At 36.3% G+C, this 60948-nt stretch overlaps 3 protein-coding genes, 2 long non-coding RNA genes and 1 other non-coding gene across 6 annotated transcripts in view; 3 read left to right on the top strand and 3 right to left on the bottom strand.

Annotated features, from left to right (window-relative positions):
* Positions 1 to 20967: 20967 nt before the first annotated feature.
* On the top strand, positions 20968 to 23033 carry SEH1H (Transducin/WD40 repeat-like superfamily protein). Its single transcript, XM_079004755.1, has 8 exons — positions 20968 to 21219; positions 21455 to 21566; positions 21658 to 21758; positions 21870 to 21947; positions 22027 to 22182; positions 22259 to 22371; positions 22486 to 22612; positions 22725 to 23033. The coding sequence occupies exons 1-8, from the start codon at positions 21061 to 21063 to the stop codon at positions 22854 to 22856; spliced, it is 978 nt and encodes a 325-aa protein (XP_078860881.1). The 5' UTR covers positions 20968 to 21060; the 3' UTR covers positions 22857 to 23033.
* Positions 22880 to 24621, bottom strand: LOC145057005 (putative WRKY transcription factor 53). Its single transcript, XM_079004754.1, has 3 exons — positions 24170 to 24621; positions 23945 to 24073; positions 22880 to 23606 (listed from the first exon to the last, which is right to left on the bottom strand). The coding sequence occupies exons 1-3, from the start codon at positions 24484 to 24486 to the stop codon at positions 23054 to 23056; spliced, it is 999 nt and encodes a 332-aa protein (XP_078860880.1). The 5' UTR covers positions 24487 to 24621; the 3' UTR covers positions 22880 to 23053.
* A 17681-nt stretch (positions 24622 to 42302) lies between these two features.
* Positions 42303 to 44900, top strand: LOC145056710 (uncharacterized). The gene is made up of 3 exons (XR_013685886.1): positions 42303 to 42418; positions 42509 to 42598; positions 44794 to 44900. It is a non-coding gene; the product is annotated as an uncharacterized LOC145056710 (long non-coding RNA).
* A 5152-nt stretch (positions 44901 to 50052) lies between these two features.
* On the top strand, positions 50053 to 52650 carry LOC145056711 (uncharacterized). Its single transcript, XR_013685887.1, has 3 exons — positions 50053 to 50168; positions 50259 to 50348; positions 52544 to 52650. It is a non-coding gene; the product is annotated as an uncharacterized LOC145056711 (long non-coding RNA).
* Positions 52651 to 56678: 4028 nt separating this feature from the next.
* LOC145060656 (U6atac minor spliceosomal RNA) lies at positions 56679 to 56802 on the bottom strand. Its single transcript, XR_013686871.1, has one exon. It is a non-coding gene; the product is annotated as a U6atac minor spliceosomal RNA (small nuclear RNA).
* A 2734-nt stretch (positions 56803 to 59536) lies between these two features.
* LOC145058695 (uncharacterized) overlaps positions 59537 to 60948 on the bottom strand; it is a 1692-nt gene continuing 280 nt past the window's right edge. The window contains exons 2-6 of the mRNA XM_079006599.1: positions 60647 to 60708; positions 60437 to 60566; positions 60196 to 60268; positions 60016 to 60081; positions 59537 to 59900 (exon numbers count right to left, since the gene is read on the bottom strand). Of these exons, the coding sequence (XP_078862725.1) occupies positions 59685 to 59900; positions 60016 to 60081; positions 60196 to 60268; positions 60437 to 60566; positions 60647 to 60708 (547 nt within the window). The 3' untranslated portion in view covers positions 59537 to 59684. The remainder of the gene's footprint in view (positions 59901 to 60015; positions 60082 to 60195; positions 60269 to 60436; positions 60567 to 60646; positions 60709 to 60948) is intronic.

The raw sequence follows: 60948 nt of genomic DNA, 5'->3' as shown, positions 1-60948 counted from the left end.
AATTAGAGATTTCATGTGGTACCTTCGTCAATTCATTAGTGAAAGTCTGAGCAAATTAATTGTTCACCGTCAATGCATAATGGGTATTGAATTTTGGGTTTCACTTACCACGTAGTGCACGAAGCTAAGATCATGAACACAGAAATTGTGCAACCATAAACCTCAGTGGTAATTTCTGAGAGTCTCAAGGGTTACGTTTGTGAAGCGAATGTGATGGAGAAATGCAACATAGATGGTGTAAAGAAATCAAAGTACCTCTGCTATAAAGATTAGGACCAAGCAGAAAACTCATATCTCATGTGAGAAGAGAGTTAGGTAGCTCATGATTAGAATAAATAAGAAAGCCTAATTGGGAAGACAAGGTTTGTTTATACCAAGTCAGTAAGGCCTATTATTCAGAATCAGGTGAGGCTTTGGACACATACAGCAACATGCTTCTAGGGACACTTAGCTAATGAAATTATATACCCACACAAAATAATGAATAAAGAAAAATAAAAAAAATGAAAGCCAAGCTAAATAAAAAAAATATTTTCGGAGTTTTTGAATTTATGAAAGAAAAAAAATATTTTTGTAATTTTTGATAATAAAAAAAATTAAGACACACAAAAAAAAATTGGGAACCGAACCCGAGCGTTCGGTCTATTTCGGTTGAGAAAAACTTTGGAACCGAACCCGAGCGTTCGGTCTATTTCGGGTGAGAAAAATTTTGGAACCGAACCCGAACGATCAGTTGATTTCGGTCGCCAAAGAAAATAGATTTGAAAAAGAGAATAACTTTGACAATAAGAGAAACGAATATGGAAAATTTATACATAAGATCTACAACCAAGGAAACTACCTTTGAGTGATGAGCGAAAAGCAGATAATGCAACCGAACCCGAGCGTTCGGTTCATTTCGGTACATTAGCTCAAGACCTGAACCCGAACGTTCGGCCTATTTCGCTTCTTGCTTTTGAGCTTTAAGAGGTAATTTTTGGTACTGACTCTGATTCCATCATACCTAGCCCTTGTAGTATTTTGTTAAAAGATGCTTCAAGAAGAGCTTTGGTGAAGATGTTAGCCAGTTGATCAGTGGTTCGAACAAAGTGTATTTCGACGTTCCCATCTTTCACATGATCCTTAATGAAGTGATACCTCAGTGCTATGTGCTTGGTCTTCGAGTGTTGCATTGGGTTATGACAGATCCTAATTGCACTTTCAGAGTCGCAATATAGTGGGATCTTTTTCATATTGAGTCCATAGTCCCTGAGTTGGCTTTTGATCCAAATCACTTGAGAAGTACAGGAGGCAGCTGCGATGTATTCTGCCTCAGCGGTAGACAGAGACACACAGGTCTGTTTCTTTGATTGCCAACTAACCAACTTCCCGTCAAGGAATTGGAAGCCTCCAGTGGTGCTTTTCCTGTCTAGTCCACAACCTCCAAGGTCTGCATCTGAATAGGCTTGAACGAAGAAACCTGAGTTGGATGGATACCATAAGCCGAGAGAGGTAGTTCGCTTGAGATACCGGAGTATGTTCTTCACTGCAAGCATGTGAGGTTCACGAGGATTTGCCTGAAATCTAGCACAGTAACAAACATAAAACATTATATCAGGCCTGCTAGCAGTAAGGTACATTAAAGAACCGATCATTTGGCGATATAGCGTAATGTCGACTGCTGGCTTCTCCAAGGATGGAGTGAGCTTGGTGCCGAACGCCATTGGAACTTTAACCTTTGAGTCTCCCATCATGCCAAATTTAGCAAGGAGAGTCTTTGTGTAAGCTTTCTGGTTAATAAAGATGCCTTCGGGTCCCTGTCTAATATTTAAACCAAGGAAAAAGTTAATTGGACCCATTGAGCTCATTTCAAATTTAGTCTCCATCAACTTTCTGAATTCAGCCGTTAAGCTAGGATTCGTTGAGCCAAAGATGATATCATCGACATAGATTTGAACAATCATAAGGTGGTTACCTTCCTTCTTACGAAAGAAGGTTGGGTCAACCGAACCTTGTTTGAATTTGGACATCTTTAAAAACTTGGTTAGCGTTTCATACCAGGCCCTCGGTGCTTGTTTCAGTCCATATACCGCTTTGTCCAGAATATAACAGTGGTTGGGATATTTTTCATTGACGAATCCAGGAGGTTGCTCCACGTACACCGTTTCTTCGAGCTCTCCATTTAGAAATGCACACTTTACATCCATTTGGTAGACCTCAAAGTTCTTGTGTGCAACATAGGCAAGAAATATTCGAACAGATTCCAGCCTAGCCACAGGAGCAAAAGTTTCCTCATAATCGATTCCTTCCTCCTGGCAGTATCCTTTCACCACTAGACGAGCCTTGTGTCTAATCACATTGCCTTCCTTGTCCAGCTTATTTCTAAAGACCCATTTGAGACCAACAACCGAGGCATCTGGAGGAGTTGGAATGAGGCGCCAAACTTTATTTCTTTCGAATTCATTAAGTTCGTCTTACATAGCTTGAACCCAATCGGAGTGATCAAGAGCAGTGTTAACTGTCTTTGGTTCAACTTTTGAGACGAAGGAGTTAAACATACAGAACTCTACTTTTGAAAATAAGGAAGTTTGCTTTGCCTTTAGTTGAGATCGGGTCAGGACCTTTTCAGAGACATTACCGACAACCTGTGAAACAGGATGATCTCTGGTCCATTTGACAAGAGGAGGGTAATTTGGATCATAGGATGGATCCAATTCAGCATTTACCATCTCTTCTAGCTCAGATTGACTATCATCGTCATAAAACATATTAACATTCTCCCCCTCGACAGATGAGCTTTCAGGTATATCTTGACTTTCCGGAGCTACAGGAGTTTCGGGTGGTGTTGAGCTTTCGGGTACCACAGGACTTTCGGGTACAGATTGGCTTTTGGGTACAGCTGGGCGTTCGGGAGCAGCTGGAGAACAGTTCTCCCCCTCAACATGTGAGCCTGGCTGTGAATAAGAAGGTGGATCCTCCCCCTCAATTGAAGCATCGTGCTGTGGAGGGTCGTTGGAACTTGATCCTCCTTCATTCATTTGCTTGGCAGCATTTTCGATGAGTTGCTTCAGATGATCTACTTTTTTGTCTGTTGCACTAGCTTCCGAGAGAGTGGCCTTCTCTGGTTCATCGAATAACTCAACAAACTTCTCAAACAGATTTGCAATCGAGGCTGTGACTTGGCCTGTTTGAGAAAAAATTTCTCCTACTGTGTCTTCACCGACCTTCAACTTTTTGACATAGCAGTCATCGAAAGTCACATAATAAGTTTCTTCAATCTTCCTCGACCGTTTGTTCAAAACCCTGTATGCTTTCGAAGTGAGAGAGTATCCCAGAAATATCCCTTCATCGGCTTTCACGTCAAACTTGTTACGATGTTCTTTAGAATTGAAGATGAAACACCGTGAGCCGAATACGTGGAAGAATTTGACATTTGGCTTCCTGTTGTTGATGATCTCATAAGGAGTGAGATTAAAGCGTTTATTGAGATAGGACCTGTTCTGCGTAATACATGCTGCAGCAATAGCATCAGCCCAAAAATATAAAGGTAAAGAAGCAAAACTTAGCATGGTTCGGGCCGCCTCACACAAAGTTCGGTTTCGTCTTTCGACAATTCCGTTTTGTTGAGGGGTGTAGGGAGCTGAGAAGTTGTGACTGGTTCCTTTTTCTGCCAAGAAGTCTTCGAATTCTTTATTTTTGAACTCCAGCCCATTGTCGCTCCTGATGTTGCGAACGACTTTCCTCAGCTGCACTTCAACCTGCTTGATAAACGTCCTTAGCTTGAGAGTTGCTTCAGATTTCTGCTTCAGAAAGAACACCCATGTAAAACGTGAAAAGTCATCAACAATAACAAGAATATACTTGCTACCGCCGATGCTTTCGATAGATGATGGACCACACAAGTCAATGTGAATTAACTCTAATGGTTCAACAACTTTAGTGTTTACAATCGATGGGTGACTTTGACGACTCTGCTTCCCCATTTCACATGCAGCACATAAATGTTCTCGATCGAATTTGAGCAATGGAAGACCTCGAACATGACCACCTGTGACAAGTTTGTTGATATCCTTGAAGTTGAGATGAGAGAGCCTTCGGTGCCACAGCCAGCTTTCGTCAGATTGTGCTTTGGATAACAGGCAGATAGCTGGATTTCCTTTGATAGGTTTGAGATTCAGGGGAAACATTTCGCCTTTGCGCTCCGATTTGAGAATTACTCTTTTTGTTTTCTTTTCAATTATCTCTGAACCCTCATCGTCGAAAGAGACCTTGAGACCGGTTCCTCCAACAAGCTGAGATACACTAATGAGATTGTGCTGTAGTCCTTCAACGTATGCAACCTTTCTGATTGTGAAATCTCCATTTGTTATCATTCCATAGCCTTTTATAGTGTCGAATGAGTTGTTCCCGAACTTGACATTTCCACCGTTTGAAAGAGACCGAAATTCCCTCAGCTCTTCCTTCCTTCCTGTCATGTGACGTGAGCATCCACTGTCAATATACCATTCTTCGTCAAACTGCTCGTCACTGATAACCTGCAAAAATTAAGCAAATTTAGGAACCCAAAGTTTCTTGGGTCCACGTGAGCCTTTCATAGGAACAGGAATAGTAAGAAAGATGTCAACAAGATATGTTTTTTTATTATTAAAGTTGTTTCATCTTTCTTTTTAATGGTGAAAACCTTAATTTTATTGGGATTTGTTACAGACGGTTTGGATTCAGGTTTAGGCACTGGGACATTGAAATGCTTTTGATCAGTCTTGACTGAGGAAACCTTCGATTTTCCTTTCAAATCTGTTGAAGATTTTGGATTTTGAGTATGAACAAAATTGGATTTAGAATGAGGTTGAGAGGAATTAGAATGAGAGATGTTAGACTGGGAAGTTTGCTTGACTTGAGGTTCTAGGTGTCCCTTTTGTTTTTGATTATTAGTGGGACCGAACCTTGAACCTTGATTGATTTTGCTCTCGGAACCGAACTTTTGCTTTCGGTAGGTGGTGTTCTCTGAACCGAACCTTTCCTTTCGGTTATTGTGATCCTCAGAACCGAACCTTTCCTTTCGGTTGTTATTACTTTCTTGCTTCCTAACAGCATTTTTCTCTGACGTTGGATTTCTGTCATGATAAGAGAAATGGGCGTTTTGAGATCGCCAAAAATGTTTTCGTTCAGAGAGATTTTTCTTGTATCTCTGATTCCTTTGCTGCTTCTGATTCTTTACTTGCTTCGGCTGTCGATGGATGTTGGCTTTTTGCTTTTGCTTCTTGTCTGCCGGTTCACTCTCAACTGATGATGTTTCGCTTGAAGGAGTGACTTTTTCTGCAGGAACTCCTTTCTCTTCAGGAACGTCTTTTGTACCACTAGTACTTGGCACGTCGAAGTTATCAAGCTTGTTCAAAGGCTCTGGCACATATCTGCCTTTGGTTTTCCAGGATGTCCGTTCCGACAGACCAACGGTTTCATCAGCATTGTCGATGGGGGCAGACCAGAAGAACTCATCACAGCCATCAGCATTATCTTCATTTACAATGGCTGTGAGTTCGGCTGTCTGATGTTCGGTTACAATGGCTGGAGTCGTCCTTACCTTTTGGTATACAACAACTTTTTCTTCAAGAATCAGGGACTTTTGGTGGGACAAACGAGCAAACTCCACAGAATTTTCTGAAATAAGATTTTTGTGGTTTTCGGGTTCGCTCTTGACAAACTCAGAACAGTCAATTTCATCCTCTACAGAAATTTCACTCATATCATCATCCTCATTAAGCTCAGATGCATTTTCAACATCAATTTTATTTTCTGAGCTCAAGTTGGCATTCAATGAGTCAAACTTTTGTATGGTTTCGGTCCTTAGTTTCAGTTTTTCATTTTCATCCAAAAGATTTTTCAGCATGTCCTTATGGTCCTTGGACTTTATGAAAGATTCGATTTTGTCTAGACCATACATATACGTCGGATTTACATCCTCAGACGAAACTACACTTTCACAATTATATGCTTCTGCGTCAATTTCATCTTCCTTAAACTCAAGAAAGGGCAAAATCATGCGATGAATTTTCTGTCCTATTTCACAGTTAAGATGAAGTTGAGTGATGTTAAAATAAAGACGCTTAGCGATCAAACAAAACACATTTCTTTGTTTCAAAAGTTTTAAATTGTCTCTTTGTAAATAAATGTTTTCGTCTTTGGATTTGATCAACTCCGACTCCTTCAGCTCTATCCACATCCTCCGTTCCTCACTCTTTGAAGACACCCTGCTTAATTGGTCAGTCAGGTTAGAATTGGTGACCCGTGTTTGAGTTAAACTGTTGTCTAGATGAGAGATTCTTGAATTTACATTTTTTAGTTCTTTTTCATATGAATTTTGTGGGACTTTGAATGAAACAAAAATGGATTGTACCTTCTTGATTAATTCATCCAGCTCATTAAACTGCACGCTGAGAGGCTTTGCTGTGAAGCACAAGTCCTCTCGCTCCTTCGTGTCTTCATTCCCACCGTCTGTGTTGTATCCCCTCATTTGAGATACATCCGACACCATCAACACTTTCCACCGCTTCCTTCACCTTTCGCAACACAAGCCTTTCCATGGGATGGCTTTCTGACTTCATCATCCTCAGAGTCGGTTGACCAGACCTCCACGCCACCGAACTCATCATCCGCTACCGAACCCTGCACAATTAAAGCATTCATAGAAGGGTTAGCAACAGTTTTCTTTCTCTTGATCTCTTCCAGCTTTTTCATCAACACAACTTCTTCATCTTTTTCTTCATCCTTTTCTGCCATTTTCTTTAGGACACAATCTTTAGCATAGTGGTTCTTTCCTCCACAGTAATAGCAGTTCACTCCAGAATCCCCTTCAGCTTTTGTCTCTTTCTTTGCTTCTTCTGCCTTCGGTTCCTCCCTCACTTTTTCAGAACTATAGCTTCCTTGCCAATTTCGGTTCTTATTGGTAGGAAACCTTTTCTTAATAAACCTCTTTGGATTTGACACCATCATTGCATAGTCTTCAGAGGTAAGGTCATAGTCTTCTAAGTTAAGGTCTTCATCTTCCATCACACTTTTGCTTTTTGAAAGAAGGGCCAAGGAACCCAAGCTTGAAACCACATTCTTCTCCTGCAAAACAATCTTTTCTTGGGATTTCAAAATTCCTACCAGCTTAGCCATTGAACAAGATTTGAATTGCTCATGAGCTTTAACAGTGGACACAACCGCTCTCCACTCAGATCTAAGACCATTCAAAAACGTAACTTTTTGTTCAATCAACTTCCTTTCAATATCGTGTTTAATCATCTTACTGAGAAGATGATTGAAGCGATCGAATGTCTGAGTAACAGTTTCCTCGGGATTCTGCTTAAATTCTCCAAACTCAGATAAAAGTAGGGTCTGAATGGAATGCTCCAGATCTTCGTCTGTGGAATATAACTCTCGTAGCCTATCCCATATTTCTTTGGCAGTGCTGCATGAACTCACTAGCCTGAAAGTATCCTATTGAAGAGCGAATCTGATTAGTCTCAATGCTTTAATATTGCACTGAAACTTATCCTTTTCGTCTTGAGCAATATCTTTTACGTCCTTCAACAGATCATTATACTCTTTCTGTGTTTTAATGATTCTCGACGTTGCTGAATGAGCGAATGGTCCAGACACGATTGCTTCCCAGATAAGGTATCCATTGTCTTCAGATCCAATGACATAATCTTCAAAGTGATGTGCCCAGACTTCATAATCCTGGGTGTAAAGGATAGGAATCTTCGTCGTTGATCCAATGCTATTTGAGATGTTTATGGGATTTGATTGTGACTCGTCCATGCTTGATCGTAACCTGTTTGAAAGATCAGACTTGTAATATATATATATATATATATATATATATATATATATATATATATATATAAGATTAGGGCAAAACAAATAAATGCTGAGTTACGTCAATTATGGGATGACGGCTCAATAAATATTAGTTAATGCGGAATAACCCTAATCGCAACCTTTTTCACAGAAAAGATGTGTATGAATTACACAGCCTCCTGCTCTGATACCAATTGATAAGCTATTAATAAACTTAAAGATCGATTAGATCTTCTTAACAGGTAATGCGATGGATGCAAAAGTAGTAAATAACACAAGTATGGATCAATATGTGTCAAATGATTAGATCAAACAATCCTCAGCAGAGCTCGACTAAGAACTTCCGCTGTAGAGGATATTAGGGTTACAAGAACGATAACGATAAACTTGCTGAAATAATACTCTGATCGTTCTATTCTATCGTTACCTTCTAGGATGCATGCAAGTTCCTATATATACTAAACCCTACTAAACTCACGGATGGACAGGCCCAAACCGGAGATGCAAAATGGACTAGCTAACGAGCCCAATAGACGCAACTCATTACACAAAACACGACCCAACAAAAGTCATAAGTACCATTATTCTAAACATATTATCAATTTATTAATAAAAATGTACTTAAATATTGCCTAAAAATAAGTATAAATATAGCAATATCACAACGAGGTGTCCCTCTTCTACCTGATGTCTGATAAAATGGTATTTTCTATCGATATGTCGAGATCTACCATGATCTTTTGGTTCCTTTGTTAAGGCAACTACTTCTTCATTATCACAGAAAATTTCCATTGGCTCCTTTATGGATGACATAACTCCAAGATCTCCAATGAAGTTCTTCAACCATATAGCCTCCTTTGACGCTTCGTTTGCCGCAATGTACTCTGATTCACACGTTGAATTAGCCACGGTCTCCTGCTTGGAACTTTTCCAAGTCACTGCTCCTCCATTTAGGGTAAAGACCCAGCCCGACTGCGATCAGTAATTATCCCGATCTGTCTGAAAACTAGCGTCACTGTACCCTCGTACCCTTAATTCATCACTCCCACCGAGGACTAGAAACCATTCCTTGGTCCTTCATAGGTACTTAAGAATATTCTTAACTTCAATCTAATGGGCTCTACCAGGGTTCCCTTGATATTTGCTGACCATGCTCAAAGCAAAGGCCACATCAGGGCGAGTACAAGTCATAGCGTACATGATAGAGCCTACTACGGAAGCATAAGGTACTCGGCTCATATCAGCTATCTCTGCCTCGGTACTTGGGCTCTGAGTCGTACTCAGCTTGGTATTGCTTTGGATTGGCAACTCCCCTTTCTTGGAATTTTCCATACTAAAACGCTTTAGTACCTTATCCAAGTATGTATCCTGACTGAGTCCTATCAGTCTCTTTTCCCTATTTCTTACTATCCTTATTCCCAGAATATAAGCAGCCTCTCTGAGTTCCTTCATAGCGAAACATTTCCCAAGCCAGGACTTGACCTCCTACAAGGTTGGGACGTCGTTTCCTATGAGCAGTATGTCATCGACATACAATACGAGGAAGCTCACTATACTCCCACTGGCTTTGATATATACACAAGATTCATCTTCGCTTCGCAGAAAGCCAAACTCTTTAACCTTCTCGTCAAAACAAAGATTCCATCTGCGAGACGCTTGTTTCAATCCATAAATGGATTTCTCAAGCTTGCATACTCTATTTGGATGCTTCGCATCGACAAACCCCTTTGGCTGATTCATGTAAACATCCTCAGCCAACTTTCCATTAAGGAAAGCGGTTTTAACGTCCATCTGCCATATTTAATAATCATGAAACGCATCTATTGCAAGCATTACCCTAATAGACTTTATCTTCGCAACTGGTGAGAAGGTCTCATCATAGTCAACTCCGGGAGTTTGAGTAAAGCCCTTCGCAACCAATCGCGCTTTAGAAGTATGCACTTTCCCATCCATGTTCGTCTTCTTCTTGAAGATCCATTTGCACCCGACTGTCTTACGAACCGGTACATTATCAACCAAATTCCAAACTTGGTTGTCGTACATAGACTTAATCTCGCTGTCCATTGCCTCTTTCCATTTAGCAGACTCTGGGCCTGCCATGGCTTCCTTGTAGCTGCTAGGTTCGTCCAAATTTACTAGTGTACTATCACTAATAAATGTATCCCCTTCAGTAGTAATATGAAATCCATATAACTGGGGTGGAACACTAGCCCTAGTGGAACGTCGAAGAGGTAACGAATCGTCAACAGGAATTTCCTCCTCAGGTTGAGTGCCAGTGTCAGATGTTCCTTCATCGCTTTTCTCTTGAATCTCTTCAAGATTAATTTGCCCCCCCCCCCCCCCCCCACTGTCTTCTTGGCTTATCAATTCCCTTTCTCGGAAAACTCCTCTTCTAGCCACGAAGACAACATTGGCACTCGGTCTATAGAAAAGATAGCCAAAAGACTTATGCGGATAGCCGATGAAATAACACTTCTCACTACGAGGTTCGAGCTTGTCATGAGTCTCTCGTCTTACGAAAGCCTCGCAACCCCAAACCTTAATATGTGCCAACGAGGGAGCCTTCCGTGTCCACATCTCGTGAGGAGTCTTGGTAACCTTCTTGGTGGGAACTAAGTTAAGGATATGGGCGGCATTCTCTAAGGCATACCCCAGAAAGTTATTGGTAATGAAGTCCGACTCATCATAGAACGAACCATGTCCAACAAGGTCCGATTACGTCTCTCAGCCACACCATTCAATTGCGGCGTCCTCGGAGGCGTCAATTGCGAAACAATTCCTCATTCCTTTAAATAGTCGTGAAACTCAAGACTTAGGTACTCTCCTCCTCGGTCTGACCGAAGCATCTTGATTTTCCTACCCAGCTGATTCTCCACTTCATTCTTAAATTCTTTGAACTTTTCAAAGGTTTCTGACTTTTGCTTGATTAAGTAGATATATCCATATCTGCTATAATCATCCGTAAAAGTCACGTAGAAGCGGCAAGCATCTCTTGTGGTGGATATAAAGGGCCCACACACGTCGGTGTGTATGAGATCCAATAGACCCTCACCCCTTTCACAAGTGTCAGTAAAGGGTGACTTGGTCATCTTCCCAAGTAAACAAGATTTACATGTGTCATTGTCCCTAAGGTCAAATGACTCCAACACTCCATCCTTTTGGAGTTGGGCTATGCGTTTCTTGTTGACATGGCCAAGGCGACAATGCCACAAGCATGCTTTGTCTAGACTAGTAGACGAATCAATATTCAAAACATCATTTCCTAAATTATCAACAACCATCACAGATTCATAAATCCCATTACAAGGTAATGCATTGAAATAAAAGACACCATTCAAATAAACATTAATAGAACCATTACTATTATCAAAAGAATATCTGAAACCTTGTCTAAAAAACCCATGAAATGAAATAACGTTTCTTGCCATATCTGCCGAATAACAACAATTGTTTAAATCTATCCCTAACCCGTTACTTAACACTAAAAAATAAACACCAACTTTGGTCACAGGCGACGGTCTTCTGTTTCCCATAATCAGGTTCATCTTTCCATGTTCCACCTCCCTACTTCTTTTTAGGCCCTGCATATCAGAAAAAATGTGGTAACCACACCCTGTATCAAGAACCCACGAAGTAGCAAATGATGAGTTATTAGATTTAATAGAATATGTACCTGCAAAGGTAGGCTTGATCTTCTCATCCTTTATTGCAGATACTGAGGGCAGCTTCATTTCCAGTGGCCCTTTTAGTGGCAGTAGAAGCACTCTGCTTCTTTGGGATCAAAGGAAGGTTTAGCGGGGCCTGCTTTGGTCCCACTTGAGGATGAACCATCACGGGGCTTCCCCTTTTGGTGGCTCTTACATGGAGCCTTACTCTTTTTACCCTTTCCTTGACCTATTGCCATCACAGGAGCGGCCACAGCAGGGGAAGATGCAACAGATTTGTCTTTGAGGTTGCTCTCAACAGTCCTCAAAAGTCCTTGGAGCTTGCTCAAGGAGACCTCCTCCTTATTCATGTGGTAGGTCATCCTAAACTGGTTGTAGCAGGAGGGCAAGGAGTGGAGGATTATGTCGATAGCCAAATCCTCATCAAACTTAACATTAAGTTTGAGAAGACGATCAACATACCTCTGCATTTTCTGCAAATGAGAGGTTAGGGATTCTCCACTCCCCATCTTAGCGGTGATCATGTTAGTAATGATCTCATAGCGCTCTTGCCTCGCGCTCTGGTGATACCTGTCCAGCAAATCCTGATGCATTTCATACGGATACATGTCCTTATAAGACTTTTGGAGTTCGAGGTTCATTGTGGCCAGCATGATGCAGTGAACTTTCGTAGCATCACGCTCGTGGGCCTCAAAGGCAGCCAACTCTTCAGGAGCAGCAGCATCTGGGATGATCTTTTCAAGCTTTTCATCGACGTCATATCCTTTCTCCTCGTAGCGTGTGATCATGCGAATATACCTCATCCACTCGTTGAAGTTTGACCCATCAAATGTCACTTTTTGACACAGGTTCATCAACGAGAATGACCCAGAAGCGTTGTTGTTGTTGTTTGCAGACATCTGAAAAGAAAAGAACAAAGTATGATTAGAAACGAATCCCTAATTAAACACCCAAATGAGAAATTAGGGCTAGGATCCAACAAAATTATTTACAACTTAGAAAGGGATGTCGTACTCTAAAAGTAAATAATTTGAAGGTAAGTGAATGACGATTCACTAATTCTCACCATGAAACACGAAAAAGGTTTAGGTTTTCAATGTATTGAAATTTCCTAGATCTTTGAGATTCATTGAACCTTTCGATGGCATGTTTAAATCTCAATATGCACTTCAAATTTGCAACTGGGATACCGAGGATCGCTAACAAGTTGTGAATAACCATGCGAATCAACATGGTGCACTCAATGTCTCTATCACCTAATCAATGTGCCGGTAAACCACACATGCTCCATTGATCTATGACAAACATCGAGTCACCCTTCGCTACCAATGTCATCCCCAAATTAGTGTGTTGGTTAACCACACGCGCTCCACCAACGTTTGACAAGGGTACGAAGTGTAATTCCATGGATTAGCATCATTTTCACATTTTACCCTAAAGTAACTAAGATTGAGAATTTGTAAAACATGTAGTTACTTTGTATCTTACCTTATACTTTTAATAAGGAGAAGGTTGCCTTATCCTACCCGTTCGGCTAACGACCCTCCACTAATCAAGCAAGAGGTGGGTGTGAGTGTACACCCATTAAGCGCCATTTTATAGGCAGCAACCTTATACTCACCTTATAGACTGGCTTCGTGAATGAGGCCTACTAACAGTAAGACTAGCATTTTAAGTTATACATACATATATATATATATATATATATATATATATATATATATATATATATATATATATATATTAAGCTTGTAATAATATATAATAGTATATGGTTGAATTTTAAACTTGTAAAACTCTAAGGGTTTGAAATTTAAATTATTCAAAATTAAACTTTTAATCACAAAATTCAAATTTCAAAACTTGAGGGCAAGTTTTGAACTTTTCAAAACAAAAGGGATCAAATAACAAATAATTTAAATTAAACAATTAATTTCATAATTATCTATATTTGACCTAATCCAATTTTAGTCATAAGATAATTACCAAATAATTTTAAATAATCCATATTTATCATATAACACAACCAATATTTAAAAGATTTGAAATTATCTATTGTTTTGGTAGGGATAATCATTTAATTAAGGTAAAATTCGGATTTTAACTTCAAAAAACAATTTAGGCATCAAATCCATGACAAAACAGCAACTAAATCTCGAAATATCCTCTGCCTGACGCACAGACTCGCCGAGTCAGACCTAGACTCGCCGAGTAGGGCCAACTCACCGAGTCCAGATACTAACTCGCCGAGTTGAGTCGGGAAGAGGAAAGAAAACTCGATTTTCAGCAAGTAAGCAGTTAAGCATCACATACAATTGAAACCAATCAAGGCTCTGATACCACTGATGTGTTTTATGCATAAGAACAATCCTATGTGCTCATACAAACCCTAATGTTTGGATCTAGGTTTCTCTATTGTACATGCTTTGATTCAAAGACTTACAAAACTAGATCTATCATATGTAATTTGAAATTATCATTAAGAAAACATATCTAGGTGTTTTACCTCTTCCAAGTAGCTTGAAATCCTTGTAATCTTCTTGATCTTGAGCTTAGAGTCACAATTGTAACTCCTGTAATGGTTCACAAACCCCACAAGCAAGAAGGCAATATAAGAGAGGGTGAGAGATGCTAAAATCGGCCCTAGGGTTCTCTTGGAAGCAAGTGTAGCCGATTTCCATAGCCTAGGGGTCTTATTTATACTGCTGGTTTCTAGGGTTTCAGTCTAAACCCTAATGGACAGCTTAATCACCAAGCATCCCATAGAACCTTCTAGACTAGGGCCTATGGACGAAAATATGATGGATCCCCATCATAATTTCGTCCCCCCCCCCCTCAGTACATTAGGTTTCCTAGCCCAAAAACTCAACTATCATACATTTAACAGTTTATACCCCTTTATCCAATTAATCTCTTTTAGTCACCAAATTGATTCCTAATTAATTTATGACTAATACTAATTAAATAAATATGATTTCTCCTTTAATATATTATTCTTATAATATATTAATAAACCATAATATTCTCTCTCGCTCTCTCTTTCTCCTTAAATTACCTTGTCAAGTTGCTTTGGAGAAGGCAACCCAAAAGGACCATGCACAACCGGGTCAAGTACATACTAAATATAGTTATGAGCTTAGACACTAATCCAACAAATAGAACCCTTAAGGATATGATTTCCGACCACTCTTTGGAAGAAGCATTAGCCAAAAATTTGATCTCCTCCTCCTCTCTCATATCATTCTCTTGTATTGTGTATTTGTGAGCCATTAGAGGTGTTACACTTGTGACACTGAGTTCTCAAGCTTCAAGATCTACAAGGGAGTCATTGTTATTACAATATAACAATCAAGGTATGTAACCTAAACCTAGTTTATATAGATTTCAAAAATTGTAGACACATCCTAGGGTTTCTCCTTTTGTGTTCAAGTTTGCATATTCAATTAGAGAAAACCTAGATCCAAAGCTTTAGGGTTGCATGCACACATAGGAATTGTTGTTTTGCTCAGAACCTATCAGGGACTACCTAAAGACAATATTCATATCAATTGCTATAGAACAGAAACAACCAAAATATGCCTATAGCATTCGGTATCGACATGGAAAATAATGTTGACTCTTGTACCTGGTTCCTGATGAGGTTGAAGTAAGTTCTCAAAGATGCTAGGGAAGTATCATTTATAACCAATATGGACGATGTTATTAGTTACTGCATAGGCTAGGTATTCCTCGATTCTTATCATGGGTATTGTTGTAAGAGTGTGTTCATGTATTTGTGAACAAGAGTTAGTAGAAATACAAAATTGGAACATTTATTTTTCCATGTATGCAAATCATATACTATGTCTGATTTTTAAGAAACATTATGCCGCTTAACGTATGATGAACGTGAGGTGTTTGCCAACATCAGTCATGGAAATGGGCAAGACTCTATTTTCCTAACATTCATTCGAATGTACTCAACATTGATATTCCACAATTCCACCTGGTGTTATCAGTAATCAATGCAATGTACCAATAACTACTTTAACTGAGGTAATTTGTGACTACATTCAACGAACTTCTGTTGAACACAACCTCATGGGAGGTAAAAATACTTTAAAGTACTAAATTATTATTTACTTGTAAAAATACCATAAATGATAATATTTTTAAAAAGGTTGACTAGCGTACTAACCCCGTATGTAGAGATGGTGCTTCACAAGAGGATGCCAAAGTTTGTTCGGTGGCAAGCAACAAAGATCTTGCCTAAGATTTTGTCTTACATTTTTTAAGTGTTTGATTTTAAAACAACTTGTGGTGTAGATCTGAACTGCCACACATGTTCATGTGGGAAATGGCGCAATCTCGGTATAGCATGTAGTCATGCTATTGCGGCATCACATTATTCAAACATCATAGAATTAAAACATATGGTTTAGGTTACCGGGTTGATGTGTTTCGAACTACATACCAAATGCAGAATGTGCATCATGTTCACCCTCCATTTGAATAGGAAATACCTAACCCATGGATGGTCATTTTAATCCCGATGTAACCGTGTATTTATTTTTATCACAATTAATTATGTTTATTATTGATTTGGAGTGACTGATGAATATTATCATTTCCCTAATATTTTTTACATTTTACAAAGAAAAAAACATAATTTATAAATACCATAACCTTATTTAACCAACAAACAACAATACACATAATTTACAAATACGAGATATCTTTTTAAAGATTTCAAGCATGTTCATATGGAAAATCAACCCCAATATTTTATTTATGTATTCCACCCTTCCTACCTGCAAAATTACTTCTTCATATTCATCTAATAATTCGTTGTCAGTTTTGTGATAAATTTTCATAAACGTCTTCGCCTTTGATCTTATGTCTTTAAACTTAATATTTACTTCTTCTTATGTTCGATACTCTCTACAATATAACTCATAGCGAAACATATATTTCAAGCAGACCCCAAAGTGATTCGTACTTCAGATGTGGGAGACCGATGACAACCATATCGTCCTCAATGATTATCTAATTTGAACGAGCATTGTCTCTTCTTGTGTAGTCCATGTTTGGGGTTGATTTATCGTCATTCTGGAGTTGTAAACGTTCTTCGATTCCCATCTCTTATTTGTAGTGGTTCATTTAGATTTATGACAATTCTGAATGACATTCCGGAATGACGTTCTAGAAGTCAAATCAATCATTCATGTCAAGTAAAATCCATCATGCATGTCATAGATTCCTGATATTTCAGAGTCACTTACACACATTCCGGACACATAGCCACGTGCATAAATTCCAGAGACAAATTTTGGACACACCGTTCCAGACAGATATTTCGTACACTATAATTTCTTACAACTTCACACTATTAATATGCAACTACCATACATCATAAGCGTAGTACATTAGCAAAGTAAAAACTTGAGAATGAGTACACCTGAGTTTGGTGTTTGACATTGTGAAGAAGAAGATTGATATGTTTGTTTGGATATTAACCCGTTTTCAAAAGGCCCATATTTCTCACTCCCCGAATAAAATGTCTAATGACATTTTCAAAGATATGACGGCCACTAAAGAAGCCAACGAAAGGGACTTTGAAATAAGTTGACACTCAGTCAACGTGTAGACAATCTAGCGGAACAAGTAAATGAAAAAGCAAAATGGGTTGTTGAAACTTTGAAAAAGTCAAAGAAGTTGAGAAGTCACCGAAGATATGACGACCATCGTCTAACAGATGTTGTTAGAATTAGATGAGATTTTATTGATCGCGAACAAAATATGTATCCCTTACAATTTCTTAATTTGTGGAAACCAATATAAGTATATAATAGCTTTTGTAACGATCATTTAACTAATGTTAATGAAAAGCATTGCCATTTTAGAAAACCCTATCATTTCTTTTACATAATTAACTTTGAAATGACTTTACAATATTCAAAATTAGTGTACATTTTCAAAATTAGAGTACATTTCCAGGATAACAGGGAGCTTACATCCGGTGCAAACTAGCAGTGTCTACATGATTTTCAAATAATTTCATGTAGGTCTCAATTAAGCTGATCCCATTCGGTCATTTGCACACGGTCTTCTATTGTGCACTTATCCTACATGATTTTTCGATGATTTTAATTATGTTCACAAACTGGCGTATATTTTACATCGTAATGAGGAGCATTTGCATATTATATGATGCTAGTTTTCTATGCCCCTCGACTGCAGAAGGCGGTAATGGGATTTCCAGTATCACCATTCGTTTATTTCCCACGTTGATAATTATGAATCATTTCTAACGTAGTCATATCAATAAGACGTTGCTCGTCTTCAAGATGTAGTATTTCATATTCTATTGGTAACGCATCCCCAACAATCGAGTCATTGGATGTTGGAGTCTGAAATTAAAAAATATATATATTAAAAATATGTATTAAAAAAAGATGTTTCAAAATTAAAACCAACTTGCAAAAACGTATCCATAACAAAAATTATAAATTCGCAACTAGCCTAAAATAACAGGGTTGTCTAAAGTTGTTTCGGTCCCATCTTTCGAAGTTATATCTATTTTGAGTTCAAGTTTTAACATCCTTTCTGATTTCTTTCATAATTTTATAGACGCTTTGGTGATTTATAATTTTTTTCAACATATTGTTTTTTTATCTGCAAAAAAAACTCCAACATCATTTTAATATATTACCATAAAAATACAAAATATTATAACAATTTTTTTTTTTAATTTGGTTTTACTTTTATCAGACACAATTCTGAAAATTCCTCTAAATTAAATACAATTTCTTTGTCCGTAAAACTCATATTTTTTTTAACAAACAACCATGCAAATTGATCTTCGACTAATATGTTAACGCAAACAAATATCAAAATCAATTTAAAAATATCAGAAATAAAATTAAACAAATATTGAATTATTATTCCGAAGTATCATTCCGGAATTAATCTTCGTATTTCAGACTTCGTTCTTCGTATTTTGGAGTGAGACTACCATTATGGAATCACTTGTAATGACTAATGTACACTTATTTCTTCACAAAAAAATGGTGTTAAACACATTTTAAGGTACTTATATTGTTGTTATACATGTAAAACATTAAAAAAAAAAGACAAAAATGCAAAAATGGTCCCTATGGTTTATCATTTTTTGTGGATATGGTCCAAACCTTTTGAAAATTGGATTTTTGGTCCTTATTGAGAGGTTTGTGTGTGGAAAAGGTCCATGGAGTTAACGACCGTTTGTTTTTGGCTGTTAAACCCCTCATGTGCATTAAAACATTAAAAAAAGACAAAAATGCAAAAATGGTCCCTGTGGTTTGTCATTTTTTGTGGATATGGTTCAAACCTTTTGAAAATTGAATTTTTGGTCCTTATTGAGAGGTTTGTGTGTGGAAAAGGTCCATGGAGTTAACCACCATTTGTTTTTGGCTGTTAAACCCCTCATGTGCATTGCACATGAGGGCATAAATGTCTTTTTACTCGAAAGGAAACGATGGGCATAAATAATCCTGCACATCACAATTGAACAAATTATGTGCACAGTTTCTTCAACGCAATACAACACTCAATCAAAACAACACTCAACCTCAAACTAATAATGATAAAATCAACAATCCAAATAACCAACAACAATTGAGCCCTTACAATAAAAATTTATTGATTCTTTGTGTCTGTTTGCATCTTCATTCCCAGCCACAAACAAATTGGTTCTCATTCTTGTGTATACCTGCAACAAAACAAGAAGGAGCTTCATGGAATTCCCATTTCCCTCCTAATCACACAACAACCCCAACACCACCAGTCGTCTCGCACAGCTCCACCACCATCTTCCTTCCATTATTGTGACCGGAAAAGAAAGATAAGAAGCAACCATATTAAACCCGCCACAACCCTCTCAACCCACCCTCGGCCTCCCTCGCTGTCATAGAACACCACCAAGACTGACGAGACCCCCCGCTACTGTTGGAGTAGTGTCTAAGGCTGCAACTATATTAGGCAAGTATTTGACCCGATTGTGCATGGTCCTTTTGGGTTGCCTTCGCCATAGCAACTTGATAGGATGATTTATTAAGAGAGAGTAAATATTATTTATATATTATGAGAATAATATATTATTATTTGATTAATATAAGTCATAGAATTAATTGGAATTAATTTGGTGACTTAAAGAGATTAATTAAATAAGAGGGTATAAACTGTCAATTGTTTGATAGTTAAACTTTAGACGGTAAATCCATATAGATATGGATTGGACGGATTCTAGAAGCTAAGGATTGCTTCAAATCGTCCAAAGGGTTATCTAAGGAATGGATTTGGATAGCCTTAAGAGAAGATTATCCAATTAGGGTTTAGGTTGTAACCCTTAAGGAGTCTACAAGTATAAATAGACCCTATGGCAAAGGGAAATCGGCACTTCATCTAAAGTATAGAAACCCTGGCCGATTTCCTCCCCTCTCCTCTCTCCCAAATCATCCTCATTGCTATTTGGTGTTTGTAAGCCATTAGAGGAGTGACAATTGTGACTCTAGAAGCTCCAAGACAACAAGATCAACAAGTAATTCAAAGGTATGATTCTAGATCTGTTTCAATATTGTTATTACACCTAAATAGTCATTAGAAGTCTTGGAATCAAAGCATGTTTGATTAGAAAGCCTAGATCCAAGCATTAGGGTTTTGCATGCGCACATAGGAAAGTTCTTATGGCTAAAACCCATCAGCTACTTCCATTATTCTTTCTCTCTTCGGTCCAGCCAAGCACCACCGGTAGTGGCGGTGTTGTGGTGAACCATCGAGGAGCTACCCCTCCTCTTCCTGCCGAAAAACATTACCCCAAAATACCCCTGATACCGTTGTTCTCCATCCCTCTTTCCTTTTCATTTGCAGTCGAAGAACCTCCACCTGAGTCGAGGTTTGTCGACAATCAAGAGGGCGATGACCCTCTTAAGTTTCCTTGTGCTCCTAGTCAGCTCCATAGCATCAGACACCCCTGAAATCATCGTCGATCTGCCCTGTTCCTTCCCTTCTCGTGATGTGCTCATCGATCGACCCGTTCGTTTTCTCATTCTCGATCAAACGACGATTAAGCCCACAAGGGTCGCCGGAGATCGACGCCCTTCCCTCCCCTTATGATATCAGCCACCACTGGAGCTTCTATCGATGAATTTGGTTCATCCGTTTCCTCTCGAGTAAATAGACATTTATGCCCTCATGTGCAATGCACGTGAGGGGTTTAACAACCAAAAAACAAACGGTGGTTAACTCCAAGGTTCTATTCCACACACAACCCTCTCAATAAGGACCAAAAAGGTTTGGACCATATCCACAAAAAATGACAAACCACAGGGACCATTTTTGCATTTTTGTCTTTTCCAATAAAATAGTTAATATTAAAAGTTATTTTGACCAGAGGTCAATAATATATATGATCTACTTATTTCGAAAAGAAGGTTCACAGGGGTATTTCTGTAATTTAGGAACCCACAAATGCAAACGAGCGCTCGAACTAAAACCCTAAAACCTCAAAAATATTGGGGCTAATCAAGAAATAGAGAAACCCTAGAAAGTTAATTTCATGGAGAAATCAGTAGCAACTTTAGATAAAGGGGCAATATGCTCTTCATGGAACTACTGTGGCCAAAGATTGTCCACTGGTATGATCGATGGATCAATAGCTATCTACGACACTAGTGATCCAGCTTCTTCCTCCTTCACCTCCACTTTTAAATTCAAGGTTAATATTTCGATTCCCGTTTCTTATATCTCCATTTCCAGTTTTCCCGTAAATTTTGTACCTTACACTGTGACGAAAATTCGTAACGATCCGGATTCGACATATCAACCCGGTGAAAAAGAGCTATTCAATTAGCCATTGAAGATTAAATCGTTTGTTTAGGAAAACAACAATGCATTTCCGTAGTTCTTATGGTCAATTGTGATTGCTCACACGTTAACAAATCGAATTTTAGGTTAGCGAGGGAAGCATTGTAAAAGTTTTATGGGTTCCTCCCGAGTATGGTGATGCAATTGCGTGTATATGTTCGAATGGAAGTTTGTCAATCTGGGAAGAGCTAGCAGAAGGTATGCAATCTGCAATATGCTCACCTAGATCTACTGCCCCTGTTTGCTGAAACTATTTACAAAATGTTTTTCTCAACCTTATATCCATTAGACAGTGAACCTGTTCAGTGGAAGCAATGCAAAACCTTTGGAGGATCCATGGATCAAGTTCTAGATGCTCAATTTGGGAACTCCCATTCAAGTTTGAAATTGGTGAGTTAAGTATTCTGCTGTCCAAATATTCATATTGAAAAATCAGTTAAATTTACTGTTAACTTATCTTCTAAATCCTTAACCCTATCAAACTTTACATCTCCATTCCAGACAGTTGCTTATGCAAATGGCATTCTAAAAGTCTATGAGATTTTAGATCCAATGGACCTGAAGAACTGGCAACTTCAGGTGATTCTGATTCTGTTATTCTTCCTTGTTTCTTCTTTTTCTTACAGAAACATTTATCTTTTTTCTTTTTCTTTTCTAGGCTGAATTACAGAATGTTACAGATTCAGTAACGAAATTTGGAAAAGCATCATGTTTGTCTGCATCTATTTCATGGAACCCCCAAAGAAGCGACACATGTCCTGCAAGTTTTCTATTGGGTCTCAATTCAGATACCCCACAATTAAATTCACCCAAAGTATGTTTACTTAATCATGTAATTCTAATCATTTTACTAAAAATAATTTTTTTCTCTAATTGGTTAATATTTTCAGGTATGGGAGTTTGACCAAGATCATCAAAGATGGCTTCCAGTTGCTGAATTAGCAGACCATGATGATAAAGGTGATCAAGTATATGCTGTGGCATGGGCTCCCAACATTGGAAGGTAATTAATTAGCCTTTTTGTTTTTATTTTATATAAAAAAAATGAGATCTTAAAATTTAAAAAGTTATAATCTTGTTTTACTAATTTGTTTCTTTCAAACTTGTAAACAATTAGACCATATGAGTTGATGGCTGTTGCAACTTTAAAGAGCATTTCAATATGGCAAATGGCTTCAGACCCTGATATTGATGGAAGGCTTTCAGTTGAAAAGATTGCCACATTCCCTTGCCATAACAATCAGGTATGTATTCTTTTAGCAATGTACTTTTGTTTTAGTTATTTATTATAAAAATAAAATGCTATAAATTATAATAAACAAATATATGAAAGTATGTTGTTATTTATTGTCTTAGGTGTGGCAAATGGAATGGGACATGAGTGGAATGACACTGGCAACCACTGGGAGTGATGGGAGGGTGAGATTATGGCAATCAAATCTTAATGGAGTTTGGCATGAACAAGCAATCATCGAACCTACCATATAAAATTACCAAAATACCCTTCAATGTGAACAAATGTGATACCATATATTATTTCTAGATCTTGAATGGCTCTTAATCTTAAATCTTACATTTCTATTTGTACAAGCATTATTTTGTATGCTTAACATAGTTTATTGATTTGATGCTATCTGCAAAATTTAATGCTATTTTTTTTCTTTATTTTTTTTAAGAGTTACCTATTAAATAAAAAAACCCGAGTTATTAAACGGAAAATTTGGGTTAAAATCGTGCGAATCAGCGAAAGCCAACGGGGAATTTGTTGCCGAAGTGGTAGCGGAAATGATTCCGGAGAGATTGGAATCATCGTGATGATGGAATTCGTGATTCCATTCCGGGAAGTAGTTAGACCCGGAATTGGCAGCTTGTGAAAAGTTGTGATCGGCTTCACTTGTGAAATGAAATTGTTGGTAGTTTTCTATGCATCCGAATGATGATGAAGGGAAGGAAAATGAACATGGAACCATCGCGTCCAAATCTGATGTGCTAACTCTGAGATTTTCTCGAAGATTTGATAGCATCTCGCCGGATTTTGGTGGTGGTGGTTGGTGGTTTTCAGGTGATTGTGGCGGCACCACCGATTGTGCGGCGGTGGTGGCGGTGGTGGCTGAGTTGTTGCAGCTGTGCTTGCCTCTGTATGTGATTTCAAAAACTGTCGGGTCTTCGTCTGTTCTTTGCACTTGTTTTCTTGCCATGCAGTTATGAACGTATCGATACGTACATCTATAATAGCTTCTGCAAATATTTAATAAAAAACCGAAATTAAAATATGAATTTTTGAATTCTATGATCGATATCTGTATATATAGAGTTAGGACCCACAAAAAAATGGATAAAATCAATAGGAAAAAATATATAATTTTGTATTCTTCTGTTCCATCAAAAATTGATGAAACAGAATAAGAAAACAGATGTAATGATCAAAATTATAACCTTTTTGTCCTATAAAAAATAGGACAAAAAATACTTCTCATATGAGTATGATATATATCCTATCATTTCAGAAATGGGTAAAAATATAAATAGAGTGGGTCCCACTGCAAGTCAAAGGATAAAAAGAAAGAAAGTCTAACCTAGGAAATTTAGCACCCAAAATGTCTTTTTGCCCATACTTCCTCCAACTATAACCGTCATCAGAGTTTCCCTCCAAACCGTTGTCAGTCGAGATTCTGATTTGGTTTTTCCACGTCAGCATTGCCTTTCTGCAACACAAATCAAGAAAAAAGATTATAATTTTGCACCAAATTACACACACTACTAAAACATAGTTGTCGAAAAATGTATAATTTTTTTTATACCTTTTCTTGGATACGATTTTCTGGTCGTGGAAATTATCAAAACCTTGATTGAAATCTCCGCTTTGTGGGCTTCCATCTATAGAAACCGGTGACTCAGGCTGGCTGAGCACCGACACTGACACCGGTTGTGCCGCTAGTGCCGGGAGCTCAGACTGGGCGCTGTTGATGATCAACAGCGCCCTGTTGTAAGAAGCGATGATCCCTTGAATCAAATTGTGCTTTGATTCAGGGGAACAGTTTGAACTCAGAATGGCTTTGAGCTGCCTAGCTAGTTCCATCCCTTGTGTTAGCTCATTGATGATGTAAACATTTTCCATGTCTGTAATGTACAAGTTATGATGCAAGATGTACAAATTGAAAAGTCAAAATGCTAGTTGTTCATGAGAGGGGAAGGAGAGAGAGGGAGGTGAGGTGAGGTGTGTGTGTTTGAGAAGGTGATGAGAGAATGAGACGATTTTAAGGATTTAAAGCTGAGAAGATGATGTTGAAGGTTGACTGAGAAACCGTGTTAAGTGTTTTTTTTGTCTTTCGGAAATGGACTGGTCTTTGATTCTATTGCTGCTGACTGATTCAAATCAAATAAATTTACATGTTTAGCCCCTTTACTTTATGAGTTTTATGGAAAGGCCCACAAACTCTTTCTGTTCTTACCTTTAGAGACCACGTGTACACTATAAGATTCTATTTCTTTGTAGTTTCTTTTTGGATTAATGTAATAAATGGAAACAATTTGTTTTTGTTAAATACCATTGTTTAAGAAAATGTTATCAAAGGTAAGTAACTTGAACTTTCGGTTTATAAAATAGTACTAAAATACTATTATTTCGATGGTATTTTGAGAAGAAACATAAAGTTCCTTACCATTTATGCTACTTTTTAAGAGCAATGATGTTTTTTTGTAAAAGAAAAAACAAATAATTTGTGGTAAAATAAATTATGATGTCAAAGCAAACCCATTCATTTAATAGTGGTAATCAATGCCTCTAAAATGTTTTTTTATTTGTTTTTTTGCTAATGTTGTGCTTTATTTTATGTAGTTTTAAACTATTATAATCTTAGTTTTACTATTTTATCGATCTAGATATTGATTTTTTTTATGGTTATTATAATAATAATCAAACGGTTAAAATTGAGTAATTGCAATTTACAATAGTTTTCAGTGGCTAAATCGATAAAATTATAAAAATAAATTGTATTTTTTCGAGATTTTGTCTTGGTATTAAAGGTGATAATCGGAAAAATGATTTTTAAAGCAGTCATTCTACTATTAAGTAGGAGAATGATCGTCCATGTTTACAGGTTTGTGAATCATATGTCAAACATCTTCTATGAGAAGTAATTGCTCTACTTATTAGTGCAACACGATTAGGGCTGTAAACAAATTGAACGAACAAGAACAAGTGTTCATTCATGTTTGTTTGTTCAAGTTAGCCGAACAAATGAACGAACACAAACGAATATACAAACGAGTTTTCTTGTTGATGTTCGTTTGTTTAACAAATTATATTGTTCATGTTCGTTTGTTTATGTTCGTGAAAATGCTAAACCAATATAAACAAACGAACATAGATTAATAAACATATATGAGCATAAACGAATATATAATATAATAATGTAATTAAACACAACTGAATACTAGTATATATAAACATAAAATGAACTTAAATAAACGAACATAATTGAGCGAACGAGAACATTGTTAATGTTCGTTCATTTAACTAAACGAATTAGAAGTTGTGTTTATGTTCGTTCATTTATTAAACAAATGAACATAAACGAATTTCTTCTAAGACGTTTGGTTCGTTTACAGCCCTAAACACGACCGTTGACAACTAACTCCCCCTTACCCTATTTCGAATGTGATTCTAGATTCTTTTGCCGTTGGCGTTGCTTTTATAATGGGTGAGGTGCGCATAAGATTCTTTTATTATATGTTTTGAAGTATCTGAAATAAATGTCGAAGGATTTCATGATTTTGAATCAGTGTCTAATAAAGGAAAGCATAAAACTAAGGGACTTAATTTACAATTCCTTGACACTATTATAAGAAGTTCCATTTCAACCCCTGAATGTATAGAACTTACACTTTGAGCTAGTACAGTTGAGTAATAATGCAAGAAAGTGTTTGCTGACCGATTCAAAGTTCTACAGAAAAGATTCACTCCCTTTTCTTTTCTCCCTCTTTACAGAACAATATTTGAGCTGACCATTTCAACTCTCTCTCTCTCTCTCTCTCTCTCTCTCTCTCTCTCTCTCTCTCTCTCTCTCTCTCTCTCTCTCTCACACACACACACACACACACAAAGCCACGTGGTATTTTCGTAATGGATGAATAAAAAAGAGTATGAAGCTCTAGTGAGGTCAAACTATAGTTTATAGTTTTGCAAATCCATGTTCTGTTTTATGCCTTTATATATTTAGAAAAAATTTAGGCCTCTTTTAATAACGATTTTGTTCTATATACGTACTATATTTACTTTATAATAATAAAAGAGGATTACAAAGTAGTGTATGACAAAACTTCTTGTTTTCGTAGTTTATGAAATTCGATTTTCCTGATATGGACTGATTTTATTCTTAAATACTGTTTTGCATTCAGCTTTCTTTTAAAACATATTTCTCTTTTGCCAGTTGAGAAAAAAAATAGTATTTGAATTATTAGGGACTAAATAGTGATTAAAGAGTAATTATAATAATAAGTCTGACTTTATGTAATTAATTCCGTGTTTTATTGGACACTAATTACACTATTACAGCGTGTCAATCGTCCACGCTCCTCTTATACTCTCGTTCGTTGACCTCTTACAACAAATATGAAACTCCCACCATCCCAAAACAAAATAAAGAAAGCCAAAATGTACGTAATGTAATGTTTAGATGATTTTGTTTCTAGAAATGGTGACGTAAGATTCTAAAATATATGTTATAGAAAAAAACAGCTAACTTATAATCATTCTACTCCTAATCCTAAATCTATATCATATGTTTCAAACCATACTTCAATCCTCAACCTCAACCTTAAGAGTTAAGGTTTTGTGATGACTATAGGGATGCCAAATATGTTGTGTCGAGTTGAAACTTAAACGAGTTGAACCCATCCTGTTTAATTATTGTATTGTGTCGTATCAACCCGTTTATTTTCATATCGGGTATAACCGTATATGGTTTCGGGTTTAGACCATGTAGATACGTCGTGTCATGCTAGATTGAAACATTGAACATGCTGAAAGAGTAGGAATCGGAGAGGTGGTAAAAAGATTAAAAAAAAAAAAACAAAAGTGAAAAACACATGGAATGCGACAACAAGTTTAAAAGAGTAGTAATGTGGGAGGCGGATGGTGGAGCTTCACAATAAGATTGTGTTTGGCACGTCACAACTAGCTTATTTTTTGAGTTTTTTTTTAAGTTGTCATGTTTTACAAGTCAAAAAGTAGCTTATAAGTTAGCCTTTTAAAAAGTTACTTAAACTAGTTTTTTAGGAGTTTTTTCAAAATTTTCCGAATATTCCATTAATTAATTATAGAAAACATATTTTTTTAAATGTCATTTTATGTTATTTAATATATTTCAAGTTTTTTAGCTAGTTTTACCAAACGTCAAATTTTATCGGCCAACTTTTCAGCTACCAGGTAGTTTTTCATATAGCAACTAGCTTTCAACTATCAACTAACTTTTCAGCTAAGAGCTAACTTTTCAATTAGTACGCCAAACATAACCGAAGTTTAAAAGAGAGAAAACAAACATAAAGCGACAAATGAGATTGTGGAGTATGAAATATTAATGAAAAAGTGAAAAACTAAAAATAATAAGTATTGACTGTGACGGCTAATTAGTGGTTTCCACATTACAAAACGACTCAGTCCAAATTTTTCTTTTACATTTCGTTTTACCTAAAAGATTACAAGAAGTTGCATATAAATAAATGGGTTATCTTCGTGTCGAAAATTTGAACCCTAACCTTACTTGTTTAAATTTTGTATCATTGTGTCAACTGTTTAATTAAACGGGCTGAAATTTCTAACATAAACTCATTTATTTACACGCCAGACCCTTGATATGAGTTTCTACTATAAAATGGATTTAGTTCCCAATAAATCCGTATGTTGCCATGTTATAACATATGCCTATAAATATTAATTTCGAGAGTATATCCCCCCTTACATTACGAGCTAAATTGAATGAAAGTATGCAATTTGGTCGATAAAAATTGTAATTTTTAGTTTATAGAAAATATTGGATTAATAAATAGATATTTCTTTAAAAGTTTTAGATTATAATCAACCTCATGAATAACTTGAAGTAAATATTACTACTTTTCAATTATTTATTACGTAACTATATTTTTTTTATTAAGTTAAAAATGAAAAAAGTTCGCAAGCATCTATAGATCGTGTCAAAATTTGGGATAAGTAGGAAGAAGTAAGTAGATGCATTTGACAACAAGATCTTTTAAACAAAAAATACGTTGCATCTTTGGGGATTCACTCAACATGTGTTGACATCTTTTTCGAGAGAATAGATATCCTATATGATCTCTCTATTTTATTTTAAGTTGTTTAAAGAAACTACGATATTCTTTCTTAAAACATAATCTAATTTCTTTTAAACAACAAAATATATAATAGAAAAACGAATCTAGCAAGAAGCTAGGAAAAAAACGAGAATTACAAAAGGTCTAAGCCACGTTGTAACCAACAATCGAACTTTGTGGAACATTTACTATTTGGAAAAAAAGACGGCTATAGACATATTTTAGGGGGTAATTTCAAAATTTACACACTAAAAAACCGGTTTCCAGCTATAGACATAGGTTATGCGGAGCTCCCCTCTACAGGCTCCGCAGACTGACAATATCTCCGCGAAATCGGGGTATTTTCGTAATTTCTCCCCTCCGCATCCCTTCCCTTTTGTAAAATTGGATCTCCTCTTTGGTCCCCCTGCTCCCTCGACAACACTCCGCATCGACAACAACCATTTCTTCCGACGTAGACCTTCGCATGGACAACAACCCTTTCGACGACATTTTCGGGCGACAACAGATGGATAGGCAATTCCCTAACATTTTCACGGATGGATACAACTCCCGGGTAATCCGTTTTCATGTTCTTTAGATTTATGTATTCTGTTTTTGTATTGTTTAGATTTTGGATGAAAATGGTATGAATAAGGAATTCAAAACCTGCTAATAGGCGGAAATGGAATTGAAATGGTGAAGATCCATTCCGCGGAGGGGCTAGGTACTCCGCAGAGGGGGCTCATAGGAGTGACATATCTCCTCCATGGAAAGACCTAAAATTGCCATTTCCTTTTTTTTTTCCTGCCCTTTTATAACAATTAATTTCAAAACGAACCCCTAAATAGAAAATTAAAAATTTGTAAACTGAAATTATGTTGATATTTATCTTTTAATGTAAATTGATTTGAATGGTATAATTGGGTTTTTTTTAATGTAAATTGAAAGAACGTTGCTATTTATTGTCTTAACCGAATTTACTATGTAATTTTAAAACTTTGTTTTTATTTTCAATTACTAACGTTTTATATTAAATTAAATATATATGTTTTGTAGCACGATGATCTCGAACAAAAAGTTGATTTAACTTTAAAATGCATGGTCGATGCGATCATTAAAGACTATTTTTCGCGGCTAACTCAATCGCAACTAGCATTATTTGAAGCTTCACCGTTTGGAAGATTCTTAGCAGTTCATGGTGACCCCTTACTCGTACATCTGATAATGTTGCATGAAGTACAGTCTCAGCAAGTGTTGAATCGGGGAGGTTTTTGTTTGAGATACGGGGGTGCAGTTGGATTTTGGTGAAACGAAATATATTTTGATTAGTGGGTTAAGTGTTGGTCCTTATTTCGACTTAATTCATTACAAAAAAGGCCGGTCAAATTCAAATCTTCGGGCTTAGTTGTTCCCAGACATTATCGATTCACATTTGCGACTTAGAGATTTCGAAGAGTACATTATGTCTCCGAATTATCTGCAACTTCAGGATGAAGATGCGATAATGCTTATCCAACTTGTTTTTATGTTGAAAGGTCTTCACGGACAGGATGTTAAAATATGCATTTCCGTGGCTGTATACAAGCTTGCGGATAATATATATGATTGGAACACGTATTACATTTAAATTTGTTTATAAATACAAAAATAATTATAATAAATAAATTGGAAAGTGCAGGTTTGCATGGGGTACATATTTCTGGACCTATATTTCAAGGTTGATGCGTGAAATGTTTCAGAAAATAGAAATTTTTTAACTATTTAAGCAAACCAATCCCGAATTGATGAAAATATACAAGTATACCGTTCTCGGTTTTATGCTTCCGTTTAAGGTTAGTTTCTAATGTAAATTTGAATAGTTATAATACTTTCATTTTTATACCATAATAGCATTGTACTTCCGTTTGTACTATATAATATCATTGTTCTTTTATTTTTATACTATAATAGCATCATACTTCCTTTTTTCCATAGATATGCATTTTGGAGACGTTCCCAGAGGCAACATAGTATTATATTCACATGCTGACAGAATTGCCACAAATGAGGTCATGGAAAGAAAAATACCATTATCTTGGGTTCAATGTCGTCGAATAATCAACGTGTCTGTGATAGGATTTCTTCAGCAACTGATGGCAGGGTGAGGTCGGAACCTAGGAGAGTCCAGGAAGTGTTTTATTAGGTTTGGTTGTGTTGTTTAGCGAGTACTTGGAGTACCGATTTGAGAAGGTGACTTAGAGGAATCAAGATAACTCCTGAGGAAAGTATAGATAGGTGTGGAAGGTAGTATTGGGCACATACTATAGAAAGCACATGATCCATACTCGAATCGAGGGGAGTCAGGAAGAATCTAGGAAGCCTGTGAACGAGGGTTTTTGGGTATGTTCTGATTAGTGTATGGTTGCTTTTTAGTATGGTGATGAGAACTCATGGTGGAAGATCTGATTCAGGATCAAGTGTTGGCACTAAGCCGATTGATGAGCGGATGTGGGAGTTCATCTCGTCGGAGATCACATGCGGTATTTTGAAGCAAACACTTATAATCTTCGGTTCGGTCAAAGAGGGGATCATGGAGATTTTTGGATGATCGTCTGGGCACGTTTCACATTGATATTATGTCTATTGTGGGGGATCGCACTCTTTCCTTCCACGAATTCCGTGCTTGTGGAGTTCACGAGTTCTTTGGGGAGAAGGACCTCATTGCTAGTAGGAAGTGGTTATCATAGATGGTGAATGTTTTTTGTGCTTGTGGAGCTCTCGAGTTCTTTTTTCCATCAATTGGATAATTGAATTGTTATACTGAATTAATAATTCTCGAAGTAAATAAAAAAATTTATAAATTCAATGTAAGTAACAAACGAATTGAACAACTAATATCAATTGAGGCTTCCTACTAATTGAAAGATCTAGGACCAATCAATAACAAATCCAAAATTGAACACGAATTAAAAATTGAATAAATCTTAACACGAAAGAATTAGAAATCGAGTTTGAATTTTAAAGATCCTAAAATAGAAAATGTAATATAAAATGAATGTGATTATAAAATCGAGTTTGAATTCTTAGAAATTAATTTACCAATTTCGAATTATGTACATGGAAACATATTAAAATCTGACAATATAAGAAAACAAATTAATGACATATTAATTACTTTCTATGAATTATAAATTAGAATAGTTAATTACAAAAATAAAAAAAATTACCATAAAATGACAAATGGAAATTAATTTCTAGGAATTAACCACAAAATTACATGTGTTAAAATGCATGAAAATGTGACAAGTGACAAAACGGTTTTTATTTATTATAGTAGACGTGTAACGTCCCAAAATTCAAGACTAAAAAAATTCTTTTAATAAAATATTACTTAAAGTAAAATCATCATTTCAAAACATAAACAGAGTATTAGTTTTCAAAACACATGTTCATTATCAGAGTAAAACATTCCCAGGCTGACTAATCTATGGTGTGCCCCATGCGATCATCCCGAGCTCCATCGTCCGCTACCGGAAGCACCTGAAACCAAAACTGAAAACCGTAAGCATGAAGCTTAGTGAGTTCCCCACCCTACCACATACCATGCAAACATACAACAAACATACTGCCAGGCTATTCTGGGGTGCCTGACTACCCTGTACGGCCATTCTGGGGTGCCGACTACCCGTGCGGCCATTCTGGGGTGCCGACTTCCCGTGTCAAGCCATTCTGGGGTGCTGACTACCCGTGTCAAGCCATTCTGGGGTGCTGACTACCCGTCGGTCCTGACAACCGATCCTCGGGGACTGTTTCACCCCCTACTGCTACTTACACATATATCATACATAACATATTATCAGACATATCTGGGGTGTCTGACCTACCCTTCGGTCCTAACAATCGAACTCTACTACTATCACATACGCATATCATAACGTAACAGATTATCAGACATATCTGGGGTGTTTGAACTACCCTTCGGTCCTAACAACCGAACTTGGGGACTGGTCCCCTCCTACTACCTCTATCGCATATAACATAACAGGCCAACATGCAAACATATCATCACATACTGTCAGACGTTTCTGGGGTGTCTGACTACCCTCCGGTCCTAACAACCGAACTCTACTGATGAGCCAGGGAGCCCCGTCCATGCTCCTACTGATAGTGAGATACGGGCCCAGCCCGCGCTCACTCTTTCCCTAACTTGGGCCTCGCCCCTGATCTGCTGCTAATGAGATGTGGAACACCATCCACACTCTGCTGTTGGTGAGGTACGGGACCTCGCCCACACTCACCACCCTACCAGGCGCATACAAGTATCACAAAGACAACAAGTATAAACTATCACATAAACCGTTCCTTGGGCACCCGCCCGCTAACATTGGACCTCGTCCTGAACAACATAATAGCATATGATGCCTAGGGCTAACCCCCGGGTCTTCTATTCATGTCTACATGGGCCGGCATTGTGGCCGTAGACCCATTCACACAAAGGGAAACTCACCTGATACTGCTGAACTGCTGCTGCTAATCCCTTTGACTGCTACCTGACCACTGACTCCGAACTGCTGCTCCACTAGCTCCCCGAGCTACCAATATCAACATAACACTTAGTCTAACTGACCTTCAAAGGTCAACTAAGTCAACTCTGGTCAAAATCAAAGTCCTGGTCAAAGTCAACCTTCCAGGTCAACCCTACTCGCCGAGTCACCCTATTGACTTGCCGACTTCATATGTTTAGAGTCCTTCTCTTAGTGACTCGACTCGCCGAGTCAGTCCATGACTCGCCGAGTCTACCGATTACCGAGTCCTGACCTGTCCAACTCACCGAGTCTCCATTCGACTCACTGTTTCGAGTCTCAACTCGAAGGGTTTGGGGTTTCGCGACCTGACTCGCCGAGTCCAAGAACAGACTTGCCGAGTCCGAGACAATCTTCATCCAACTCGCCGAGTTGTTCTTCCAACTCACCGAGTTCATGCCCAACTTCATCCGACTCGACGAGCTGTTCATCCCACTCGTCGAGTTCCTCCTCATCTTCAAGCTACTCGCCGATTCCACTCAAAGGACTCGCCGAGTCCATCCGGTCCTCCATACATGCAGAGGACTTTTGAGTCATGCAGGGACTCAAATCTGTAGATCTACCCTTCCCAAGCCTATTCCTCACGTAAAGTTGCAAACTTTACGTGTAGAGAAGGAGATCCAAGCAAAATACACCATAAACTAGGGTTTAAGGCCAAGGGGCTTCAACATTGACTCAAGGGCTGATACTTTATGCTTCTCTAGTCCATAACACACTTGGATCTGAAGTAGCAACTCCAGATCCGGCTTCTAACTCGAATGGGTGACAAACCATGGCTTAAAAGCCCCAAATCTCACAACCATGGAAGATCTAAAGGAGAGAGACAACTTATTACCTTCAATATCTCAGAAGGGCTCCACAAACTCCAGATCTGAAGCCAATCCTTGAAGCTTCACTGATTCCCCTCTTTCTTCTTCCTTCAATTCACCCAAAAATGGCTTGGAAGCTTGAATGCACAACAATGGAGGCTTAGGGTTCGCTTTCTGAATGAGGGAGGCTCTAAGGAACCCTAATGGAGAGAATAAGGAGCTTAAATAGCGCCCGAAGTCCCGGATTTAGGGTTTTCCTCGCACAGACCAGACTCGCCGAGTCCACTTGGCCGACTCGCCGAGTTGGTCACTTACACCTCGACCCGGATCCCGCTCGGACTCCCCGAGTTCCTCCTTGGACTCGCTGAGTCGCCCCTAAAAATTAGGGTTTTCTTTCCTTTCTTGGCCTTCAAAACTTTGGGTGTTACAAGACGTCTTAATCTTCATCTTGTTATATTTTTATAAAAATAAATTACTTTTAAAACAAATCTGTTACTTACAAAAATAAACAAAATTAAAAATATCTATTTAATTATTACATATCATATAAATAAATAATTTATTACAACCATTTTAAACAAATGAACACATGCAACAACAAAAGATGTTTATGGCTAGTTTAAGCACATCATACACACATATACATACATACACACACACACACACACACACACATATATATATATATATATATATATATATATATATATATACACACACACACACTCAAAATTATACTCCCTCTGTCCTAAATTGATAGTCCACTTTTGACTTTTGAAGTTTTTTTTCTTCAACTTTGACCTTAAATATTTTTATTTGTGTTATATATTACTTGATAAAACTTTGAACAATGAAAAAACATTTAAAATACAATCCATTCATATATTTTTCATCAAATATTATCTATCAGAAACAAAAATATTTAAGGTCAAAGTTGAAGAGGACTTCAAAAGTCAAAAGTGGACTATCAATTTGGGACGGAAGTAGTATAAAACAACACTTTGTTTTTCTAAAATAATTTTTTGACTAAAAAAAATACATGTAAACTTCTATTTAAAAATAACAATTACAAAGATTTTAAAGTTGTCATAAAAAATATGTATGAATTTTCTAGCAAAAAGAAAACCATAAATGTTTTCCAAAACAAATATAATATCAAAACTTATCAAATAATCTAACAAAGCTTGTGAAAATAGCTCTAATATCAATTGTTGCGTTTTTATTAAAAAAAGTCTAATTTTTATGACAAAAATGACGTAATTAACAGCAGAATCATTATGATTTGAATAAACTAAAACCATTTTAACCCACCAATGATCATTTTGTACAACTTAGAAACATTAAAACATAATCAAAGGAAAGAATAAGTTTACAACCTTTAAAGACTTTGTTTTTTTTTTTTTTTTTTTTTGCAATTAGGAAGCTGATGAAGATGACATTATAACTCCAAGAAGAATCCCTCTATAATGTGTACACCAAAGCAAGAATAAACTAACTTAAATGCTAGTCTTCACTTATTTATTAGTTGTTCTTAATCCTTAGAAGTATATGTCAAATATACCTTCAAAGGAGAAGCAACTAATAGTCTTTAATCTAGCACCAAATGCAAGACAAAGATGAGAGGAAGAGAAGTAAGAATCACGAAATTTAGGGGGAGAAATATGTGATAAAAAAACTAACACAATTCACCCCTAAGGATTTCTTTTATATACATCTTATGTATACAAAATTTAAGACCATAAAGCAAAAAGGTAAAAGCTTTTCTTACATGCATGGATCTTATAATAAACAATACAAAAGGCAATCTCATGACATCTTTATATTTTCAACCATGTGAAAGAAAGGATGGGACAAAGAAGTATTTCACTAATCATGTAACTAGTAGTTGGAGTTCAACTAAAGGACTTACTCTAAGTGTCCAATATGTTGTACACAACATATATAATCATCTATTATGAATATCACTAGTTTTGTTCTCTTTTATTATTATTTTCTAGAAAAAATAATTTTCAATATGCTGGTAATATATTATTTTCACAATATAATGTTTTTCCAGTTATATACAAATGTTGATATTTACTAATAATCAAAATTACTCTAATAAATAATCAATTAGTAGTAACTTGCTCTAAGGTGTGACCATATAGGATCATATGTTACTAACAATATCATTCTACAAGGACTCTTGGACATATAAGATCTTTTAGTCTATGCATTAGCCATATAAAATGACTTTTATACCTTTCCTTTTTTATTTTATTTTATATTTTCTTTGTAGTTAATTTAGAATTTATATTTAAATTTAAATTTATATTATTGTTAAATCATGGCTTCCACCATCACCATCATCGTCCACCGTCTACCACCCTAACCGTGTGTTCATTGGACAACTTCTTCAAATCTCATTCAATAATTGAAGTAACAAGAATATATGCTATTGAAGGATTATGAAAATTAAATTTAGTTTATGAAGTGAAACATGTGTATAAGAATACTTGAACACTACCGGGTAATGATATTTCCAGTAAAATTCAATAGATTGATATGGCGGGGTGAGTTTTGATCCTTCCAGTGGGAATCATGTTCAAAAACTTATCTTTTTGGTCAAAATCAGTGGCTTAAGGTCTTATGGTGGAAGCATGCTTCCCTACTGAATACATGATAGACCTAACAAAATTTATGATGAATAAGGTGAAATATTAAACAAATTGAAGAGGTTATTGTGACATCCCCAATTTCACGGCCAGAAAAGACCGATTTGTTTATGCCTTGTTTTAAAATCAGAGTAATCTTTTAAAGAAAACAATTGCGGAATTTGTTCCCAAACAAAATATGATAAACTTTATCAAAACATTTCTCAAAGAGAATGTACTTTTCATTAAATAATAAAACCTCGGGATGTCATGTTCCGATACAGACCAAAAGCATAAACAATATAAAATAGACCTTACAACAGTTATTTATAACTACTGATCTATGATCCAAAATCTCTCGTCATGTCAATCAACTTATGCTCTTGTGCCACTACCTGTGATACAAAGAAAACTGAGTGGGTCAGGCTTGGGAACCTGGTGAGCATATAGGGTTTTCAACCCATAGTAATATAATTGTTATATTTAATCATAAAAAAATCAACCTAATTACCCATCCCCATTATCTTCTTTATTTCTTAAGGTTTTACCCTAAGAATCAATTATTCCTCGTTCATTCGTTCCTAAGGATTGACCTAAGGAATTGGCACAAAGTCCATTGCTACCTGAGGTTCCTATAACAAACACTAAATCCATAGCTGCCAAGGTTCATCTATACAATACTAAATCCATAGCTACCAAGGTTCATCTATACAGTATTAAATCCATAGCTACCAAGGTTCATCTACACAGTACTAAATCCATAGCTACCAAGGTTCATCTACACTGTACTAAATCCATAGCTACCATCGTTTTATTATAAGGCACTAAATCTATAGTTTCCAAGGTTTTTAGAGTACACCAGTGAACTTCAAGTCAACAACACCTACAAGTTGCGAGCTTGCTAGTGTTCCATAAGACTGTCTAGAATAGTCTGTGGTTGTCATCCCTACTCCGATGAATGACGGGGGCCATCGTTTGGGTAAAGGTTTTACTCATTTTTCACCTGTCACCCTCATCTCATGATCTATATCATCTTTCGTCTCATCCTCATGTAGTGATGTTGATTATGATGGCATGTGCGGAATTAGAAAAGATCTAGTGATTCATCATACAAATTCAAGAACACAAGGAGTAAATAATTATGTGTAAGCTCATATTAGATCTAGAAAGGATATACAAATGGGTTTGTACATAATTTCTCTCTCTAGTCTAACACTCCAAAATGGTTCACTTTTATAATGGGAGTCACTCACTTCCTATTTATAGAAAATACTCAACCCATTTACACATACAAAGAGGAAAGCCTAAAACACTACATCCAAGAGTGACTTTTCACCCTAACATTCTCCCCCTCAAAGTTAGGATTGGATGTCCGGCTTTAATCTCCAACGAGCTAGCGCGATCAAGACCAAACTCCCCCTCGAAGTAACACCCGTCTTCAAATCCACAAATGAATATTCGACAAACCCGAGAAGCTTCGAATACCCATCATTCTCCCCCTTTTATAATCAAAAAATGATTATAAAACCCACTAAGGATGAGAAGCGCCCGAGGAATAAACTTCACGATACTCCCCCTTGATGTGTACCAAAAATGAATCACCAAAATCTTGCACGGAAAAACAATCACGAAAAAGCCACAAAAAATTTCCAATTTATGAAAATTTTTGACTTTTTGGGTGAAAGTTGCAAGATTTTTCAAAATCCGGGTAGAAATTGTCTTTTTCTGAAACTTGCAGGGACCCGTTGCGCCAAAAACAGTCAAATATGCGAAACTCTAGCCCATTTGCGAAACCGGGCATAAAGCGTAAATTCGCACAAACTGCAAGGACCAGAACTGAAAATTCTGCAATTTCTCAGCTTTTATTACCCATTTGCGAAGTTGGGTATTTGTTGCCAAAAATGCGAAATTGCAGGGACTCTTTTCGAAACTTCTGTTTTCTTCCCCGATTCACGAATGTTTCACAGTAACACGCTACGCTTCGCACGTTCAGTCAAATTCTTCGCACGTCACCAATGCGAACGAACAAATTCTTCGCATCTTTCATCCAATATAACCAAATATGCGAAATTGATTGAGACCCAAATGCGAAACCGATTTTTATACACTCAAATGCGAACATGATTCTAAAGACCCATATGCGAACTTAATGTTGATTCACCCATATGCGAACTCAATTGAGACCATTAACCCAATCGACCAATTTACAATGTGAACACCCAAATTACTATTGGAGATGCAAATGTACATGCAAAACCAAATCATCAACATCGATTCCCATATATCCTTCGCAATATCAACTCCCAGTAAACCCAAAATCACAAAGTCTTCTTTTACAGATCATCGACTCCAAACATGCGAAATCAAAATCATTACACATCGCTACTAGTTTCTTCCAATCAATCATATAACAAAAGCTAACCATTTCGTTTTTCAGTTCATCATCATCCTGAAAATCAAAGTTCAATTAGACTTCAATCGGAACTGTCAAATTAAAAATTCATCGACAATCCAAACCATCGATTCAGATTTCGCCTTCAATCCTTTACTTCGCATAATCGATTCCTAATCATCATCGATCAAACTCAATCAGATACCCATTCTATTTATCAACCATTGATCAACAGACCTTCGCATTCAAATCCTTCAATCATCGATTTGTTAGTCTCTAGTCGTAACCAACAATCGATCATCAAAATAATCAACTTCATTCCCTCTCATACCTTCTCAATATTGAAATCACAAAAACAAAAACCAGTCGATATTCAAACAAACATACGATTTCGTCATCAAGAACACTACACACCCAAAGTCGAAATTAAACTCAAAATTGAACTTGATTTCAACATCCATAACCTCAAAGCAAGTTGTATTAACCAATTTCAGCCTCAATTTCATCGATTCATCTCCTAAATTCCATTTTGTTCACAATTTGACTTTTTAGAGTCAACGGTCCATAAACACAAAATCAATGATTCTGATGTCCGATATCAGATCAAAAAGAGTTATTCAACTGTTCTTCACCATCTTCAAGTGTTCTCGGTCCGTTTCATAGAACTCAAAGAGATCAATTTCATGATTTTTAACTGACTTGATCATGATCGATTTATGTGATTAAACACAATATATAAAATCGATTCACAAGTTAGATTCAGCAATCAAAGTCAATCGAATTCAAGATATAAAGAAATGAAAACGAAAGTAGAATCAAATGCAGACGATTAAGAATCAAGAACCAATCTGAGTGAGTTTGATGGAACAACTATTTGATGTGTGCGACTAGATCTAGAACAAGACTAAGTGATCATATGATGTAAACAAATTTTGGGCTCACAAATGGATTATCAACGATTATATCTCAATTGTTGGGCTTAAATCAACAATGAATAGTAATTTCGAATTTTTGGGCTCAAATTAACCAGCATGAACAGTGAACACATTGAGTTTTAAACAAAATGAGTTGAATTTGGTTTTGATCTAAACAAAAATAATTGGATCAACAATGGGGTTGAAACGGATTAGATCCAATGAAACAAATCGATCAAAAATGAAAAACGTAAAATACGAATCGAAATCATGGACGTTTTGGAATCCATTTGAGAATTTGAGTTACCTTTTTCACGAATCGAGATCCATTTTCAACGAACGAATCAAATTTGGTAGATCTTGGTTCTTTTTTCGGAATGAGAAAATCTCCAAATCGAACATTGTACCACCCACCATGCGAGATGTACAACTCGTTCTTCGTGTTCTTCAACGATCCAAGAACATCTTCAAAAGAACCACCAACACTTTTGGGTTTTGACTTCAAATTCAATGCAACCTTTTGAGATTGTTGCTTTGGAACCCAAATTTGCTTCACAGATTTTGGCTTCACAACATATGACGATTTTTGTGAGTAAACCCGCTTGTTCTTCCGATTCATCTTCTTCTTCTTTTTCTTTCTCATCTTTTTGCATCTTGAAGACTTGACTTCATGAACAAACCCACTTTCAACAACATGAACATTTTGAGTTTGAATCAAATCTTTTGGAGTTTGATATTTGTGAATTTCTTATCATTCCTTCAAATGAATCACAAGAACACAAAATATCATCGGTTTGAACTCCAATTGAGCAAAAAACTTTTTCATCATGAAAATCAACTTGAACTCTTTTTGTTGAACATCAAGAACATCACATTGAACTCCATTGTTTTGAACTTCTTTTCCTTGAACATCATGAACACAATGAACACCATCAAGAACATGTTCTTGAGCTTCACGACAATTTGCATAATATTCAAGTCTATTTCTTCCCGGTTTACAATTAGCAAGAAGAATTCCTTTTATGACTTCACCATTCATGTTATTTCTTCGTCTTTCTTGATATGTTGTAATCAATCGATCAAACAAATCTTTGTTTTGATAAATTGGATAACCAATGAAATCTCCATTTTCATCCCTTTCTCCATTTAACATAAGTGCATCTTCACTTTGCAATCCAACAGTCATTCGATAAATAATGCATTCAAAAGAAGTGTATACGTATAGAAAACTTTCATTCCGAACCAACCATTGCTCCATAATTGCTTCTTTTCTTTTGAATCAAATGTTATGAACTTGAGTTTTCTAGAGAGAGAAAGTGTAAATCAAGGAGATCTCTAGAGAGAGAAATTCAATATGAACCAAATTCTAATGAGAGAAAGTTGTACAAACAAGTATTCTAGAGAGAGAAAGTCGAATTATGGATCAAATCAAGGAAAAATTCGACTTCAAGAACACAAAAACACTCTAATCACGAAGATCCATGATCAAAAAAATGAATCACCAAATCAAAATAGCCATCAAGGATCAATTCTTGATCAAATCAAGAACACCCGCTCTGATACAAATTGTAGTGGTGTTGATTATGATGTCATGTGCGGAATTAGAAAAGATCTAGTGCTTCATCATACAAATTCAAGAACACAAGGAGTAAATAATTCTGTGTAAGCTCATATTATGTCACAACTAACATTTTGCTAGGAAATTCTATTCCCATGTAAGCATCATCCATTGTAAAATCCTATACTCTATTCTCGTTCAAATACATCTCATATGTTCAAATAAGGGTTGGAAACCCTAGAAACCCCGATTCAAGTTTAATATGTTCTAGGATTCTCTTGTTGGGACTAATGGACCAATAAGTATCCAAGTTAACTACTTTGGGCCTAAAAACCCTAATTATGTTCTAATTGGACCCAATTCATAAATCTATAACATTTTGGGCCATGATGGGCCATAAAGGATTTAATTAGCCCTAATGGGCCCTAAACTAGTTTCTTTAGCAATTTTGGGCCATGAGCCTCCCTAAGAGCCCAATGGGCCGAAAGATTTCTTATGGGCCTCATAATTTCGAGCCAAGGCTAGAAATGGGCCAAGTTAATCCACCACCTTTCTCTTTAGCCCATATATGGCCCAAAACCAAAAAAAAAAGAGAAAACAAGGTAAATTGTGCATTTGCCACCTCATTAGTGTATGGGGGATATCCATGCACAAATCCATCATGTTCCTAGGAGACTAATACTCACCAAATATCTAGGAAACATCCTCTATCTTATCTCTCCATTACTCACGGCCAAGAGCCAAAACACACACACATCACACAAAATTCTATCCAATTCTCTCAAGAATAATCCATCTCCTTCCTCCAAAATTCTCAAGATTTTGGTTGTGTTTCAAGAGGAGTTTTCATCAAAGATCATCATCCTTGGTAAGATCTCACAACCTAAGTTGATTCACTACATCTTTAAACTCAAATCACTCCTCTTACACCATATTTTTCGTGGGTCATGATCCCTAGAACCCTTTAAGTTCGTAAACATCCTCAAGGAGTTTGCTAGGGCCGAGATCTACTCACCTCTTCACCAAAAACCGAATCCAACACCCCAAGGTGAGTTCATACCCACTTGTTTTCTGTTTTTACTTTTTTTTTTTGGGGAGAATACAAGTCTTATGTGTAGATCTATGTATATATGCATGATTATGTGTGTTTTCTTGAAACATTTGGTGATTATGAGTTGATTTCTTCACTAATCTAAAACTATGTTAAGAAACTTGAAGTTTATCACTAGGATCTTCATATGAATCTTGATAAAAGTATGTTTTATAACAAGTATTACATGTAAACATGTAGATCTGGGATTTTTATACTTGATATAGCAAAAATAAGTGTTGTGTTCAAAGATCTATAAACTAAACTCACAAAACAGCCATTGACAGAAAACTTTTGGTCCAATATCGGACTGTTTTGACCATCCAAATGGAAGTATTTTTCAAAACTGTTTTACATGGGTAAAGGTCAGATTTATACCTTTAAAATGACTACTCTCACGTTTTCATACGATTTTTCTACAATTTTTGGCGAATTTTACAAAACTGCCTATCATATTTGAAATAATTTCGGACCAACCTGTGAAGATGAGTAATTTCACACTAGTTTGAAGCCATCAAAAATTATGAGAAAAATCGTGAACAAAGTAGACAAAATTTACAAACTTCCAAAATTTACGGATCCAGATTTCGACTTACGATGAATTTTCTACAAATTTTCTAAAAACTAGTTCGGAAAGGCCAAAAACCAGAAAAATATGTATTTTCACAAAACCAAGACAAAAATGATATTTTTGAAAAAAATGGGTTTAAAATGCTATTTTTATCACAAAGTAGTCATCAACACAATTTTTAACAAAGTTGGAGATTAAAGTGTTATTCTTACAAAAATTGGGCCTTAATTGTAAACTTTTGGCTTATTGGGCCAAGAACGTCATTTTTACAAAAAGTGGGCTTTAGATATCAATTATGTAAATAATCAAGCTAAAATAAACAAAACAATAACAAACGGGTTAAAAACGATATTCATATCCTTATTGGGCCTGGAAATAATATACTTGTTTAGTGGGCCTTAGTGTCCTTTTACATGTATATTGGGCTCGGGATAGGTATTCATATCCTTATTGGGCCTGGAAATAATATACTTGTTTAGTGGGCCTTAGTGTCCTTTTACATGTATATTGGGCTTAGGATAGACATTCACATTCCTTTGAGCCTGGAAATAATAGACACGTATAGTGGGCCTTAGTGGTCCACTTACATGTTTATTGGGCCTGGGAATGGGTTTTATATGCGTTCTTCTTTTTATGCTAGTTTAGTGAACACTTGAACTAAAACCAATGATAAACCAACAAATGGATTTAATTTGATCATTTCTAGGTTATTGGGCCTTAGTGACCCATTTTTTATGTGTGAGAGGTCCTGTATATGTTGTTGGGCCTCATTGACCCATTAACATGTGCGACGGACCTTGGATACTATTCGTGTGCCAATTGGGCCTGTAAATACTTTACATGTGAAATGGGCCTTAGTTGTCCTTTCATATATATTTCGGGCCCATGTTATATAATCTCATTCCCTTTAGGTCTTGAAATGATTTACATGTTTAGCAATGCCTTAGTGGTTCGCTTACATGGATCATTGGTCCTGGAATGAGTTTATACCTTTTCTCTTTGCATAAATTCGATTAAGGATCTAGCAAGTTTTTGTCGGTTGGCACCTATTAAGTGTACGATCGTAGCCTGTAGTTATAACCAAAGTCTCTTAGAAGGAGAACGAGGATTTGTGTATAGATCTATACGGGGTTGACACCCCACACCTCAGCTGTTCGCTACAGTTAGACTAACTCAGTCTAGGGTGACGAAAACCTTATAGTCAAAGTCAAAACCAGCGTCCAACGACGCCAAGACAGGTGAAATTGTCATTATTTAGTATGGCTATGACGGCTCGCTTAGAGGAATTAACGTTATGAAGTTTACGGAAGACCGTTTTCTTTTATAGGCAACATCGGGTTGTCTGGGAACATTCTCTTTACATGCTCTTACATTCTCTCTACATTTTCTTTACCGTTTTAGTCAAGTAAACAATAACATACATGCATTAATACAAGATCTAACACAAACACACTAAACAGTTTTCAGAAAATATCGGATTTTCTGGTGGTTTTCAAAGTTATACAAATCATTTTCACAAACATGCTTATGAACTCACCAACATTTTTATGTTGACCATTTTCAAAATAACTTGTATTCTCAGAAAATCGTTGAAGCGGGATGAACAAAACAAACTAATGGATATTGTGTTATATTTTGTTTCATCATACTCTTACTATCTTGGCATGTAATATTCAAATACAATACTCGATGTAAACAATGAATGTTGTAATATTACATGTGTGATGATGATGATGTTATGTTTCAATTATATTCACTGTAATGATATTTCAAGATGAAGTCACGCACAAGCCCCCGAACGTTTCCGCCGTCTGGTTCGTGGGTGTGACAGATTGGTATCAGAGCATTGTTTATAGTGAACTAGCATGTCTAATCATACATGATTTGCAACTATAAATACAATGGGACTAAACAACTCTGAACATAATAATTTAAAATACATACCTTTGTGTGCATTTTAGAATAATAACATAACAAGAACAATAAAAGTCTTTGGAGGACTTGAACATCACTATTAAACTCGGGCAGTTATGTAATCGTATTGGGGGTGAATGTAGCCTGATCAACTACATTCATTCAAAATACGACCAACATGTGTTCGGGAGTAATTGTGATGGGCAATGAATCAAAAACTTACCATTTAATTATCCAAAGAGCTTATAGAACCAAACCTAAACAAAATTAAATTACTATAGGAGTAATTGGTATGCTATTTGTTTCTAGTATTTATACCCCTTCGTGCAATACACTATAGACGAGTATCATTAGCCAAGGAACCCCTATCTCCCTAGTCAGGGAATAGCAGGGTGGCTCGACTCAAAGAAGGAACCACAGGAGGAACACGAAGTAGAACTTTCAGGTGAACCCGCCGAGTCAATAATGGACCTCGAAGAGGAAGACCCAGAGGGCAATGATGATGATGACTCGGATACAGAATCCGATGACATCAATCCTCCATGTAAAGCCAGAGTACCGACATATCGTGTGGGCACCGGTGGCCCCATGCCCCCCTTAGGCACATAATATTTGGAGATAGAGAGTCACCAGTAGGGGATACGACCACACTAGGGTAGGAACCGAGGTCTCTCCGACCATTAGCCATAGAGGACCAGCTGACTGGGCCCTCCCAGTCATGGTCCGACGCACCTGAGGTATTAATAACCGAGCACAGGACACCCCAAATCGAATGGAACAAATGCGGTTTGCTATTGAGAGAGACAAGAGACAAACACAGGAAGTGAATGGAGACTCCCGAGCGAGACAGTCAGTTTGAGAGGTACAACTACGAGATACCGAGCAACAAGTAGCTCGTCTTCGAGGTGCATCCACTTCATCAGCACGACCACCAGACATTTTCCGCCACAATTAGAATCAGCCCTTTTCTTTTTCCCCTCACTACCCGATATGACTATCTTTTGTGTACTAAGATGGTACTTACCAATGGAACAATTATGTGCTATCTTCATTTCATATTACTACATAAATTCAATTATATGCACAACCAAACCCTCAAAACTGCTAGATACTTAAGGGTCTTGAAACCAAAACACCCTATATACTCTAAGGATAGACGTGACGATCGTGCCAAATCTGTGATTACCTACTATCGCAAATACATCATAGGGATGTAGATGGAAGCATGTGCAGCCGGAAAATGCCATCCCGCAAGAATAACAAGCGCACCCACGAGACACCGCTCCTGCAGATGGACTCTGCTACATTCCAAGCTGCTGTAACGGCGACAGTAACCGCAGCTATGGCACAAATCAATGCAAACAAGCCCAATGGAGGCGGAAATAGCATTGAAAACTCCAGCCAAAGGAACGAGCATGGGAACCAACAAGTGACAGCTTGTCAAGGCACACTAAACCCCAAGCTTAAGAGCAGGAAGTGAAATCTTGGAAATAAGAGAAAGGGACAACCCACTCAAGGGCTCTCAAGGAATTCGGGACGGGGCAGGCAGCCCACATACATGAAGAGAAGAATAGGGGCGCGTCTGGTGGTATCGTATATAAGATCACACGGCTGCTTGCTTTTAGGAGCGATCTGTTCATCCAAACAACATGTTGTTGCTGTTCATGCGACCATGACCCCTATTACACCAACAACTAGGAGACCATATGCTGGAAGCCTTCCAAAATGCAACCAGTGTAAATTCCATCATAATGGGGCCTGCCGGGAGATGCATTGTAACAAATGCAACCGAAAGAATCACACCGCCAAATTCTGTAGAACTTATCCATGCCAGAATCGTCAGCCAAATGAAAACGACAACAATCGCAACAACCCTAACAACAACACCAATGATAAGACCAGTCACACCTGCTATGGGTGTGGAGGAACCCGTCACTTCAGGCGCAATTGCCCCAAGGATAACAATCAAGGAGCAGAAGGATCGGAAGTGGTCCTGACGTTGGGTCAAGGCGAAGCAGTCCAAGACCCACCGGTTGTTATTGGTACGTTCCCACTTAACAACTCTTCCGCTTACCCCTTATTCAATAGTGAAGCTGAGTGAAGTTTTGTTAGTAACAAATTCGAGCACTTACTAAAACAACAACCCCAAAGCTAAGCTAAGCCTTTACGGTGGACATGGCCAATGGGGAAAAACCGAAGTAACCTAGGATATTTTTGTGGAGTACACCTTAACACTAAACAATCATTCATTTCAAATAAAATTTAATGCCAATAAATATTAGGAGTTTTGATGTGACAATTGGCATGGTTGGGTTAAGCCCCCACCGTGCTGATACGATGTGTCGCGAGAAGGCCGTTTGCCCTCACCTTCCCAATCACGAAACTCTAATAACACCTGGTGATAAACCTAACGTCAATCCTCGTCCTATCTCGTGCATCAAGGCACAGAAGTGCCTGCACCAGAAGAACTACGTTTTCCTCACTCTTGTTGTGGACAAGACCAAGGATGAAGTAAGCATACAAGGTATTCCAGTAGCATGTGATTTCCCGGATGTGTTTCCGAAGAACTTTTGGGAATATCCCAGGGAGACAGGTCGAATTTCGAATCGACCTCATACCGGGAACCACATCAATTGCCAATTCACCCTATAGGTCAGCTTCCGCCAAAATTCTGGAGTTAACTAGTCAATTAAGAAATTTTTTGAGCAAAGGATTCATCGGATCAAGCTTCTCACCCTGGAGAGCTTCGATCTTGTTCTTCAAGAAGACGGATCCTTTAAAAGGTACATCGATCTTAGGAAATTGAATAAGCTCCCTATCAAAAATCGATATCCACTCCCTCGGACTGACGATCTATTTGGCCAGCTCCAAGGAGCTAGTTGCTTCTCCAAAATAGATCTAAGATCCAGTTACCATCAGTTCCGAGTCCGAGAAGAGGACATTCCAAAAAAAAAAACTGCTTTCCGAATTCATCACAACCATTTCAAATTTGTTGCGATACCCTTCGGTCTAGCGAATGCTCCCACGGTATTCATGGACCCTACGAACCAAGTTTTCTCAACCACTCCTAGTCAGCCTTTTCATTATTTTCATCAATAGCATACTCATCTACTCACGAAGCAAGAACAAAACACTGTCAACATTTACGACCAGCCTTGAAAGCATCAAAGTCGGAGAATATCGCGAAGAAAACACTACGTGGATGGATAAAACTCTCGGAGTTGAAAGACGAAGCTTATAGGTATGCGAGTTGAGTTGGGCGTTATATGGGTGATCGTCGATAGGTTAACCCAATCTGCCCATTTCCTGCTAATACAGAAATCAAACAAGAAGGAAGTTTAGCATGGATCTATATCCAAGAGATTGTGAGACTCCATGTAATATCAGTATCTATTATCTCGGATCAGGATAACGGAATTACTTCAAGATTTTGACAGTCACTTCAGAAGGCTATGGGAACATAGCTAGACACGAGCGTTGTTTACCACCCTCAAACCAATAGTCAAAGCGAATGAACCATTCAACCACTCAAATTCATGCTACAAGTCTGGGTGTTTGAATTCATCAAGTCAAGGGATACCCAGTTGCCCTTGATTGAATTCTCATACCATAACAGCTATCGCACAAGCATCAAGGCTGCTCTCTTCGAAGCTCTTTATAGTCGTAAATGCATATCACTCGTCAGTACTCACACGGGACCAGAAAACTATTCGCGAGACGACAGAGAAGATAATCCAAATCACAACTCGACTTCAAGCATCGCGAGATCGACAGAAGAGCTATGCTGACAAGCGGCATAAGCCATTAGGATGTCAAGTCGAGGATCGCGTGCTATTAAAGGAATCTCCTTGGAAAGGAACGATTCGTTTTAGGAACCGAGAAAACTAAACCCACGATACATCGGACAGTTCGAGATTCTTGCTCGGATTGGTCCAAAGACTTATAGACTGCAGGTGCCTGTAGAGTTCAGCAACGTACACCCTGTGTTCAGCGTCTCGAATCTGAAAAAGTGCCTATCAGGCAAAACTCTTATCATTCCTTTATCAGGGATCGAAATAAACAAGAATCTCCTGTTCGTCGAAGAACCAGTCAATGTATTGGATAAGGAAGTAAAGCGTACAAAACAAAGCCGCATTCCGATTGTGAAGGATCAACGGAACGCAAAACGTAAATCGGAATTCACAAGTGAACGTAAAGACTAGATTAAGCAGAAGTACCCTCACCTATTCTCTCATTCATGAACCTATCTCTCAAAAGAATTTCGGGACGAACTTCCCTCTAACGGGGGGATGATGTCACAACTGACATTTTGCTAGCAAATTCTATTCCCATGTAAGCATCATCCATTGTAAAATCCTATACTCTATTCTCGTTCAAATACATCTCATATGTTCAAATAAGGGTTGGAAACCCTAGAAAACCCGATTCAAGTTTAATATGTTCTAGGATTCTCTTGTTGGGACTAATGGACCAATAAGTATCCAAGTTAACTACTTTGGGCCTAAAATCCCTAATTATGTTCTAATTGGACCCAATTCATAAATCTATAACATTTTGGGCCATGATGGGCCATAAAGGATTTAATTAGCCCTAATGGGCCCTAAACTAGTTTCTTTAGCAATTTTGGGCCATGAGCCTCCCTAAGAGCCCAATGGGCCGAAAGATTTCTTATGGGCCTCATAATTTTGAGCCAAGGCTAGAAATGGGCCAAGTTAATCCACCACCTTTCTCTTTAGCCCATATATGGCCCAAAACCAAAAAAAAAAGAGAAAACAAGGTAAATTGTGCATTTGCCACCTCATTAGTGTATGGGGGATATCCATGCACAAATCCATCATGTTCCTAGGAGACTAATACTCACCAAATATCTAGGAAACATCCTCTATCTTATCTCTCCATTACTCACGGCCAAGAGCCAAAACACACACACATCACACAAAATTCTATCCAATTCTCTCAAGAATAATCCATCTCCTTCCTCCAAAATTCTCAAGATTTTGGTTGTGTTTCAAGAGGAGTTTTCATCAAAGATCATCATCCTTGGTAAGATCTCACAACCTAAGTTGATTCACTACATCTTTAAACTCAAATCACTCCTCTTACACCATATTTTTCGTGGGTCATGATCCCTAGAACCCTTTAAGTTCGTAAACATCCTCAAGGAGTTTGCTAGGGCCGAGATCTACTCACCTCTTCACCAAAAACCGAATCCAACACCCCAAGGTGAGTTCATACCCACTTGTTTTCTGTTTTTACTTTTTTTTTTTGGGGAGAATACAAGTCTTATGTGTAGATCTATGTATATATGCATGATTATGTGTGTTTTCTTGAAACATTTGGTGATTATGAGTTGATTTCTTCACTAATCTAAAACTATGTTAAGAAACTTGAAGTTTATCACTAGGATCTTCATATGAATCTTGATAAAAGTATGTTTTATAACAAGTATTACATGTAAACATGTAGATCTGGGATTTTTATACTTGATATAGCAAAAATAAGTGTTGTGTTCAAAGATCTATAAACTAAACTCACAAAACAGCCATTGACAGAAAACTTTTGGTCCAATATCGGACTGTTTTGACCATCCAAATGGAAGTATTTTTCAAAACTGTTTTACATGGGTAAAGGTCAGATTTATACCTTTAAAATGACTACTCTCACGTTTTCATACGATTTTTCTACAATTTTTGGCGAATTTTACAAAACTGCCTATCATATTTGAAATAATTTCGGACCAACCTGTGAAGATGAGTAATTTCACACTAGTTTGAAGCCATCAAAAATTATGAGAAAAATCGTGAACAAAGTAGACAAAATTTACAAACTTCCAAAATTTACGGATCCAGATTTCGACTTACGATGAATTTTCTACAAATTTTCTAAAAACTAGTTCGGAAAGGCCAAAAACCAGAAAAATATGTATTTTCACAAAACCAAGACAAAAATGATATTTTTGAAAAAAATGGGTTTAAAATGCTATTTTTATCACAAAGTAGTCATCAACACAATTTTTAACAAAGTTGGAGATTAAAGTGTTATTCTTACAAAAATTGGGCCTTAATTGTAAACTTTTGGCTTATTGGGCCAAGAACGTCATTTTTACAAAAAGTGGGCTTTAGATATCAATTATGTAAATAATCAAGCTAAAATAAACAAAACAATAACAAACGGGTTAAAAACGATATTCATATCCTTATTGGGCCTGGAAATAATATACTTGTTTAGTGGGCCTTAGTGTCCTTTTACATGTATATTGGGCTCGGGATAGGTATTCATATCCTTATTGGGCCTGAAAATAATATACTTGTTTAGTGGGCCTTAGTGTCCTTTTACATGTATATTGGGCTTAGGATAGACATTCACATTCCTTTGAGCCTGGAAATAATAGACACGTATAGTGGGCCTTAGTGGTCCACTTACATGTTTATTGGGCCTGAGAATGGGTTTTATATGCGTTCTTCTTTTTATGCTAGTTTAGTGAACACTTGAACTAAAACCAATGATAAACCAACAAATGGATTTAATTTGATCATTTCTAGGTTATTGGGCCTTAGTGACCCATTTTTTATGTGTGAGAGGTCCTGTATATGTTGTTGGGCCTCATTGACCCATTAACATGTGCGACGGACCTTGGATACTATTCGTGTGCCAATTGGGCCTGTAAATACTTTACATGTGAAATGGGCCTTAGTTGTCCTTTCATATATATTTCGGGCCCATGTTATATAATCTCATTCCCTTTAGGTCTTGAAATGATTTACATGTTTAGCAATGCCTTAGTGGTTCGCTTACATGGATCATTGGTCCTGGAATGAGTTTATACCTTTTCTCTTTGCGTAAATTCGATTAAGGATCTAGCAAGTTTTTGTCGGTTGGCACCTATTAAGTGTACGATCGTAGCCTGTAGTTATAACCAAAGTCTCTTAGAAGGAGAACGAGGATTTGTGTATAGATCTATACGGGGTTGACACCCCACACCTCAGCTGTTCGCTACAGTTAGACTAACTCAGTCTAGGGTGACGAAAACCTTATAGTCAAAGTCAAAACCAGCGTCCAACGACGCCAAGACAGGTGAAATTGTCATTATTTAGTATGGCTATGACGGCTCGCTTAGAGGAATTAACGTTATGAAGTTTACGGAAGACCGTTTTCTTTTATAGGCAACATCGGGTTGTCTGGGAACATTCTCTTTACATGCTCTTACATTCTCTCTACATTTTCTTTACCGTTTTAGTCAAGTAAACAATAACATACATGCATTAATACAAGATCTAACACAAACACACTAAACAGTTTTCAGAAAATATCGGATTTTCTGGTGGTTTTCAAAGTTATACAAATCATTTTCACAAACATGCTTATGAACTCACCAACATTTTTATGTTGACCATTTTCAAAATAACTTGTATTCTCAGAAAATCGTTGAAGCGGGATGAACAAAACAAACTAATGGATATTGTGTTATATTTTGTTTCATCATACTCTTACTATCTTGGCATGTAATATTCAAATACAATACTCGATGTAAACAATGAATGTTGTAATATTACATGTGTGATGATGATGATGTTATGTTTCAATTATATTCACTGTAATGATATTTCAAGATGAAGTCACGCACAAGCCCCCGGACGTTTCCACCGTCTGGTTCGGGGGTGTGACATATTAGATCTAGAAAGGATATACAAATAGGTTTGTACACAATTTCTCTCTCTAGTCTAACACTCCAAAATGGTTTACTTTTATAATGGGAGTCACTCACTTCCTATTTATAGGAAACACTCAACCCATTTACACATACAAAGAGGAAAGCCTAAAACACTACATCCAAGAGTGACTTTGCACCCTAACATTCTCCCCCTCAAAGTTAGGATTGGATGTCCGGCTTTAATCTCCAACGAGCTAGCGCGATCAAGACCAAACTCCCCTTCGAAGTAACACTGGTCTTCAAATCCGCAAATGAATATTCGACAAACCCGAGAAGCTTTGAATACCCATCACCTCAAACTCATCTTTCATCACACACCAACTATATCATCTACCCATGTTCTACTCAACATATTTGTAGATATAAATTAAATATATACTCTAAATAATTTAAAAACCTATATAAAACCTTCATTCAACAACCATCTCAAGTAAACAAACAATGTATAAACACATAGCACGTATTTCATAGCAAATACTTCATATTTATGCGGTAGAAGAAAGTAACTACACACTCACTTGATAAGACAATTATCGGACAACACCTCGTCTCTTAAAACAATCGTTTCCTATAAAACCAAGATGTTTTCTCCAAAATCGGACTTCTCACGGACAGAGTTTCGGCTCAAAAACTCTTTTTCTCGGGATCTTCAGAGTGTCGGGACTTGCTTCAGGGGTCGGGATGATACCGGGGCTTCGGGGTATAACTTGCCAAGTAAAAGAAAGTTTAAGGGGGCGAAAGGAACGAAATTAGCAAACAACTTCGGATGGCCTCGTATTCTATTTATAGGGTGAGGTTGGCCTCCAAACGCATCACGTTGCCGAACGCAGCGCGTTCCGTCGTGCATCATGGCTTACAAACTTCGGACTTGACATGTGACGGGACAGGCTCTGGGCTCCGAACACGGGGCGTTCCACCCTCGGTGTGCGTGCCTCAAACTTTAGAAATTCATATCTTTCGCATACGAGCTACGTTTTCGACGTTCTTTATATCCACGCGAAGGTGAGATTATGCTTTATAACTCTCGTTTAGACTCCGTCGGCTAATTTTGACTTTAAATTTTATTATATTATTTTTAGTAGGTCGAGACAGGAAAACTCCATTAGGAATTCACAACTCATTCATCTGACGTTCGTTTTCGTCTGTCTTTTTACCGTTGGACTACTATTGACGAGATCTTCGATTCTCGTTTAGATTGTTTCGGATAGAAACCACTTGATCTCATATTCGAACTTTGGGCTGCATACAGCTAAGTTGAAACTTCGAAAAATCATAACTTCCTCATACGAAGTCAGATTTAGACTTTCTTTTTATGCACGCTCTCGGTTTAACGTATTCTACGACTTTCGTTTAGATCACTAAGGCTAAATATCGCTCTATCGTAAATTCACTATTTACGTCATGCAGTTTCGTACCAGTTCTGTCACGAAACTTCGATAGGTCATAACTTCTTCGTTATAACTCAGATTCCAGTGTTCTTTATATATACGATAACCTTATGACATATACTACAACTTAGTTAAGATTATTTATTCTAAACACTCTTCTATCAAAAAGTCATTTTTGACGCTTATCGTCTCTAAATTGACTAGCCCGGATCTACGGGCGTTACAGTTATTTATGGAATGATGACCGGATTATGTTTTATACCTGATATACAATTGGGGATTGAGCATCAATTTGTAATTCTTATGCCCTTTTGATATCATATGGAATGGCTTCTTTGCTTCGCCACCCCATCTTCTTCACCACCCATTCTCACTACCGGTAACTAGTAGAACATTCGTCACCATGAAACCTTCTTCTCCTTTCTTTATCTCTTACGTGGAAAATGATAAAACATAAATACTTGTTAAAACTAATTGAAGCAGATTAAAACATATCAAAACTGAAATAAATTCAAACCTAAAGAATGAAGCATATTCCTGATGAAATCATGAAATCCATGAAATCAAAACTTACCTAGGAATCCAAGAATAAAAATGAATGAAATCGATGGATGGTGGTCACCGGACGTGAATGAGACATTGTTCGACGATGGCCGAAACTCAATGGTTGAGAGCTTTTCTCCAACAATGATAGATTTTCCAAAAACCGAAGCGACGAGATGCGGTGAATTGATGGTGGATGATCAGCGATTACTGGTGGTTTTGGAGAAGTTTTTGATAGTGGCAATGGTGTATTAGTGAAGAAATAGGGGGGGGGGGGGGTATCGGTGGTTGGGAAGAAGACGTGATCGGGGGGGGGGGGGGGGGGGGGGGAGAAATGGGTGATATTTATTTATTTATTTATTTATTTTCAAATAATTTTATTTAAAAATGTATATAAAATAAATAAAAATGGATATAAAAGTCTTTTTATATGGGTGGGGGACTAACCATGATAGAAATTAAAACCATATGGACCTTTTATGAGACCAAAAAATTAAAGACTAAACTTGATATTTTAAAAAACTACAATGAATGCCCCTAATATCACTAAATGTTACAGAGTTTATCCTCTTAAACATAAAATGACTATATTGCCTTTTATCTTTTATTTTATTTTTATTTTTTTAGTATTTGGTTATTATTTACAATTTTAAAAAAATGAATCAATATGATTTATAGATTAGTGGTCCCACCACCTCACACACTCCATTTTTCCCTTCCCTTCACCCTCTGTCTTTCAACACAATGTTTTAAAAATTTGGTATTTTAGTTGAACCGGGTATGATGATTGGTTTTCGGTTCAACCGATTCAACCGTCGGTTTAACTGATTTCTATAATTTTCATTTTATTTTCTATTTTCCTATACACACATAGACATCCACAAGTTTAAACATAAAAAATATACATAAATACAAGTTGAAGATCAATATAAATACATTAAAAACACATAAATGTGAGTTTTACATCAATCAATGTATATCAAAAATAAATTAAAGTATAATACATAAACAAAATATAGTTTTAGATAAATACAAACACATTAAAAAAAAACTTTATAACATTATCATGTGTTTTTATTCAAAAAAATATAAATAGATGTGAAAAAAACTAAAATTTGTTATGAAAATTATTCATTTTCATGTGTTTTTATTTAATTTAACCAGTTCAACCGGTTTAACTTAACAGGTTCAACCAATTTTTATAAAAATTGGCCGGTTCATTCCTGTTAAAAAATAAACATAAAATCGGTGCTAGTTGAACCGCTCCCTTCTCTGATTTCCAAACCAACCGATTCGTTCAACCGGTTCAAACTAGTTTTTAAAACACTGCTTCAACACCACCACCACCCAGATATGTTTGTAAATTCCTCTAATAATAATGATAACTAATAGTAAAATACAATCATAATTTAACTTATGCTGCCTTACAAATATCAGTTTATATTTCAAATAATCATTATTGAAATTTAAAAAAAATCAAATAAATAAATATTAAATTAATTAAACATAACATTTTTTTTAAATAACACTAAATCAAAAATTATTTTAAATAATATATGTTATTAAGTGATGTAATTATAATATATATTTATATCATCAATATTGTTCGAAATAATTTTAGTTTTATATATCAATTAGAGTAAAATTTATTATTTTATATCTAATGTCAATGACATAGTTTTGTGATTGATATATCAAAGTTTTAACTACCTAATTTTAATCTCAAAATACATGGATATTCTTCTCGTTTATAATATAAATGGTTTAATAAATTAAACAAAATTAATGCAATTAACATTTTTGTATATGGATCGATCACTAAAATAACTAAAAAAATGAAGATCTATCATGAAAAAGCCAATATTAATTTCATGATTATAGACTCCTGTGTAAAGTTATTTAAAAAAAATTAAAAAAAATGGGTTAGAGATCCACATAAGTGGATAGCCTTAACCGGATGTGTGGTAACAAGTAAGCCCGAAGGCCGCTCACGTCCCTATCAGGGGAGATGCCAACCATCTCTCCTTACAAACACATTTTATTCTCTCCACTCTTCCTTTAATAAACACCTCCACTTCTTATGCATCTTCCAATATGGTATGCTTCCAAAATCCTATTTTTTTTTCTTCTTTCTCATTACTTATCTATAAGATTAAGTTTCTTTCTCATTACTTATCTATAAGATTAAGTTTCATTATTGACAACAAATAAAAAGCTACAACAAAACAAAATATATGAGAATCTGCGTCTCACGATATCATAGTTTTATTTGAATAGTAAATTAAATATTATACATTTTTAAGGTAAAAGTATAATACTTAAAAAAACATTTTTGCTATTTTTTGTGGTTTTAACCAAGTTTGTCAAGATCGGGATCCTACCTAAGATCATTTTTAAGTTTGCAAGATCGGGATCGTAAGATCGGGATCGAGATCCTAAGATCCCACAAAATAAAATATAATTTAAATTTATAATATTTAATCATGAAAAATATTTCAAACATTTAATTTTTCGTTCAAAAGTTAATAAAACTTCAAAATATTAGTTATAAGTCACAATAAAAAATGATAAATGATAGATTGCTAAAGGATAAAAGACATAAAGCGATAAAAAAAAATTCATTTGCAAAAAAAAAATCAATGAAAGGTAGGATCGGATCAGATCTCGATCCTACGATCCTACCTACGATCTTACGATTCTACCTGCGATCCTACCTCAAATATGATCCTTTTATGATCCGGATCGTTTTTCATACCTATGATCGTAGGTTCGTACGATCCTACGATTAGGATCGCGATTTTGACAGCCATGGTTTTAATGTTTCATTAATAAAGGACTTTGACAACTTTTTTAGGGAAAACCTTAGAAAAACTCAACCTTTTTCATCAAATTTTAAAATAACCATTATATTATTTTTTAGTACATTAAACCCTTACTTTTAAAACTATATAGTTTAAGGTTTTGAGATTAGAAAACCCTTGATAGCCACAGGTGCTAGGTAATCGACTCTCAAGTGTTTTTTGGTTATAATCTATTAGATTAAAAAGTTTTATAAATATATGAGTTTTAATGCACTATAAAAATAATATAATGGTTTTTTTAATGCTTAGATGAAAATAGGTTGGATTAATTTAAGATAAAAAAGTCTTAGATAAGAATTTCAAAGAATATAAAGGTTTTAATGCATTAAAAAAAATATAATGGTTTCTTAAAAATTAAATGAAAATATGTTGAGTTTTTTTTATGAGGTTTGTCCTTTTTTATGTTGATAATTTTGATGGTTAAAATGGATAAAATAGAATATTTTGTTAAATCTAGTAGTTCTAGTGAAAATTCTAACCAAATTTTCTTTTGTAACAAAATTAGCCTGTAATATAGCATGTAAAAGTGGTCTACGAGGGTGTTTGTGATTACTTTTCAAAATGACTTTTAAACTTTTAGTTTTTCCAAAAAATTAAAAGTTTGAAAAGATGTTTGACAATTTTAAAATGACTTTTTGGCAAGAAAAAAAATGAATGATTTTAAAAGCAAAAAATTATGACTTATGACTTTTTAGCCTTTACTCTCTCAAAAGATAATCCAGACATATTTTAAAACATTCTTTTAAAAAAAGTTACAAGACAAAAAATCATCTTGTTGAAAATGGCTTTTTAGGCTAAAAAACAATTCCAAATACCCCTACGTAGAAAATTTTATCAAATTTGGATGATTTTTAATGACGAAACTAAAATAGTGTTTTAAACCACAAAAATTACCAAAATATAATGAAATTTATATCTTTTGTCCATCAATTTTATGATAAGTTTGATCTTGATTTTGATTACTCGATGAATCTTTCTTATATAAAAATGACTAAGACTTGATTCAAAAGTTCAAATAGTTTGAAAAAATATATACAAAATATACTCGATGAAGCAAATCGATCCAAGATCTTGAAAATACTATTAGAATTTTTGTTTGATAAAAACCAAATTTGGAATACTTGATAATCAAATTCGTGTTTGTTCCATTAGCTTGTTTCTCTAAATAAAACAATTACAGAAAGGACGATGTATTGTTGTCATATTTGATATAAAACATTCTCTAAAGTCTACTTCCTCGAAACATTATTTAATCCAAATGCATGCAAAAGAATATCATTAAGGTAAAAAAAGACTTGGAAAATAATAAGTCGACATTGACAAACAAATACCAACTTAATTTTGGACTCTATATATCCTTCTAGAATTCAAATTTGCCTTTAATTAGTCAACTATGTCATCTTTCCAGAATCCAAACTACAAAAATAATATTTCTTTTCAACAAGAAAATCAAGCATCAACATTGACTGACAAAAAAATGTAACCAAATACCCAAAATACCCTTTGGATCAATGTGTTTATCCATTGCCAGCCTATAGAAACACTAAATGACTATTTTACCCTTATGTCTAGATTAGTTGGGAATGAAAAGTGTCTGTTTACTAAGTAAAGGAAATTCTAAATTACATTAATAAAACAAATATATTAAATATTTTAATAAAAAAAAATACTTGATATAACATATTGACACAAATCAAGAATTAACAACGTTAACTAATAACAATCAAGACCCAGAGAGTTTTTATACAAGTATGGATGTAAAGAATTAGGAGAGACAAGTTGCCAAGGGTAAAATTGGAAAAGAAAAATCATGACTTAATGAAAAAAAAAACCCATAACTTATCAAATTAAGACATGGTTTTTCCTATTAAGTCCATTGATAAAGTTGTCATTTCATGGAGGGCAAAATTGTCAAAACTAACGACGACTTTACTGTACAAATAAAGTCTACGCCATAAGTTCAAAATCTTCACAAAAAGATAGGGTCTACAACTTACAACTTACAAGGGCAATAATGTAATATACTAACAAAAAAAAGGTTAGCAATGAATAGTAATCACTTTGCAACAATAACTTGAGAAACAAATGTTGCAATTGCTTGAACAGCAAGTCTTTCTACTTCTTCATGAGTGATTCCCGCCATTTCAAGATTCTTTTTTCCAATTTTGAAAGAGTGATCGCCATTTTCAACCACATAAACTGTATTCAAAGCTTTCATCTTCTTTCTAACAGCTTCTAAAGATGCCAATGGACATAGCCCATCTTTGGTACCCTTCAAAGAAAAAGCATTGATAAAAAGTTTAAGTGACAAAAATACCCTTTCTTAGTTAAATCCTAACTTTTACAAATTTGCCCTTATTTATTATGAATCGACACTCATTAGTCACCTGTACAAACATGGTAGGAACTGAAAGTTGCAATAGGGGTTCATCTCGAATGGCTCCTTTTGTGCCCTGCAAAATATTATATTTTAAAAATTTATTATCATAGCAAAAAAAACAAGATGTAACAGAGGCTTGTTCCTGATTTCTTGTTAGAGGAAAAGACGTAAATGCCCTCATATTTACCTTTAAAGGGTACCCAAGGCAAACCACAGCAGAAGCCTTGATATCAGTGTCAGCAGCCACCATACAACTCACTCTGCATGTAACAATGAAGGCTTTTAGTTTTGTTTGATGTTGTGTTTTCAAAAAAAAAAAAAAAAATCCTCAAGATTTTATTGGTTTATTAAGTTTGATGTTTTATGTGAATCTGTTGAGATATTGAATTTCCTTGAATTGCATATCAGCTTAGTTGAATAATTTTTACCTTGAACCCATGGATTTTCCGATCAAAATAAGAGGATGTTTTGGGTATTTGTCAGCAATCTTTTTGACAACATCTGTGTGAAATTCAACTAGTTTTTCTGCTTTGGGAGGAGGCTTTCTTCCAGCAATATCTGAGAGACAACCTCATAATTTCATAAGCATTCAAAGTTGTAAAAAGCCCTAAATGAATTTGATTTATGAGGAAACTCACATGGATAATCGAAAGTTACAACTTCGATAGCTTTTAGTGCATCCGCCAACAAGTTCTTCCATCTGCATAAAACCAAACATCGGATTATTGTAGCCAGCATAACCAATTTTCCCTCGTTAGGGTTTGTGGCAATCTAATTTGTTCCTAATCGGATTGAATCTTATACTAATTTGTTCCTAATAAGTCTCAGATTTTACGTCGAAAAATGGCAATGATGTGAGAATGCATCAAAAACTAACAAACAACCAACAACAATAGAAGATCTGATAGCTCTTATTCAACCTATATTCACGAAGGATAAC

The sequence above is a fragment of the Lactuca serriola genome, chromosome 6 (assembly GCF_051521515.1).
Source record: "Lactuca serriola cultivar US96UC23 chromosome 6, Lser_US96UC23_V15, whole genome shotgun sequence".
NCBI classification, from domain to species: domain Eukaryota; kingdom Viridiplantae; phylum Streptophyta; class Magnoliopsida; order Asterales; family Asteraceae; genus Lactuca; species Lactuca serriola.
Note: the sequence above shows the minus strand (reverse complement) of the source record. Positions and strands in the feature narration are given on the sequence as shown.

Bases quoted from the DNA above. Each gene is read 5' to 3' on its own strand.
- SEH1H (XM_079004755.1), top strand. From the start codon at position 21,061: ATGGAGAAATCAGTAGCAACTTTAGATAAAGGGGCAATATGCTCTTCA. The intron at 21,567-21,657 runs GTATGCAATCTG...TATATCCATTAG, and splicing joins CTGGGAAGAGCTAGCAGAAG to ACAGTGAACCTGTTCAGTGG. The intron at 21,759-21,869 runs GTGAGTTAAGTA...TCTCCATTCCAG, and splicing joins CCCATTCAAGTTTGAAATTG to ACAGTTGCTTATGCAAATGG.
- LOC145057005 (XM_079004754.1), bottom strand. From the start codon at position 24,486: ATGGAAAATGTTTACATCATCAATGAGCTAACACAAGGGATGGAACTA. The intron at 24,074-24,169 runs GTATAAAAAAAA...TTTGTGTTGCAG, and splicing joins AAAATCGTATCCAAGAAAAG to AAAGGCAATGCTGACGTGGA. The intron at 23,607-23,944 runs GTTAGACTTTCT...AAATATTTGCAG, and splicing joins TTGGGTGCTAAATTTCCTAG to AAGCTATTATAGATGTACGT.